The following is a 72,089-nucleotide window of genomic DNA, read 5'->3' as shown; positions in this document are numbered from 1 at the left end:
CTATTTTATTAAGATTTTGAGCTGACATGTAATTATTAATTATAACCCTAAAGCGGTTTAAAAAATTGTATAAAAGGGTTTAGGGTTAGGGATTTTTTTATAAGGTGTGATGCCAAATTGGTTTTTGCAGCGGTATTGAGCTATAAGAGATTACGGATTGTAATCAGGTTGTAATTACTGGATCATAAAAATATTGGACTTGTTGTTTGGTGGACGTAGCCCAAGGATTGGGTGAACAATGTTAAATTTTGGTGCCTTGTGTTCTTTTCTATGTGATCTATTATTTTTTGTTATCGGTTATATTTGCATGTAATTGTTATTTCTGTCTATGGTTTAATCCTAACAAGTGGTATCAAAGCCTAGTTGTTTTTCAGTTATCCTCTGTAGGAAAGTTTCATGGTTGAGTGGGAGCAATGGAAAATGAGGGTAAGCTAAGGATTGATAGGTTTAATGGGCAGAACTTCCAGTTATGGAAGATACAAATGGAAGACTATTTATATTAGAAGGATTTATGGAAGTCGTTGGAAGGCAAAGCCAAGAATCAAGGATCTATGTCAAATGATGAATGGGATCTTTTGGACTTCGAGAAAGACACTTGGAAGCATTTGATTATGCCTGGCACCATCGGTGGTATTTAATATTACAAAAGAAAAGACGACAGAAGAATTGATGAAAACCCTAGCAACACTGTATGAAAAGCCCTTCGCTTCAAACAAGGTATTTCTCATGAAGCATTTATTTAATATGAAGATGGCAAAAAGTGGATCTGTTACAAATCATTTAAATGAGTTTAATACTATTACTAGTCAGTTATCTTCTGTGCATATCAATTTTGAAGAAGAAATTAGGGCTCTCTTGATTTTGTGTTCTTTGTCTAAAAGTTGGAATGGCTTGGTAATGGTTGTGAGTAATTTTTTTCTTGGATCTAGTACCCTAAAATATGATGATGTGATCAGTGTTATTTTGAGTAAGGAAAGTTGTAGGAAAACCTTAGGTGAATCTACATCAAGAAGTGCTTTGAATGCACAAAGCAAGGGCAGAACGACTGAAAGAGGAAGTAATTCTGAAAATCATGAGAAATCAAGAGGAAAGTCAAAGGGGAGGAGGTCTCAATCAAGAGGACCGAACGACTGCTAGTACTGTGGGAAACTAGAGCACAAAAAGAAAGAGAAGAAGATAAATCAAATGGAGACAAGGAGGAAAATGTGGTAAGTAACAAATCTGAAGAGGATGCTTTGCTCCTATCTTTAGAAAGTGTTGATGATTCGTGGGTTTTAGATTTTGGTGCTTCATTTCATGCTACACCTCATAGAGCTTATTTCATTGATTATATCCATGGGGATTTTGGGCTTGTTTATTTGGGGGATAATGAACCCTGCCAGATTGTTGGAAAGTGAAAAATTAAGATTAAGTTGTAGAATGGGAATCATTGGCTCCTACATGAGGTAAGACATGTTTCAAGGCTGAGTAGGAATTTAATTTCAGTAGGGCAACTCGATGATGAGAGTTGTGTAGTTACTTTTAATGATAAAAATTGGAAGGTTTCAAAAGGTTCCCCTATAGTAGTAAAAGGTGTGAAAGTAAGCACCTTATATCTTTGTACAGGTCATATTGTTCCTTCTACTTTAATTGTTTCAGAAAAAAATGAATGTTCAGGAACAATTGTTGTAGTTAAGCAGGGAGAACAAATAGTTGTTGTAGATTCTAATATAGTGTTGTGGCACAATAGACTTGGGCACATGACTGAGAAAGGTGTGAAAGTACTTCATTCAAAGAAAGTTTTACCAAGTCTAAAATATGGTAATATGGATTTTTGTGAAAGTTGTGTGTATGGAAAAAAAAAAAGAGTGAGTTTTGCAAAGACTAGGAAGGAAAATAAAAAGGAGAAATTAGAGCTTGTGCATACCGATGTATGGGGACCGGTTCAGGCATCTTCCCTTGGTGGCTCTCATTACTATGTTACAATTATTGATGATGCAAATAGAAAAGTATGGGTTTATTCCCTTAGATAGAAATCTGGTGTATTTCAAACTTTTAAGAAATGGAAATGCATGGTTGAAAATGAGACTGGTAAGAAATTAAAATGTCTCTAATTTGATAATGGTGGTGAGTATTGCAATTATGAATTTGAAGATTATTGCTCCACTAATAGTATTAGTATACAAAAAACTATTCCAAAAACTCCACAAGAAAATGGAGTGGTTGAACATATGAACAGGACTAAAATGGAGCACACAAGGAGCATGAGGTTGCATGCTGGGTTGCCCTTATACATGTGGGTGGAGGCTGTCAATACTGTTGTATATTTGATTAATAGAGGTCTCTCTATTCCTTTGGGCTATGGTATTCTAGAGGAAGCATAGACTGGTAAGAAGGTGAGTTATTCTTTTCTCAAAACCTTCGGTTGTGAAGCATTTTCTCATATAGACTTTGAAAATAGAACCAAGCTAGAAGTTAGGTCAAAGAAATGTGTATTTTTTGGATATGGCATTAATGAATTTGGTTATAGGCTTTGGGATTTTGAAAATCATAAAATTGTAAGAAGCAAGGATGCCATATTCAATGAGAAAGTCTTGTACAAAGATTTGTTGCAGCAACATGAGAAGAAAGAAGATGATTATGTAGTGTTGGATGATACTCCAAAAGCTGATGTTCTAGCCATTCCTCATGATGTGCAACAACCGCAACAACAAATACCACACACACCAATGAATGTTGGACGGTCAACAAGAAAAATTAGACCTCCACAAAGATTTTCTCCCTCTTTGTATTCTATTTTACTTACCGATGCTGGTGAACCCGAAAGTTATGATGAAGCTATGCAGGTGGATACTAAGATTCAATGGGAGTCTGCAATGAAAGATGAAATGGACTTGTTGCTAAAGAATAAGACATGGGATTTGTGCAAGTTGCCTATAGGTAAAAAGGCTTTATAGAATAAGTGGGTTTATAGGTTAAAAGAAGAGGATGGAGTTAAGAAAATATTTAAAGCCAGGTTAGTTGTAAAAGGATTGCACAGAAAAAGAGAATTGAATTTGATGAGATATTTTGTCCTGTTGTTAACATGACTTCTATCCATACTATTTTAAGTCTAGTGGCTACTGAAGATTTGCATTTAGAGTAGCTAGATGTTAAAATAGCCTTCCTTCATGGTGATTTGGATGAAGAGATCTATATGGCTCAGTCATAGGGATTTCCAGTCAAAGATGAGGAGATCTTAGTGTGCAAATTGAAGAAAAGTTTATATGGCTTGAAGCAAGCACCTTGATAATGGTATCTAAAATTTGACAGTTTTATGCATGAGCATGGTTATAGTAGGTTTCATTCAAATCATTATGTCTACTTTAAGAGGTTGGATGATGATAGCTACATTATTTTATGTTTATATGTTGATGATATGCTTGTAGCTAGGTCTAACATGGATCACATTAAGGGGATAAAAAGCCAATTAGCACATGCATTTGCTATGAAGGATTTGGGGATAGAAAAACAAATCCTTGGTATGAATATTTGTAGAGATAGGAAAATAGAATATTAATGCTATCTCATGCTAATTATGTTGAGAAGGTGTTGCAACGTTTCTCTATGGAGAATGCTAAAGCTGTCAGCACACCTTTACCTAGTCATTTGAATTTGACTAAGGAGATGTGTCCTAAGACACAAGAAGAGAAGGATAAGATGTCCAAGGTACCCTATGCTTCAGCTGTAGGAAGCTTGACGTATGCTATGGTATGTACTAGGCCAGATATTGCACATGTAGTGGGAGTTGTTAGTAGGTATATGAGTCATCTAGGAATTGAGCATTGGAATGCAGTCAAATGGATTCTTAGATATTTGAGAGGAATATCTAATAAGTGTTTACACTCTGGGGGCTCTACTACTGATTTATAGGGCTATGTTGACTCAAATTTGGCAGGGGATATTAATACCAGGCGGAGTACTACAAGTTATTTATTTACTGTTGGTGGGGCAATTGCGAGCTGGGTTTCTTGGTTACAAAAGGTTAATTCTTTATCCACCACAGAGGCAGCCAAGGAGATGATATGGCTTCAGTTCTTCTTGGAGGAATTGGGACATCCTCAAAAGGATAATTATTTTTTAATAGTTAGTCAAAGTGGCATTCGTCTTGCAAAGAATTCAGCTCTGCATTCAAAGACCAAACACATAGAGTTGTGGTACCATTTCATTCGATCAGTTTTGGAGGATGGATAGTTAAAGCTGGAGAAGATACATACCAATGACAATCTAGCAGATATGTTGACAAAGGTAGTAACAAGGGAGAAGTTGAACTCCTCTTCAGCTTTCGTTGGTCTTCTAGACTAAATATGAATAAAAGAATAGTAGAGTCCAAGGTGGTTTGATCCAGTGGGAGCCCCATTTGGTTATAGCAGTATTGCTATAGGATCAGTCTCCAAGTGGGAGATTGTTGTTTAGTGTGGAGCCTAATCAGTCCCCAAGTGGGAGATTGTTAGATTGTGGTGACTGATCAGGAAAGTATTGTACATACTTCATCAATAGATAGCCCTATTTTATCAAAATTTTGGGCCGACATGTAATTATTAATTATAACCCTAAAGTGATTAAAATAATTGTATAAAAGGGCTTAGGGTTAGGGATTGTTTTATAAGGTGTGATGTGAAATTGGTTCTTGTAGGAGTATTGAGTTGTAAGGGATTACGGATTGTAATCAAGTTGTAATTACTGGATCATAAAAATATGTTGTTTGGTGGACGTAGCCCAGGGATTGGGTGAACCATCTTAAATCTTGGTGCCTAGTGTTCTTTTCTGTGTGATCTATTATTTTCTATTATTGGTTATATTTGTATGTAATTGTTATTTATGTTTGTGATTTAATCCTAACAATTACCTTATTATGCTTTGTTCATTTAAACATTTAAGTTATGTTAATTCTCTAATTAATGCTTTGAATTAACTTTATGTAATTATGTTAAGCATTCCTTTGTAATAGTCATAGATCCTAATCAGATCATTTTCACAAAGAGTCACTCTTTTGGTAGCTAGAGTTTCTCAAAAAAAAGCTCTATTGAATCTCAAGTTTGAAAAATGTGATTTTTTTGAGTGATGTATCTATTTATAGATCTAGCTAAAAAGTAACATTGAGGTCCAAATGGTAACCTCATTTCTTACCTACCTCTACCTTTGTGCATTAAATGCCTTATGATGGTTCAACCAATAGTCAAATTTTTGAGACAACATGTCTTCCACTTTTAGGTACAATGCATTCACTTTCTACTAATTCATTGGTCATGACTTACCAGTTTACTTGAGTGGATTGGTACAATTCTAGTCTCGCTTGCTAACCCTTGTTAAGTGTTTCTTATCTTAACTTGATTGGGAAGACTCACCACTTCCCAGTGAGCTTGTCACTTCTTCAATCTTTACTCCACTATTCTTCGATCTTTTCTTGATCCAAACTTTAACTAAGTCCTTGTTGAATTTCTCAGCATTGATGACCTTTCCTTTTTCTTTGTTGTCATTGTGATTTTATTTGGTTTTTTTCTTGACCCAAAAATTCTTGACTACATGACCTGTCTTGTGATGTTTGTAGCATGTTCTCTCCTTGTGTTGTTCCATGGTTTTGCATAGTTCCATTGACTTGTCCACCATTTTTACTGTGATGCAATGTGACCATCATTTCCATAGGAAAAGCAAACCATTCTCTTGCTCTTAGGAGAGGATCGATATGACCTAGTACTCGATCCACAATATTTTTCACTATGACCTTACATGTTATAGTAATAACAATATTTTTTTTCACTTGCTTCATTTACAAGATCTCATCATCCATGTGTACTATGTCCATACCGATAAAAATAATAAAAAAACTCTCTCCAAAGATGAAGAGGAAGGTATGGAAGCCTCACCCAAATCAAAAACTTGGTAAAGGATTCAGAAGAAGGGAAAAAATAAGGGTGGCATGGTTTCACTATCAACGAGTGATGCTAACTCGACCAAGTAATAGAAGGATCACATAGGATCTTCTTTCAATCCACAAAATTCTCAAACTTGGCAATAAAAAATCCCTTGACCATAGGGACAATGTGAACAGTACCAAATAAAATAGATTCCCAAACTAAGGAAATCCACATGTGAAAATCAAGAAGACTCACCCATAAACCCTAAAAATGACAAATCACTACATGATCTTAAAAAATGGTGGAGGCATCCTCAATGTCTTTAACCACATCCTCCTTCAAACTAAAGGGACCAAATGCCAATTTTAGTCCTACAAGAAGAGGAATCGAAGACCCTATCATGATCTTAGTAGCAGATGGCAAAGACTCATTAGATCAAAATGCTCTCGCACCTAACAAGGTCCCAATAGACAGAAAAGAACCTGTAGAACTAGCAGATGGAAAACCACCACTAACTGATAATAAATCCCCAACCAGAACTAGCAAGGACCCTGTAGATTGCACAGAACCAATAGTTAGTGAAAACCAAGCAAAGACACCAATGCTAAAAAATTCACTAGCACCAGTGGAAACCCTAGCAAAAGCACCCAAAACTACGCCAGCAAAAAGAAAATCCCTAGCACCGACACCAACAGCATCACCACAATTAGAGCTAGCAACAACACCTATAGAAACTCTACTGGAAGCACTAGTGCCAGCAAGAACACCAACAGATGAAAAAATCCTAGCATCACCACATGCACCTGAACCATGTAATGGGCACCCCTGGATGTCCCAAAAAACTAAACCAATTTGCTGAAAGGAATTTTGTCAAACAGTTTGCATGCAACCTCTTATTTCTCCGTTTAATGTTTTAAACCCCTTATAACTCAGAAAATCAAACATTTATTTGTTTGTTGTGTTTTGTGCATGGAATTGGTATCATACAACATAAACAAGAAAGAAACTACAATAATATGCAAAGTGGAAATGAACTACTGCTAATAAAATGTTATTTTCAGAATTCATAAAACCAAATACATGGCAGATTTAACAACTCACTAATTACTTCAGCAGTATTGACATAATACTCCAGCCCATGCTTTCGAACTTGTTGCTACAATGCTTTGTCCTTCAATCACTCCACTACCTTCGTAATACCATTCCCTCAAAGCGGCATAAGTGTCGGACAAGTAGTGAAGAAGATATGAGCAAAATACCAAATCTGCCTGTAGCCGAAAATGCAACTAAACTGCCTGATAATGAAGCCAATAACAAAGAATTCCAAATGCCAAACCCCAAGGGAATGACGTCTAGAATGTTACAAGAGAGGATAGATGTCCTCAAATGCCAAGAACGGAGCTGCAACTCACACACCAATTTCTTCTCATATTCAACCTGCCTAATGAAGCCACAAATGCTTCCTTTTATTCTATTTCCAAGGGTCTGCTCAACTCATATGGGTAATGTGGGATAAAAGATGTGTAATATATAAAACATATATTAAAATACCCTTTATGTCTCCCTTGGGTACACATCACCATAAAATAAATATTAAAGTAACACTTTAATATTTTACAATTAAATTAGACGTTACTTTAATAAAACTTCAGGCATTAAAATGTATTAGCAATCAGACTCTGAATAATGCGAGTGATAGCTCATCGGAAAGCTCTCACCGAGGAGTATCGAATCCAATCACCAAAATTGACCTGCACTGTGTCCTGCCGACTTACTAAAAATAGTAAGTATGCTTAAAACTAAGTAAATCAACTTCGTTTTGGCCCAAACTGGAAATGACTAGGCCAAAACACTCCAGGATCCCTTTAAACCCTTCGTTAGCCCTCAGGACCATGTAGAACAAGGCTAACGCACACACACTTGGTCAACTACTAAAATGGGGATATTACAGTCCGCCCCGCTTGAAATTGCTTGTCCTCAAGCAATCTCAGTCCAGCCTGTTGAATAACCTGCTCACTCTCCCATGTAGAATCTTCCTCTGGTAGGTCTTTCCATTTGACCAAATACTCCTTCACTATCTTGTTTCTAAGCTTCCTCTCTCTGGTGTCCAAAATAGCCTCGGGTACTAACACAAGCTTCCCCTCCTCATCCAAAGGGGGTAAATCTGCAGAAGGCACTAGACTCTGACCAATGACTTTCTTAAGCCTAGACACATGAAACACATTGTGCACTCGATTGCCCTCTGGAAGCTCAAGCTCATAGGCAACTTTGCCCACTTTGCGAATCACCCTGTAGGGACCATAAAATCTAGGTTTCAACTTTTCAGCTCCGCTCTTCTTGAGTGATGACTGTCTATATGGTTGTAGCCTCAAGTAAACCATATCCCCTACCTCGAAGCTACGCTCTATTCGGTGCTGATCAGCATACAATTTCTGTTGATTCTGGGCCTGTTGTATATTCTCTTTGAGCACTTTCAGGATGTCCTGACTATCTTGCAATAAGTTTTTGGCTTTGGGCACTCTACTGTCCCCCAAAACTAAATCCATGAAGCTAGGTGCTTCATAACCATAGAGTGCCATGAAAGGAGTCATCTTGATGGACATATGATAAGTGGTGTTATAACAATACTCTCCCATATGCAACCATCTAATCCAAGCCTTTTGTTGTGTAGTTACATAGTTCCTCAAATATCCTTCCACCCATTTATTCACAATCTCTATTTGCCCATATGTTTGTGGATGATAACTAGTGCTAGGTGTAAGATCTATACCACACAACCTAAACAACTCTTGCCAAAAAACACTCATAAACTTACTATCCCGGTCGCTGACAATGAATTTGGGCAGCCCATGTAACCTGAATATCTCTCTAAAGAAAATATCTGCCACCTGTGCTACTATGTAAGTGGACGGAATAGCAAAGAAGTGAGCAAACTTTGTCAAGCGGTCCACCACCACATAGATGCAATCTCTTCCCTGCACTCGTGGTAAACTAGTGATGAAGTCCATCAAAATACTTTCCCATTTCCTATCAGGAATGGGCAAGGGCTGTAATAAACCTACAGGAAATGTGTGCGCTCCCTTATTCTGTTGACAAACCACACACTCCCTGACATACCTCTGAACATCATCCTTGAGCCCTTTCCATGAAAATTGCTCTCGGATCTGCCTGTAGGTCTTGAAGACGCCCGGATGTCTAGCTGTGGGTGCATCATGAAATGCCTTCAGTATCGCCTCTCTCAAATGTGATGACGGAATCAAATAAACCCTGTCCTAAACTCTGATCAATCCATCTATCACCTCATAGCGATCATCATGTATGGTACCTGAAATCAATCCAAAAGCCCAAGCATCTCTGACATACTCTGCTATAATCCGATCTCTCCAATCTCCCGAAATCTCTGCCAGAGCACATGAGTGAGGTCTTCGAGATAAGGCATCAGCCACCACATTTTTCTTACCTTTGACAAACTCTATGTCAAAGTCATAAGCCTGCAATTTAGTCACCCATTTTTGTTGCCGGTCATTAAGATCACATTGGCTCATGAAGTATTTAATATTGTTGTGATCAGTCTTGATCACAAAATGTCCACCTACCAAATATGATCGAAATTTGGCCAATGCACGCATTATGGCCAACATCTCCCGATCATAGACAGAATAACTTTTCTCAACTCCCCGGAGCTTCCTACTCTCGAATGCAATGGGATGCTTCTCCTGCATCAATACTGCTCCAATCCCATCACCTAATGCATCACAATGAAGCTCAAAAGACTTCGTGAAATCCGATAGAGCTAGAACTGGACATGAAGACATTACCTACTTGAAATGCTCAAAACATCTCTGTGCTGCCCCTATCCACACGAAGGCTCCTTTCCTGGTAAGATCTATCAAGGGTGTAGCAATCTGTGAGAATCCGTTAACAAACCTCCTATAAAAACCACATAAACCAAAGAATCCCTTAAGCTGTGTAAGGTTTGTGGGAGTAGGCCATTCTACAATAGCTCTAATCTTTTCGGGATCAACCCGAACGCCATCTGCACTAATGATATGCCCCAAGTAAAGGAGCCCAGTCATGCCAAACTCACATTTAGATTCCTTGGCATACAATGACTCTCTCTCCAAAATAGATAACACCTCCTCCAGATGATGTAAGTGCTCCTCCCAGGTCTTGCTGAAGACCAAGATGTCATCAAAGAAGATCAAGACAAATCTCCTCAGCTGCTTCCTGAATACCTGGTTCATACAACTTTGAAATGTAGCAGGTGCATTGGTTAGACCAAATGGCATAACCATGAACTCAAAGTGGCCATAGTGACATCGGAAGGTTGTTTTCTCAATGTCCTTTGCTCTCATCCTGATCTGATGGTATCCAGATCGCAAATCAATTTTGGTGAAGAAGCATGCCCCATGCAACTCATCAATCAGCTCATCAATCCTAGGAATGGGATACCTATTTTTAATTGTTTTCTTATTCAGTGCCCTGTAATCGATGCACATGCGCATCGTCCCATCCTTCTTCTTTACCAATACTACTACTGAAGCAAAGGGGCTCTTACTGGGCCTGATATGCCCCATCTCCAACAAATCCTTAATCGTCTTCTCTATCTCATCCTTGTGTTTCTTAGGATGACGATAAGGAGTAATCATAACTAGTTTGGCTCCCTCCTCGAGCTCAATAACATGTTCCATCCCTCTGTTAGGAGGAACCCCATGAGGAATATCGCTAAATACTTTAGCGTGTCTATCAAGTATCTTCTGGATATCTGGTGGATGACTCTTTTCTTGTGGCTCTGGTGAAGTTGGCATAATGTAGCACTCTGCCGCCCACTCTATGTCATCATGACGAAAAGGTCTCTGCATTCTCCTCAAGGACACTACTCTGCAACCTCCATCTAAAAGTCCTCTAAGTACCACAGTTCTGCCCTCATGCTGGAATCTCATCTCCAATTTCGCTAGATTGAGTGTGAACTCAACTAGTGAAGTCATCCATGTCATGCCGAGGATGACATCATAATCTCCCATGTCCACAACATAGAACTCATCCTCCAACTCGTAGCCATCTCCAAACCTGATGCGAAGATTAGATATCTTCCGAGTGCATAATAACTTATCACCGTTAGCCACCATGACTCTAAACCCATCATGCTCCTCTGTCTGTAACCCTCTCTTGGCTACCAACTGTGCTCCACTTGCCCTTCGACACCCTCTAAGACTCAAAACCCACAAAATTTGTTGATGCACGGTAGCGTCAAACACCCTTCGGCACTTGACACCCTCTAACACTAAACATGTAATTATAGTTGAACACAAGTATCCAACAAAACACACACCACATGTCTACACTCCACACATTGCACATCGCATGACTACAGTCAACATGACACATGTCACATGACTACATGCTATGCTTTACACTCCACAATGTTGCACGGTGCACTTTGCATGCCACAATGTTGCACTATGCATGTGCTTTGTCTTCATCACTCGACATTTAGTACCTTTGGCACTCTCAATTGATAAACTTTTAATTTTATGTTTTGCAAATGTCAAATGTGTTATTATTAATTAGTAAAATGTTAACACTATAAACAATCAAAATGAATTGCTAAGAACAAAGAATTTTTATTTTCAAATTATATATCTTAGGTCACATCAAATTTTTCTTGAAGTGAAGACTTCACAAATTTGGAGTTCAATGTTAAATACCAAAATGTAATTTCTAATGATGAACTGGGTAAGGAATGACTCTGACAAAACTATAAATACATACTAGAGAGGATCTTCGACCAATGAAATAGCAAATACAGACTTGGTAAGTTCTTCCACCTCTAAATTGCAAACAACCAAAACCCCATTAGCCTCTAGCTTTTTGGCAATACAAAGAAGAGTTCAAGTACATCCCATTATGATTTACAATGCCAAGCCATCACCTTATAAATGTCTCCAAGAAGTGTCTACAAGTAACAATACATCACAGGTCAATATTAATTTTTTTTTTAGCCCCTTTATTTAATTAATTAATCAATTAAATCTTTATGATATTATTTATATTTTTAGACCACTTAATTAATTAGATTAATTAAGAAACTTCATAAAAAGTGGAGATATTACAACCCTCTTGTTGAAGATTGCTTTCCCTTGAGCAATTTGCAAATTGTTTACTATCTAATAAGCTCCAAGATCCCAAGCCATGTGTTGGGGTCGATAGCCATATTAGTTGAAATCTCCATGTTGCATTATGATCATGAATGCACCCTCCTTAGACCTTATAGGTCCAACGTTGTTTGAATCTCCAATAAGCGTTTGTTGCTCTACTCTGATATTAATGAGACCTTGCCCACAATTAACAAGAAATTCCTCATGATCCCTTGAAGACTATTTGTCATCTTCAACAAGTGTTGGTATGTCATGTTGACACTATTATGAAGTAATTGGTAAATATTTTTTTGATATTAAAAATGATCAAGAGATCAATATATACAAAAAGAATGGACAATGTTTTCGTAGGAAACAAGTGTAAAGAATAGAAACATTTTATTCTAGTCACAAGAAACTAAATATTAGAAGCATTCTAAAATTTACAAGAGATTACAATAGATAACCATTAAATATAAATAATAATAATAATAGAAACTATCTATTATCATAATACCCTCCCTTAATGGTTAATCAATCTACAACACCAAGATATCCTCTGAATTGGACAAACTTATCTCGACCTAGAGGCTCAATGAGAATGTTTGCAGTATGATCTGTTGTAGGAATCCACTACAAGTCAATTGTCTTGTCTTTAACCAATTGTCGTATGCAGTGACAGTGAACATCCACATACTTCGTTAGTTTATGGAAGACTAGATTGCGAAGTAACTTGATAACACCTTGGTTATCAACAAAAAAAATTGTCAGGCATGCTTGTGACATCTGCATATCCACAACCATCTGACAAAGTCAAAAACCTTCACAACTTTCCTTGACTATCCTTTTGTATTCAACTTCTATAGAGGAGAGAGAAATGACATGTTTCTTCTTATTGGTCCATGTGATGGTGCAGGAACCCAAACTAGACACATATCCAAAAGTTGGCTTCTTATCATCAACAAAACTTGCCCAGTCTGAATCGATGAACCCACTGAGTTTAGGATTAGAACTCTAAGAGTAAAGAAGTTCATAATGAGTGGCACCCTTCACATAATGAAGCACAAGCTTAGTTGTCATCCAATGATCAGCCTTAGGGGTTTTCATAAAATGTGAGATGTTTCTAACTAAAGTTGATATTAGGTCTAGTAGTAGAGAGGTAGATGAGGTTGCCTACAAGTTGCCTATATGTAGTATCATCAACTAAAGGAGAATCAGACTTGGTTGATAACTTCATACCTTTCTTAATGGGTGTAGATGCAAGAACCCTACATACAAAACTTGTCTAACAAAGCCCTAGCATATTTGGACTGAGAAATGAACGTGCCATTAGGTTGTTGCCAAACCTCAATACCTAGGCAATATGCATGATCCCAAGGTCAATCATATCAAAAGGCTGACATAAACTATGTCTAATTCCCTGAATCAAAGATGTCAAACTTTCAGTGATGATCAAATCATCCACATAAATGACCAGAAGGATGATGTCATTGTCAGTAGTCTTGATGTACAAATTTGAGTTTGAAGAACTCGTCTTGAAGCCTTGATCACAGAGGTACTTTACCATGCCCTAGGGGTTTGCTTCAAACCATACAGATCTTTGACCAGTCTAAAAACCTAGTGTTCTTTACTAGAAACCTTGAAACCAAGAGGTTGTGTCATGTAGACTTCTTCTTGTAGTTCATCATTTAGGAAAGCACTCTTGATGTCCATCTAATGGACCTTCTAGCCAAATTGTGCTTCCATGGCTAGGACTAATCTCCTCATAATCAATACATTGAGAAAGGCCCTTTGCAACTAAACAAGCTTTGTACTTGTCCAAAGTACCATCAAACTTCTATTTGATTTTGTAGACCCATTTGCAATTTTCTTCCTTAGTGAAAGATCATAAAGGAACGATGTGTTATTCTTCAGCATGCTTTGGTGTTTAGATTGCATGGCATGTGATCACTCTAGAATTCTTTTACCTCAAAATATGTTTGAGGCTCAAACACATTGTGAATGTTGGTCATGAGAGAAAAGTTAATGCTCTATAGGTTTGCTCTTTTTCTGAGCAATTCTCTCATCAATGAGATCATCATCTCGAAGATTAGCAAGTGTTAGCGCCCACCACTTAGGCCAGAGAGCAGAATGACCAACATTATTATAAGGATATTCTCTATGATCATGTTCCTCATTAGAAGAATCAAGATCAAATGCAAGTAAAGCATCTTCATAACTAGGTGATCCTATAGAAGAAGTCAGAGGTGTGTGTGTGTGTGTGTGTATAGGAATCACTGGTATAACTAGAGTTGCAAGAGCTACTAGAACCCTCCCATCAAGTGGACCTAATGGAAGCAGAACTCCCAAATCATGAGCCTTCATGGGCTAGTCTGTTGGATCAAAAAAAAGAGAAACAGGCATGAATTTTCCTCGTTGCTCGTCAAAGATTACATCATGATTGTATAGGAGACAAGATGTCTCGGTGTCGATCAAGTGGTAGGCTTTGTGGAGACTTTTGTATCCAACAAGCATGAGTTTCTAACTCTTGGCATCCAACTTGGTGTGTGATGCATCATAGATCTAGACAAAAGAAAGAGAGTCAAAAACCTTTAGGTGATTGATTCTGGGCTTGCAACCTAATTAGGCATCTTTTGATGTCTTACCTTTGACTGCAATTGTGGGTGACCAGTTCAAAAGATAAACTACAGTGTTAACTACTTCTACCTAAAACTTCTTCGAAACATGTCTATGTTCAAGCATAGATCAAGTCATCTCGGTGATAGTTATGTTCCGACATTCAACTACATTGTTCTATTGTGGTGTGTGGGGTGTGGTTAAATGGCATTTGATGCCATGAGTATCACAGAAGCTAGAGAATTCATTAAAACAAAATTCCCCCCATTGTCTAACCTAAGAGCACTAATAGATTTCATACTCTTTTTCAACTAAAGGTTTAAACTTTTGAAATATAGTAAATGCTTCTGATTTCTTTTTAAGAAAACATACCCACATTTTTATATTGAAATCATCAACAAACAACATAAAATAACTAGACCCAAGAATAGAAGTGGTTATAAGATTACATATATCAGTATGAACAAGTTGAAGTACCTAAGAAGTTTGTCATGAATCACCACTAGTGAAAGGTATGTGATGTTGCTTCCAAGCCTGGGCCTTGGCATCCATCACAAAATCCAAGTTGTTGAGTTTGTATCTTTGGAAATGTGAGGACAAGCTCTTCCCAAGCAAGTTGAGAGAGAGTGCACATATCGTCATTGTAAAAGTATGCTGACTAAAGACCATCGAGAAGCCATAGATAAGTCCTGAGAATCACCACAATAAGTCCAAAAAGACCACGATCCTCAAAACCCACTACAATAATAGACTAAATCATCCTATCAGTGATGGTGCACTGATGTGAATTGAAGGTGACATCCACCTATGGAGAGTGTCACAATAATTGACTGGCTAAGACTAGATTTATTTTCATTCTTGGAATGTAGTACACATTAAGGAAAATGAGATTCCTCCCAGCAGACTGAATCTAAATGTTGTCTTTACCAACAATGGTGTACTCTTCCCGTCCACCAAAAACAACAGAATTTGAATAAGGTTGGTAGGCAATGAACTAGTCTCTACAGTGGCTGAAATGACGAGAGGCACGTGAATCAATGTATCGAGTAGACGACTTCAAATGATCTGCAGGTCTTTTAGCCATGAAGGTGTAAAAGGCAGATTTTGCCTTCTTAGAATGCCCTACACTGTTTGTTTTGGGTTGTGAACCAGATTGCTTAGCTTGAGAAGTTAAACGTTTCCAATAGTCAACCTTCATGTGACCATAATTGTGGTCGTAGTTACATTGAATAGTCTTTTTCCTGGAGCCTTCTAATGCTAGAGCAAAGGACTTATATTGAGAAGACTGATGTGAATGAGACTTGTCTTTATCCTTTTGAAAGGATTTAGCAGCAAAGGCGTATTTTGTGGAAGTGAAGTTGGAACTGCTATCGACTTGTTGTTTCCACCAATCTTATTGAAGCAGAAGTGTGCAGAGATTTGTGAACTTCATATCAACACCAATAGAAGTGATATTGAGAGTCTTGATAAAATGCTCATAGGATGGTGAACTCCTGAGAGTTATGACCACAATGTCCTCTTCGTTCATCTTGCATCCAATGGAAAGCAACTGATCACAAGATTTCTTGAATCCTATTCAAGTGTTCCTAGAGCGATTTCCACTCATCCATGATAATAGAAAACATAGTGTTCTTGAGAAAGAAGGCTCTTCTTTTGTTTGAAATCTCATGAAGTTTCTTGTGATTCTCCTATATCTTGGTAATTGTCTTGTCAAATGAAATCTGATGGAGTTGATCATTAGCTCGTATAATTTGAGAAGCATCATAGCCTCTTGATTGTTTTGATCCCATGCAATGTAATCTAGATCAACTTGAGTAGGTTGAGTTGTAGTACCCAGAACCACCTTATCGATGTCGAGATATTCAAAGATGGTTAACATATGTTGTTTCCACGTGCCATAATTGCGACCATTGAACTTCTAATTTCCCTCGAGAAAAATATTAGTTAGAGATGCCATAGCACGTTTTTTAGTGAAAAAGCATGAAAATCTTTGAATGCATGTACCTCAAGGCAAAAAAGAAGACCCCAAAAAATGAAGAGGTACCTAGGAGAGACCTCAAAAAACCCAAAAAGAATATAATGTCAGATTCTCGATCCCTTTGGCTCGAAATTTAAGGCACCCAAAAAAAAGGTGGATAGCCTAGTTGAGATCTCGAAAACCCACCAATAATCTGAAACAAAAAAATTGATTTGATATAGAAAATTAGGGTTTCGACCAAAAATAGCCTTGGCTGCAAAAAAAACCACTAAAAAATTGCAAAAATGTGCAGAAAAAACATTGTTTCTAAGATCATATATGAGATTAAGAGTTTGAAAAACCCTAATCGTCACTAAATAGAGAAAAAATAGTCATTTTTAAAGAGAAAAATGGTGAATTTTTGAGGGAAAATGGACCACAAATAGATTGCAAAAATGAATGAAACCTGGGCGCAATTTTACTAGGAAATTATAGACAGTAGTTGAAAAAAATGGTGGTAAGTTGCAGACAAAAAAAGCCTTAGTCGAAGAAAATATTGCATAAAATAATTTTGAAAAATATTGCTCTAATAATTTCAAACAAGAAATTATAATATTTTTCGAAAAAAATCAAAAAAATTGGCTCTAATACCATATTACAAAGTAAGTGGTAAATATTTGCTTGATATTAACAATGATCAAGAGATCAATATATACAAAATAATGAATGATGTTTCCTTGGGAAACAATTGTAAAGAATAGAAACATTCTATTCTGGATACAAGAAACTAAATATTAGAAACATTTTAATATTTACAACAGATTACTATAGACAACCATTAAATAATAAATAATAATAATAATAATAACTATCTAATATCCTAATAGACACTCATATGATGCCATGTCATTCCCGATCTACATGCCCAATTTGTTATTTTCTTCAACCAATGGTAGAGATTTCTCATTGAAGGGTCATTGGTAGAGCCCCCATCTCCATAAATTGATGGCCCAACATTGGGTTGGCAAATCTCATACAAATATCTTCTTCATCCTTGTAGTTGTCTTGAAGATTTATGTGTTCTCCATTTGAAAGGACATTTTTTTATCCTTGCTTGTCCTTGTTCTCTTGTGTTTGAAGGGAAGTTGTGAGCGTGCCTTTATCTTTACTAAGGTACATGTTGTTATGCATCTCATTGTTGATCTCGCCTCTCAAATTGTTGTTGTAGTTGCTATTACCCTTGGAGGATTGATACATTATCCTAAATTCTATGTAGTCTTTAAGAGATATGCCCATCTATCATCCACCATCAATCCACCCCTCCTTGAATTGCTTTAGCGACTCAATCTAAGTGGGCCTACGACACTTTATGAACCTTCAAGTGAGTCTCCTAACTATCTCGTCAACCTAGAGGAACTCAAGTGATAGGCCAACCACACTAATCAATCTAATGAGGGGACATGGCAACCCCACCCTCTTAGAGTTGCTTGGTCCCAAGCAACTGTAATGCTAGGTGTTGCAATATAGTCTCACCTTCCCAAGTGGTCTCTACTTATGTTCAATCATTGTGAAGCTCCCTTTGTCCTTGCTTCTATCAAGTGATTGAGCATCTCCATTATTTGTTGTTATCCTCTTTCTAGGGTTGCATTGAGCTTTTGTTGACTTCTTGTTAATTCCCCCGTCAAGGTTATTATATGGGCATGTGTGGTTCTCATTCCATCACTAGGTGCCATGATTCTCCCAACAAGTTGGTAGGATCACCTATGCTAATACAACTATAGTATAACATATGCAGGTTATCCACGAAAATACTCCCCTACGACACTTAACCTTTCCATGCACCTATCACTTAGCCTTTGGTACCCTTTGATACTTACCCTTCAATACTTGGCACCCTTTGACACTTGAGAGCCTCTAACACCCTTTGGCACTCAACCTTTAGCACTCAATACCCTCTACAACCTTCAACACTCAACACCCTTCAACACCCTCTGACACCATTATAATGTACCAATCCCAATTGACACTAAATATGCAATGATAAGTGAACAAAAGTTTCCGACAAAACACATATACCGCACATCTGCACTCTACATATTGCTCATACACTGCATGACGACACTACATACGCCGCACTTCGCACACTACACATCGCGCAACTACACTGCAAGCCACACGATGAACATTGCATGACCACATGCAGCACTCTACACGAGCTCCACCTTTGGCATCCTTTGACACTACACACCTTCAACACTCAACCTTCGATACCTCTGACACTCTCAATTGATATGTTTCAGAGATGCCAAATGTGTTGTTCTTGATGGATAAAGTCTTAACACAAAGCACACACCCACAACCAAAATGAGTGGCTAAGAACAGAGAATTTGTATTTTCATTTTATATTTATCATATCACATCATATTAGTCTTCAAGTGAAGACTTAACAGATTTGGAGCCCAATGTGAAATATTAGAATGATATTTACAATGGTAAGACTAGGGTGAGGAATGTCTCGCTGAAACTAAAAATACAGACTAGGGAGGGTCTTCCACCTCCGAAACTACAAACAACCAAACCACCTTGAGCTTCCAGCTTATGGCAATAAAAAAAGAGTTCAAATATATTCCATGATGATTTACAATGTCAAGCCATCTCCTTATAAAGGTCTCCAAGAAGTGTCGAAAAAGTTACAATAGATCATAGGCTGATGCTATTATTTTAGCCCATTTATTTAATAGTTAAATTAATTGAATAAGTCCTTATGCTATTATTTAAATTGTAGGCCCACTTAATTAATTGAATTAATAAAGAATATGAAAAATGGGGACAGTGCATTGATGGCACATTTCACGACAGTGTAGACAATGGCATTTTAGTGATGATATCTTGCTAAGAGGTAAAGGCTGAATAGATTGCAGAATGGAGTATAAAGATGGAGACTAGTTAGGGTTATAGAGGATCTAAATTAAGAAAAGACCAATCCAATAATAACATCTAGCTGTGAAATAAATCTCAAACAAATTTGAGAACATAATGAAATTATTAAGAGGTTATTCCAATGAAATATTTATGCTTTATAGAAGCACCTCATTATTATTTTTATTTTAAAATGGCCCTGTTTCACTTGAAGTCCGTGACATAAATAGTACTCGCGTCATATCATCCTCCTGATTTTAAGTTAACAGGGGAGAACATATCAGACCCGGGAGGAAATGTCCAAAAAATCACTGTTCAGTGATAATTATTATATTTACAATCACAAAATTTAGAAAATGCATAAGTAGACTGACATAATTTCTTATAATGTCAACGACTGAGAACTTCTGGACCTTGGAATAGGTACATGAAATATCTTCATCTATTTGCCTTCAAGTTGCAGAAACAATTCCGCAATGTATGCGTCACCGGAAAAGTACTGAAAAGCTGCCTTCATCAGGAATTTCTCACCTCTTCAAAGGAATAACTTTCCACTGGAATATATACAGACCAACCTACTCAAGACAAAGCCTTTGAAAGAGCTAATTTTTCTTTAAGTTTTTTAATTTGGGCCTGTAAAAGAGGGAGCACCTTATCAGTAGAATTCCATAATCTGGAAGTTTCTGGATTGCTGATAGTGTGAGTTCCTTAGAAATAAACATCTTGGAAAAAAGAAAAAAAAATCCCGCTAATAACAAACTTAAACTGGCAAACCCAATATTACATCCTTTTTCCATGATATTTTCTCATTTTTTTTAATCAGATAAATTGTTTCAGAATAATCTTAGTAATCAAATATACTTGTTCTTTTCACCGATTGATATGGTCTTACCTTGAATGGTTTCGAGCTACGAATTGATGGCTCAATGGCTAAAGCACATGAATATGCATGTTCTGCAGCTTCATATTCTCCTAAGGCATAGTATACATCACCCTGACGTGTGAAAGCCTGCGAAGACATACAGAAAAACATCAGGAACAACATACTATAATTAATAACAAACAAGGAAGCAGGAAACTTCTAGTATGGTCTTGATCTGTTGGCCACAACGTGTATACAATACAAGGCAGGAACATCTATATAATTTATAGAAGCAGTATCCCTTATAATCTGAAAAAAACTTATATGATTACAAGGCAGGAACATCTCTATATAATTTATAGAAGCAGTATCCCTTATAATCTGAAAAAAACTTATATGATTACATCAATGCAACTGTTTACGTGTGATTCAATATGTTTCAAATCTCAAAAGCAGGGTGGATTGCTAACATGGTCCTACGAGTCTATTTATGATGGCTAACAAAAAACAATCAACAATCTTAAGTTCTCTGCTTTCACATATAAGGCTGGATATTATTAGTTGTCATAAACAAAATTGGAATTATTGTGCCACCAAGAAAGTATTTTGCATACGTCATTGTATTAAACAAATAATTTTTCTGAGCCAGATTTTCAATAATAAGAAAACATGACAATGTTGCATTTATTGGCATTATAATTCAAATAAACAGAACATTGCAATGAGAGTCAAATCAACTCAATGTTGCATTTGTTCGTATTGATAGACAACCAAGTTACCAACACAATCTACTCATATCAGAAGGTCAATTGTTGAAGTGCGTGTGATTTTAATTCTTGGTTTTATGGGGTTTTCGGAGTGTTATTACAGAAAATTCTCTCTATTCTAAGAACCAATGACAGGAACTATCTTATACCCCCTTGCTATTTTTACCTCGGTAAACACTTTTGTTAGTCTATTCTGTAAGTCAATATATAGAGATGCCTTTAAATTGTGGATTAAATAATAAATAGTGATGCATAAGGACTCGTAAGAAATTTTACTCCCTCAAACAATCAGAATTTTATCAGATATAAAGCTGAATCAGCAATTTTCACGATGAAAAAACCACCATAGACAATAGGGCTGCAATTTCGCTAATTTCAGGGCACTTGCAAAGGTGTAGATGGTGATTTCTTTCGTGATATGTAGGATTTGTACTAACAAGTGATAATTGCAGTTGTTTTGCTTGATTTGAACAAGAAGTAACACCAGAAAAAAGATGTAAATTTCGGTTCCATTATTTGGAAGTCCTTCAGTGCATGAAAAACACCTCCATAGTTTCTCTAAGTATAAGCACAAGCCCAGTTAAAAGGCACAAGCAAATGAACTGATTAAAAAAGATGCATTACAAAGTTAAGTTGGTTGCAAGACTTGTGGTGCAAAGAGTAGTTTGAATGAGCATTAAAATATGGAGATTGTTGTAACATGCTCTATCTGAAATCTGTCACTGTTTAGTCCAAACTAAGTGAAGGAAGCTGAGTAATCATTACTTCCAGCTAGTTTTCCCAACACTAATGTTTCCAAGTTACAATCTTTGTGTCAAATAATTGCAGTTTCTATATTCTACTGTTCTCTTAATTGTTTCCATATGGTTTATGCAATTATAGTACTTGTTTCTTCCAGTGATTTCAAGAATGTTAATGCTAGCACAATCTGCATCCTAAATATACAAATTTGAAAGAACGAAAGCATAATAAATGTTAATTCAAATGATGATCAACTATTAAGTATGCAGAAGTAACTATTAAAAAGAAAACTGTGTTTCTTATTCGACTCACAACAGTTATTTTATAACTATCAAGACTAGATGTTTGAATTAAATGTGCTATTAGTTTTTCCTCAGTTACAATGCTCTCCTAAAGGCCCCAGATCCGGATCCAGATGCATTACAATGTGGGTTCCAATTCTAATGCATCCTGTGGGCATCCCTGAGCATCCGTATGTATCCAGGTGCCCAGAACAGTAAAAAATATCAAAAAATGACTTCAACTTAAAACATGTGCTAAATGATGCCCAGGTAGAATGTCTATAATTAAAAACAAGGCCAAGAGGACAGTTGCATGGAGAACTGACCAGGAAATCATTAGACACTTCATGAACTAGATCTCAATGTTGTTAAAGAAGAACAGAATTTACAAAGCAGTAGAACTCTCCAAAAAGATATAGGTGTTTATTATGAGCCGGAGTAGTTTGTTTTTACTAGAATGAATCTTAACACAATACTAATAACAAATTACAATAAATGACTGAACAATAAATGACAGATTTATTATTCTCATTGAGATGCATTTTAGAAATACTTTTACTGATCCCTTTTGAACCCGTTTCCAAAAAAGCCCATTATCATGAACACAAACGTATATGATATGGCTTATTCGAATATTTGTGAACTATCAATTGGCATTTAATATTTTATCTTGATCAATGATGAAGTATCAAACTATCAAATGATATAATTCTGTATATTTCTTGCATTTCAAAAAAATCACGCATCCACGCACCCAATTCTTGTACCCACATCTGCATCCGCACCCAAATTGGTAACTTCGATTTTTTCATTCTACTGTGACTAACAAATAATGTCACCACCACTATTCTTATTGTACCACTCGTCTACAATACATAGAACAATTCCATGCAAATAAATTATTACTTGAAAAGAACATCAATTCGACACTTACCACATGCCAATTTGATGCTATTCTTGAAGCTTCCATGGCATCTGAAAGAGAACCAACATTATCACCAATCGCTAATCTTGCAGCTGACCTAAAAAAGAAAGCATACGAAGTATATTAGATAATACATTTACGACATAGTATATTAGATAATACATTTAGGACATAGTCATATTCCCTTCTGATGGACCATAAAAACAATACCTGTTTGCATATAGGAAGTGCTGACCACCCGATGGCTTCAAATCAATTGCCTATGAATAAAAAGGCACAATAAGTTACATATCTGGCTTTTCTAGCATTATATGACTTTCATTTTATTCGAATTAGAAGCTTAATAGAACACCTGTAAAATATAGGTAGAATCTTATTAGTTTCATTTACAGATCTAGGCAATTGTCATTTTACTGGAACATGCAGACTATTAATATAAAAAAGGAGCTTCATAAAGCCATTCATGTTAACCAGGTTCAGGTCCATTGTAAAATTCAACAATTATTAGCAAGCAATTTGATTTTCACCAAGAAAAACAGAGTGAATCAAGAAATAAAAGGCAAAGGCCAAAAACCTCATCATTGGCAACTATGTTTTTATTCTGTGTTACTTCTTCTTTAACAACATTGAACATTATGCTGCATCTGTCCTTTCAGCAACTCAGAGATTGTTATCCAGTGAACAGTTGTTCTTCTCTAGGTAGTAGTTATCAAGATATAAAAAGAGACAGCAGGTGAAGCAATAAAATCTACAATATGAAGAAAATGTGACCTACAGGGATAGCATAAACGTAAGAAGCCAGCGAATAAACAAATGGGTGGGAGTTTATTTCCTTCAAAATGCAAAAAGAGGCTTATAAAAAACCAAAAATTGATTCTATTGCAGGAAAGCTAGGATACCTTATGAAAAACAGAAACTGTTTAATGAACATGTTGGGAATTAACAAGTGGGAAGTATTCTTGGGGGGGCGGGTGTGAATCAGAAGTATTAAGTATTAAACTTTAACCAATAAAACTTTTAACTTATAACCATTGCATGCATAAACAAATGAAAATAGTATGTAAAGAAAATGCATCCACGTAAACACTTGACACTAAATATGATTACCCAGAAACCCTCCAAAGAGAAGGTAAAACTGGAGTGGGGATGACACCCACAACTCTTCACTACTGCAGCAATAAAGTTCACCTATTAAGGTTACATATTTTTTACCATTCTCATGATCTGCCCTGTTAAAAGCTTACAAGGATTGTTAGATCCTACCCAATTAAAGGATTTTAAGACTATCAAAGTGCACCTCACTAAAGGATTTACAAAACATTCACTTGGAATGTCACCCTGTTAAAGGCTTTATACAATGGCTGTTAAACCAACCTATCCCCATAGGATTTCATTATGTTAATACAATTGTTAGAAAGTATAGTAGAATGTTTGACCTGATCACTTGCAATCTGCTATTGCTGATTTCAGATCCTTGTTCTGTCCAGTCTAATCCTCACTAATCTGGTATGAAACTATTGTGGCCCTAATTCTCTGTTCTGCTAACTGATTCTGCAATGTTGTCCTTCTTCTAAGTCAATTCACCCCTTTCACTTCCTTCAAACTTCGCTAGAATTCTCTCCTTGCATGCATTCTCCTTTTCGCACACTCTCATACATTTTGAATTATGGGGTTTCGACCTCCTTAAAAGGATTTTGTGACTGAGGGTTAGGTATGAATCTATTCATCTTTCCTACTCAAACCTTTCCATTTTTCTAATTGGTTGCATGTTGATTGCATAGGGAACCAAAATAGATTCGTTCTTATCTTTTAACCCTTCGAGATTTATCCTTATGTCAGCTCAAAAACGGTTTACATCTGAGTTTGTGAAGGCACAAACTCTTATGCTGATTTTGTGTTACTCGGCACTTACTGATTACTGATGCTCGACACATACTAAATTCTGTCTTGCTCGGCACTTGAACTTTGCTTGGCATCTATTAGTCACTCGGCATCTAAAACTTGCTCGGCACTGTCTGTTTGCTCGGCATCTGAATGACTCGGCACTTGTTGAATTTCTGGCTCGACACATATTGTAACTCGACATCTATATTATACTCGGCATCAACTTAGAAAATTTCTTAAGTGTGTTGACACTCAATTGTCAAAACTAATCTGAGATCAACAATCTCCCCCTTTGACATGAGTGTCAAAAACACTTAACTATACATAATGAAACTAATCTCTTCGAGTATAATATACAAAACTTCAAAATTGTTCAAAATTTTGTGAAGAACTTTATACCTCAAAATTTTGTATCTCCCCCTAAGTTGATGTGCCATATCCTTGTAACCAAAATATCTTTGAATAGATTGATGTGCCTCAGCTAATACTCCTTGTCTTCAATTCTGATACTCTTTATCTGATGCGTTCTTGCTATGCTATGTTTTGCTCCTGCTCCTCTATTTATTTTATTACTCCCCCTGTTATTTTAGCTCCCCCTTTCACATGTTTTCCTTGCAGTTTAAGTGTCCTTCTAGCTTTTCAATTTCTCCTAATGTGCCTTTAATTTCTCCTAATGTGCCTTAATTTCTCCCCCTTTCTCTTTAATTCCCCCCCCCCTTTTTGACACTTATGTCAAAGGGTCTTAGACACTGACTGAATACTTAGCCAAGAAGTTCTTGTTCACTTCCATTACAATTCTCAGAGCAGTATCCCAGTTTTGTGTAGCAACTTCTAGAGATTTAATTTGGATGGTTGTCTCTGCTGCAAGGTGAACTAAGCCATCTAATGTAGAACGATTGGGATCTTTCTTTATCACATTTTCTACATAGGCTAGTTCTTTTTGCAAAATTTCCATGTGAGGAGTGAGGAATGCTTGTATTTGCACCAATTTGGCTCTTGTGTTAGCCTCTTCTGCTGTCAATACAGCTAGTTCCTTTTGAGTGTGAAGCATTGTGTTAAAGTGCTTCTCACTTTGAGCTGGATCTTTGGGTAGTTGCATACTTGATATCTTCAAGTTCCTCTCCAAGCTAATGATTCTCTGGCTAGTCTCCTGTGTGAAGATGGAAGGATCACACAATTTTGAGTACAATGAGAATATGTTCTCAAGTACTACCTTCACCTTTTCAATTTTCTTAGCCAGTTCTACTTGTGATAGTGCTATCTCACCGGATATTCTTTCATTTACCTTTGTTTGAAACTTCCTTTCTGACCATTCCATCAGCTTGGGATTAGTATCATGGTCTTCACTTTGCACCTGGTCCACTATATTTGAAAGTTGCTCCATAATGGTCTTTGTTTCATCAAGTGCCTGTAAGCTAAATGCATTTAAAAAGATGTCTTTTATTTCAATCAATGCTTGCCTCTGTTTATACTCATTCCTAAGTATCTCCTGCTTCTTTTTCCTCTCTAGTGCCTCTTGCACTTCATTGATCTGATCAATATTCATAGTTTCATAGTCATACTTAGGAATGACTATTTCTTCATCTAGTGCAGGGTCTCCATAGTGAAGTACCCTTGCAACCTTTGTAGAGCTCGAGCTTGATGCTGAAATTTGAAGCGATATTGCTTCAATGCTCGGCTTTTGTGGCATTTTTGTTGGAGTCCCAGAGGTTGGCAGATTAACCAAAGTTTGAATTGTTGCTTGCTCCTTTTCCTTTGGGGTCTCCTTTTTCTCATCTGATCTTGCTTGATCAATGACTATTATCTGAGGTGGTGCACCTTGTACTTGTGCAGTAGGAATAGAAGTATCCATCTCTCTTGTTTTGTCCTTTATTGGCTCCTCGACAATTGTAGTGACTTTAACTGTGGAGTCAACCTTAGCTGATGTATCTTGTGTAGCTTGCTCTTTGGGTTGTCCACTTGTAGCTATAGGGATAACTGAAGATGTTTCTTGTGGTGCCATCTTATCCCTAGTTAAGTCAGCTACTACTTTTTGCAACTCATCTACACTGACCAACACTGGATTGCTACATAATTGGGCTTATAGAGTTGTTTGGTCAAGGATCTTTTTGAGATCCTCTGCAATCAATGGATTTATGTTCTGATCAAAATTGTCAGGAACATCCTTTACTTTTACTGTTTCTGTAAGTGTAGAAGTGTCATGTGAAGGACTTGGAGGTGGCAATTGCGTGTCTTGCACACTCTGTTCTGTTTGCTACTCTTCAGCAGTTGCCATATCATCCTTTTGCATTTCCTTCTCCACTGTATCTGCCTTCTCTTTTTTTCCTCTACCTTCCTTTTCATTTTCATCCTCTTCTCCATTATTTCTCCCTTCAAAGGGATCTTCTTCTCCTTTTACAATTATGAGGCCATAGATTAATTTCCACATTTGAGTGGACTTTTTCACAACATCCTCAATCTTATTCTGGAGAATACTGAATGCTCTATATTTGGGTGCAAATTTGCTCCTGTGCTTCTTATCTGCCTTGCTTACTTGCCCTTTTGTGAGTTCAGGCATTACTCTTGCCAATGTTGACTCTCTTATTTCTTTCTTCATATTAAGGCAGTAATGCCATTTATTTTCAACAATAGAATATAACTCCTTAGGCATTGAATTGTCAAGTTCAAGTGGAGTGTTCTTGAGCTTGGCCATCATAGTCTAGACAGATTCTTCAACTATGTTTTGTTCTTCTCTATTCAACTTATTAAAATCAATGTCTTTTAAGCCAGATAAGTTTGCATTATCTCTAATGTTATCACATATATTTTCTAAATCAGACTTGGTGGTGTAACTTACCACTCTAAATTGGCTAGTGTCTTCAGATTCAGTCCTTTCCTCATTTGATTCAGGACGTGCAACATACTTTCTTCTCAGCTTCTTCTTGGCTGGACCTTCCTTCTCGGTAGCCTTCTGCTTTTCTTGCTCCTTAGCCTCCTTTGTTGTAGCTCTTGTACTTGCCCTTGTGGTAGGCTTTGTTGGGCTTGGCTTGGCTATCTTCTTGCCTTTGGGCTGAGCTACAGGCTGTTTTTGAGTTTTTCTTTTCTTTGGCTCTGGCTTGGTAGGTGCTTCCTGGGCTTGATCTTCCTCCTCAGCACCTTCTTCCTCTTCAACATCTTCACCCATGCCTTGTGTCAAGGCAAGTGGCCCTTGGCTTTGTTCTTCTTCTTCTTCATCTTCATCTTCTTCTTCTTCTGCTTTTGTTGTCCCTTCACCAAATTTGGCCTTTAGCTTTTTGACCAGTTTATCCTTCTTTATGGTTGAAGCAGTCTTCAACTCCATCTCTACCTTGGATTTCACAACATCAAAAGTGCCAAAGGGTTTTGCACTTTTATCAAAGTCTTTTGCAAGCAATATTGTGATTGTTGTTGATGCGTCATCAATGTTAATTTCATAACCAAGTGGCCTTAGCCATCTTACCCTTGGTACTGCTGCTTGGATGTATGTATAATCAATGTCAACTAAGAAACAAATGTCATTGATATGTTAATCCACTAGAGAAACTAGTATTCTGAGCTTTTGCTTCATAGACTTCTTAAAGTCCTCAAAATAGCTTGTCATTAAGGTTTCAAAATTGGCTCCCATCTGCTCTATATACTCATTAACTTGTACTGCTATAGACCTATTTGTTTTTCAACTTATTTTGCCAAAAGAGGGGAATTCATTCTAAACATAGAAAAATATGCATATCAAAATTGATCCAAATTTACACTGAGCACTCTTGGATCTCCTTATTGCTCTCAAATTCTCCATAATCCGTTGCAGTTGCAGCTCTGCTAAATCATATGTAGATCCTTCTTGACAAGTTTGTATCCTACATCAACTGCAATGCATGGGACACTGTTTAGTCGGCTTGACTGGTAGAATTTATGGGATATAACCCTAACAGCAAATTCTACAAGTGGATCTCTGATTGTGTCTATTGTCATGCCTCTTTTGTTCCACTTAGCATCAGTGTTCTTTTTTATGGCTTCTTTTGAATCACTCCTCAGGGTCTTTGGTCATTCTAGGGTTGGGTACCCTATTACCCTATGTATGATTTTCTTTGACAACTTTATGGCTACCCTCCAACCATAGGCATCCGTCATGAATTCTGCTCAACACTATTCTTATCCATTCAATTTTGAAAACTGCAGGGAAATCTAGGGCACGGGTTAAGCCCTTTCTCTCAACAGTCTGGAATTCCTCCTTTAATATCCCATTTTCACAAAGTTTGTCATAAGCTTGCCTAATCTCCATGTCACCTATTGCTCCAACTTTACAATTATAACATTTTCTGACATCTTGCACCATAACAACCTTAGGTGGGATAATAGACAGCACCGACAGGGTCGTTTTTGCAAGCCACTTCAGGAATTGGTCTGAAATCCGATTGTTTGACTTCATTGCTGACCAACTGAACCTCAAACGGTTCCCTTTCTTTGGGATTCCTAGAGGTAGATGGCATTTTTGAAAACTAGGGTTTCAAAATATAGAAATTTCGTAACTGCGTAGCTTGGCACTTGAGTAAATACCTTAGATCGACAAAACAATGTTGAATCTTTGCTGGAATCTTCGCAAAAGCATCAATCTCTTCTTGGAAATCGTTTTTGTGCTCTTCTCGCTCTCGCTCTGTGTTTGCAATGACGAGAAATGATCGAAAACTTGTCTTTATACCTTTTATTACATAGCATTTAATGCTTAGTACAAATCCAACTGTCCACTCGGCTCCTTATACAATTCTCCTTTACTTGGCCTCCATTGATTTTCCAACACTCGGCATCCACTAGAGTTTCCCTTACTCAGCTTCAATAAGAATTTTTCCTTTTACTCAGCAACCACTACACACTCGGCTTCCACTGACTTTGGTAGACAACTCGGCATAAACTAGTATTTCACTCGGCATCTAAAGACATCTTTCCTTACTTGACAATAGTGTGAAAACTTTGAAGATTTAACCTTACATCTTTATTCATGCTGATCTATCCTTTTCAATGCTAACTCATTCTAGGAACTGATGTATGATAAAGCATTTAAATATCAGTCCCACATACCTTCTTGCTTAGTTTGATGAAGTATGACCACTTGACCCTTTTGGTGAAGTGATCCCTTCATTTGATGTGTTGCTTCCATCTTTCTTCTTCCATGTCTTATACATCTAGCCTCTAATATGTTCAACATCTACCTTGTCTTTTCCCTTGTTTGAGTCAGAGTTAGGTGCCTTTGTCCTTGTTGGGTAGTGCTTGCTGATGTGACTAGTCTTCAAACAACTAAAGCATGTAATTTGGCTCAACCATCTACTGTAGCTTCCACTGAAATGTGTTCTTATGCAATTTTCAGGGATGTGTCCATACTCTTGACAGTAGTGGCAGCTATGTCTTGTGTTGTAATCCCAACTATAGGAATTTTCATGACTTCTTCCCTTGTTTGATGACCATGTGGACTTGGATCTGCATTCAAAGGCTTTGTGTCCATACTTCTGACAATTGTAGCAGACACCTTCAAATCTTGGAGCATTCATTGTCCTTGTTCTACATTCATGTGCCTAATGACCTTGTTTATTGCACTTGTAACAATATGTCATATTCTTTGGCTTAGCATTCTGACTAGCATTCTTGTTCCTGCAAACATTAGATGTATGTCCTTTCTTACCACAATGATGACAAGTGGGTTTGGAGTTTTTAACTTTGTTATTTCTTTATTTAGCAGTCTTGGATGACTCTCCTTCCTCAATACTTATATAGCCCAAACCTGATGTGTCTTCACTAGATCTAGGGGATTTCAGTAGTTGCTCAAAATATTTGATGGCTTCATTTGGCTTGTTGAAGCTTTCAACAAACTCTTTCTCTCTTTTTAGGTCATTTTGTAGTTGCTCATTTTGCAACTTCAAGGTGGTTATTTTAGTGTCCTTGACATTCAACTCATGATGGGCATTCATCATTTGGCTCAAGGTATCCAACTGCATGTTTGAGATCCTTGACAACTCTGCTAACTTTTCTTCCAATCTGTTTGACAAAATTCTTTTGTCTTCTTCAATCATGCCCTTATCGTCAATGGCTTTCTTCTTTTGGTCAGATACTTCACATAGCAATATTGCTTGTGATTCTTGCTCCAAATTGAGATTTCTAATCTCTTTAGCTTGTACTCTGTTCTTGTCCATGAGATCTGCAATTGCTACATCAAACTCACATGAGTTACCATCTGCAAATAACTTTGTGGTGTCAATCTCCTTGTATTGAGTGTCATTCTCAGCTATGGCAATCTCTTTTCTTCTCTTTAGCGAACTCCTCAAGGCATTTTTGGCTTCATCCAATTGTTGCAGTAGGAGGTGTATCTCAATCTCCTGATTCTCAATGGTTTTTCCCAACATGTAGACTTCCATCTCAAGATCTTTTCTCCGAGCTGTAAGGCTTCTCCTGATGAGAACTAAGCTTTGATACCAATTGTTGGGAATTAACAAGTGGGAAGTATACTTCTAAGGGGGGGTGGGGTGTGAATCAGAAGTATTAAACTTTAACCAATAAAACTTTTAACTTTAAAACATTGCATGCATAAACATATGAAAATAGTATGTAAAGTAAATGCATCCACATAAACACTTGACACCAAATATGATTACCCAGAAACCCTCCAACGAGAAGGTAAAATTGGAGTGGGGATGACACCCACAACTCTTCACTACTGCAGCAATAAAGTTCACATGTTAGGGTTACATATTTTTTACCATTCTCATGATCTGCCCTGTGAAAGGCCTGCCCTGTTAAAAGCTTACAAGGATTGTTAGATCCTACCCTGTTAAAAGATTTTAACACTCTATCAAAAGTGCACCTCACTAAAGGATTTACAAAACATTCACTTGGAATGTCACCCTGTTAAAGGCTTTATACAATGGTTGTTAAACCAACCTATCCCCATAGGATTTCATTCTGCTAATACAATTGTTAGAAAGTATAGTAGAATGTTTGACCTAATCATTTGCAATCTGCTATTGCTGATTTCAGATCCTTGTTCTGTCTAGTCTGATCCTCACTGATCTAGTATGAAACTGTTGTGGCCTTGATTCTCTGTTCTACTAACTGATTCTAGAATGTTGTCCTTCTTCTAAGTCAATTCACCCCTTTCACTTCCTTCAAACTTCACTAGTATTCTCTCCTTGCATGCATTCTCCTTTTCGCACACTCTCTCATACATTCTAAATTATGGGGTTTCAACCTCCTTAAAAGGATTTCATGACTTAGGGTTAGGTATGAATCTATCCATCTTTCCCGCTCAAATCTTTCCATTTCTCTGATTGGTTGCATGTTGATTGCATAGGAAATCAAAATAGATTCGTTCTTATCTTTTAATCCTTCAAGATTTATCCCTATGTTGGCTCAAAAAAGGTTTACATCTGAGTTTGTAAAGGCACAAACTCTTATGCTGATTCTGTGTTACTTGGCACTTACTGATTGCTGATGCTCGGCACATACTAAATTTTGTCTTGCTCAATACTTGAACTTTGCTCGACATCTATTAGTCACTTGGCATCTAAAACTTGCTAGGTACTGTCTGTTTGCTCAGCATCTGAATGACTCGGCACTTGTTGAATTTCTGGCTTGGCACATATTGTAACTCGGCATCTATATTATACTCGGCATCAACTTAGAAAATTTATTAAGTGTGTTGACACTCAATTGTCAAAACCAATCTAAGATCAACAAAACATTGCAAGGCTAAGGTAAAATATCTTGCAAATGACTTGAATGACAAAAAGAAAAAGAAGAAATTACTTTATTTCCTATCAATCTCAAAATAGCACACCTAAAGGTATTTAGTACTTGTGTTATGATGTACTATGAAGCAAATGACCGGTACAAAGGTGCGATTTCCAGTTTGGATAAACTAACAGCAAGAATGAATTTTTTTTTTTTTTAATTATCTCATTCCTTTGAAAATGTCAAGTAAGAGAATTCAGAGCATGTGGGAATGTTTTATATTCCTGGACTGGTGAGAGATTCTTGAAAGGACTTTGAAAGCTGAATTTGAAAACAGAAGTGTTTAATCAGAAGTATTTCTAACAAACTAAAACGTTGTTGTGAAAGGCCTAAAAGAGAGTGTCCAGGGTAGGTTTCAGCCTCAATATGAAACAACATTTTTTGACAAATGCTAGAAAATTGAAGATACTCGTGTGCATGAAAGGTATGGCGACATTAGTTTTTATTTTATTGATAAACATTTAATTTGCATACCTTGTCTCCAGTAAAGAATGAAAAGGGATGCTGTAAAGAGTCCACTATTGACAAGTATTCTATAGAAAACTTTGATAGGAAGTAAATTCTAGTTGAGAGTTAAGAGATTGTTGAGATTGTTTAGATTCTATAATCACATGTATACTATGATTTGAAACAGTTTTTCTAGGCGGCTCCAAACATTTTCCTACTTAACATTTTTTATAGTAAAAGTTGGTTTCATTTTATAAATAAAGAAAGTGATCTTGTGCATCTTCAAAAAATTAGTAAGCTTGTTGAGCTTTGATAGCTTCTATCAGATAAACCTATTATATATGAGATATACGGTTATCGTGATATGATTAAATTTGTTATTGTATTAATTATCTGATTAATGAATAGACATGTCCCATGAAAGGACATGTCTATTCATGGCCTATTCTCTATATATAAATCTAAGGGGATTTTGCATTTGGAAGACACATACCTTATATGGCAGTGCTTAGTACATTTGCAGCGATCCAGAAAATTAACATGGTATCAAAGCAGACTGCAAATACAATCATGGAAGCCATGGAGAATGCAAGCATAATTCATGTAATTGATCTCAGGATGAGAACTGGGTCACAACAGACAGCAATAAATGCTTAGTGTGGTCGGAAGGCATACATATGAACCACATGATGCGGCGGTACTGCATAGTTGAGAACATGAAATGGCAGGCAGTTGTAGGGATTTCACCTGAGACACTCATCTGGTACAACCAGTTTAGGAGCAGAGATTCTGCATACTGTTGGGAATAGACTTCCACCGTAGACACCAAAATGAGTCATTTTTCAGACATGAACCCCATCTGCTTGCTAAGCAAGGGCTCCTCACCGATCTATTAATGGTCACACCACAGGCACAACTTGTGATTCGGTTTGACACTGGTTAGTCATTCCAATGTGACCTCCTAGAAGTGATTTGTTTGGAGCTCACACCTAGCTCTTTGATTGCTTGGACTAAGTTGTTTGACCACCAACTTCTGCGAACGCTTTTTGGAATCGGTGTTGATGTCCGAAACTGAAGCTTGTAATTAAAATTGAGGTGCTTGGGTGAAGCGAATTAGTTGATGCTTACTGCGAAATCCAATCAGGCAGCCGAGAGTGGCCTTGAGTGTGTTTCTGGATACAACAGAATGAACCATGTTCAAAAGCTCATATAAAACAAAGTGTATTCAATGGACTATTTAATAGATTCAACCCACCATGATATAGTAAATGAAATATATTTCTTTAACTATGAATGTCACTGAATAGGAAAATCATATCCGAAAGGCAACAGAGAATGACTGAAAAAGAATATATAAGACATTACCAGCAAAAGTAGGAAATATTATCGAAGGGTGAATCGGGTCTCGCAGCGGAAAGGAAAAGTAAAGATCGAGAGCAACAAAAGGTCACTCCAGCGCATAACAGAGGAACTAATTGTATAATTGTCACTGGAACAGACCACATCAGCATTGTGATTTGAGCCAGTCAAACTCTCATCAACCCATTACATACCCTAGCAACATGGCACACGCAGTTGTAATTGGAGCCCTCATTCATTTTCACATGGCCCCATGATCCCAAGGAGGAACCCAACTCCAGCCTAGTGATCCAGTCCTTGTGCAAGCGCAAATTTGTGAAGATTTACAATGAGCTCGATCTGAACATTCATGCCAGCAACAGATTCTTAGATTCATCAACATTAACATTGTGGGTTTCATCCCTCCACATGATGTGGAGTAGTGGGTAGAGTCAAAATAATGTTTTTTTTCCATTGGGCCCACAATAGCCAATAACCGTTTGACACGTGGCATAAACACATTGGATTTACACATAGGCCAACAAAGAAAATTAAATTAAATGATAAGAAGGAAAGGATTGAACAGTTTGAACTTACAATGAAAGGAGATATTCATATGTGGCCGAACATGTAGAGTGGTTATAGAGAGTGTTCTCTAAGAGGCATAGAGGTTAAAGATATGTAAGAAGATCCCTTACAATAAAAGAAGAAAATATATGCAATTTGGATTTTGGAAGGAAGGGTGGTAAAATTTACATGGAAGAATATAAGATTTATGAATTTATTTCATTTTTTTGTATGAATTTCTGTTCATTTTAATATAGAGATATAAATGTTCATACATAATTATTAAAGGTGATTTTTACTATAAGAGCCATTTGCTTTGGTCTTTTCCTCCAAGAATATTCTTGCGAGAAAAAGAGGGAGATTGAGATTCAAAGGGGGACTAACATTTCAGGCAACATTGAAAGAGATGGAGTAGATAGAGGATATGATTCAATCAACCTTCAGTTATCTCGATCATATTGATTCAGAGGGAGTGAACCATGTTGAGATGGATTCTCTAGTGATCAATAAATTATAGCAGTCAAGAGGAATGTGATTCATGAATATACCAAGTGATTGTGATTTTAATGGGCCTACCCCCTATGTACATCATGAGGAAGTGACGACTTCCAAATGATGTTACTTGTATTTGCATAAGTTATTGAAAGGTGATGATCTTACAATTACTTAATTTTTTATTATGATGGATATCTTACGATGTCTCTGTAGATCATGATAGATTAAACTTTACATAGTGGATGTTTCTATGGTAAGCACTATGAGAATGTGTATGCACATACCTTATAGACATTTTTTTAGTAAATGGTGAATGTTATGCATATTGATATTTTGGAAGGCCATTACACATAGTACTTGGTGAATATCACACGACTTGATGTTCTAGAAAGTCATTACTCACGGAGTACTTGGTGAATATCACGCGACTTGATGTTATGGAAGGCCATTACTCATAGTACTTGGTGAATAGACATATAAAATTTGTTATTGTATTGATTATCTGATTAATGAATAGACATGTCCCATGAAGGGACATGTCTATTTATGGCCTGTTCTCTATTTATAAATCTAAGAGGACGTTGCATTTGGAAGACACATACCTTATATGGCAGTGCTTAGTACAATTGCAGCGATCCAGAATTTTAACAAAATCAGTTTGTAAAATTTACATACTGATTGTCGTGAATGATTCGTGAAAAATCAGTATGCAAATTTATGTATGGATTGTGGTGAAGAATTCATGTCTAAGGGCCTGGAAGAATCGAATAACGACTGAAATGACATGAAGTATGTTGAGTGGAGGAAACTTGACAGCTGCTTCTAGAAAAAGAGTATGGACTGTATATAAAGCTAGGTATCCACTGACAAAAAGGTGATACCACTGGTCTCCTGTCCTGATCTCCCACTCTTCATCAATTCCATGCTTTATGAAGGGGTCTTTCCTTCACACACCTAATATCTGTGTTAGATGTATCAATTTGAGTTGTGTACTTTTCTTTACTATTTTGTGATTAGATACGAAAAAATAGAAGAAATGTAACAACTGGAATGCAAAGAAGGGGAATCAAGCTCTGAAAATGAAGTAGTAAACTACAACCATCAATACAAGAAACCCAGAATGGAATTATGACATGATGAAAGCTTTAAGGAATGTTTTACAGACACCTTCTTTGTACTTGAATACATATATCACACAGAGTAACTAATGCAAGAGAAAATATGTATACAAGCATGTGCATTTTAATGACCTAAGATATGTTGTCTATAGATGTGTATCTAATAATTAATTCACTAATGTTAAGTGCAACTTGCTTTCTCTACTGGTGGTAAGACTTTTGCATACTTCAGGAACACAACATTGCAATATCCGCTAGACAAATAATAAGTTATGACTATTTTTCAATCTGTTAAGATCAAATAATTTGGGAAATTATTTGTCGCCAAAATCTGAAAAATCTAACATGTGACTTAAAATGTTTGTTTCTAAGTTTCAGTCATAGTGCTTTTAAAGGTTTGAATAAAAATAGTTTCAAGTATAATAATATCCTTGATAACAAGAGGCCCCATGTTCTTCAATTTTACTTCTACCAACATGTTCATCACTAGTCTGCTAGTTCTTGTTGTAATCATTTCCTTTTACAAATCCTCAGAAGCAACCAACAAAACCTAAACTTCCTTCTAAAATGCAATTACTGAGTTATAAGGTGGCAAAATGGTATTTGACCATACCTGTGAATACAAGAGCTCTGCTTGAACTGCATTCCCACATTCAAATGCTTTGTTGCCTTGCTCCTTGAGTGAAAGTGCAATCAAATTGTTTTCAGGATCTGAAGCCCCACACTGAGCAGCTAGCAAACGGGCAGTATGTGCAGCTGTTGTGCAGTGGCTGACGAAAACCTCAGATGGAAGCACCACTAGATTTGGACCAAGACCACAACGACCTGTTTGAATAATCAGTGTTGATGAGGTTTATCAGAGAATTTGAGCACTTAGAAATATTATTTACTGCTTAAATTATGTGTATATGATGTGCTGTGACTACACACCATATAATATGAAGTTATTTTAAATTTTGTATATTAGTGAGATTCTTAACTACAGAGTAACTTATTTCAGGTGAATGTGTATGGGTTCACAAGCTTAGCATCCACCTTCTAGAACTAACATCACGAGGTGCTGCGTGCTTGGTAAGTCCATTATAAATGAATCAAAAGGCCATAGAAGAAATGTCTATGTATGGAAAATAGTTCATCGTGGTGTGGCTTGAGAATGTACTGCAAACAAGTAAAAATCCCAATAAAATTGATACAAAAAAGTTATTCAACTACAGAGGTCCAATTGCTTGAAAATATGAAAAAATATTTTGTTCATTATCAATGAAATATTTGAATGATACTAATCTTTATGTTGCTTTATGAACATTTTATATTCCAGTGACTTCTGTCATCAAGATAAATGCCTTGTACCCCACTAGTATTGGCAGTCCCTAATTATGTCTTCCATTTCAAAATAGACCTTTTTCAGATCCTAGACTGCATCTTCATATCCCACATATTCCTAGAACAACTTTAGTGCACAATGCTCAATCTAACTAGGTCACACTCACCAATTCTTCTCCCTTGTGCTCCATCCAACTAACACAAACTTTAACGTTTCTTGCTATTCAACAATCACAAAGGAAGAGAGTCTTGTCATCCCCTCGGCCTTGCCATGTATTTTCTCCCCACACCTACGACGTTGCTACCAAACCATATGCACAAAACTCATGTTCCACTAATACCAAATCTCTTGTAACATGATTCAACTCGCCACCAAGTCCATCTTGTCAATCCATATGGCTCTGTGGCATTGTCCTGCTTCATGACCATACTATGTATCTCCTAAAATCCACAACAGCATTGCTAGATCCTACACCTTGTTCTCATTTTTCTGCCATCACCAAGCTTTTTTTCTCATAATCCAACTCACCACCAAGTGCCCCAAATTACCCTTCCTTACAAACCTACTACATTGTCCTACCTTATGGCCCCTCCATTTTTTTCTTCCTTGGATAGATGAGATTATTGCTAAGTCCAACTACTTCAACTCATGGTTCCAACTCACCACTAGGTTTCCCAACTTGTCCTACCTCATGGGCATGCCATGCATCTGCTCCTTGGACCAATGGTCTTGCCACCAATTCCTACATCTCAAACTCATACTTCCACTAATTATCAAGGACACAATCCCATGACCTAGCATGCCACTAAATCCCCCAATTTGACAACTTCACTCTCTTGACATTAGAAAACTAAGTAGCCAGCTTATGGTCCTATCTCATGGCATAGCTACGCTTCATCTCCTTATGAGTCTTCACATGTTACACAAGACAACCTTCTACTTGCATAAAAAATGACCTCCCTATCAAGTATCCAATACAAAAAAAATCCTCGTATCCTATCCCTTTGAACTCCCCTCTCTTCCAACCAAATTACCTCTCCTCGAGTCACCCCTTTTTTCTCAAATCTAACAAGCCACCCAAAACCTCATTGTTGACCTTATGTTCCTACCTATCCACCAAAGCTTTGCCCCAAGAAACTTTAGATCACCTAGTCTTGTTCCTAATTTGGTTAGCCAAACTCTTTAATTTAGCCTAGTTCCCCTCCTAATTTGCAGAAAATTGCCTAATCTAATTGGACACCTTATCTTCATAGGCCAACTGGACACATCAAGCCAATCAAATGTGCCTTGCTTTCCACCCCACGTCAGCTAGACTCCTTGTCCAGTCCAAGTCCCTTTTTGTTCGACCAACTGAACAAACTTTCAAGTCCTCTTGTGAGCTGGTTAGTGGATCCTAGATCTCCTTGGGCCTGACAAGTGTTGCTTAATTTGTCTCTTTCAAGATAACTCAGACCAAAACATTATGCATGATAAAACTGTTCTTCAAACTATAAGGGAGATGTCCCTGAGATCTAATTAAACAAGAAATTATATTTAGAAGTATGTAAGCTTTCAATAAAAATTGTAAATATTTAATTGGATTGTTTTTATTGTGGAGAAGCAAACTATTAATAGCCAGAACTTGCAATGAGACTTGTACACTTCAAAGAAAATAATCTCAAGCACAATGAATAAGTTTCACCTCATCCTAGCTAAACTAGAGATTAGCAATCAATCGCAAACAAGCAAGGAAAACATAAATGGATGTTAATTACTAGCTAAATCAAGGACCAACAAATTCACACTGGCAATAATTAGACAGAAAAACACAAGAAAATTTCATGGACAGAATAGTTAGACTAATTCCAAGCCATAATTTAAATAGAAAGACTCCACTAACGACTTGGTTAACAGATTGGTCACTTCAAAATTTAAGAACTTTTTGCCAAATGAAAGAGTACACTGTCGAGCACTAGCTGAAAACTATGAAATAGCTTAACCTCTGATTTTTTTAAGTACAGCTCCCTTTGTATGATCAAAGAAATTTCTTTTTCTTGGGGGGGTGAATTTGCAAAATCTATATATATGGGTATGCTTTCGATGAGAAAGTAGTAAAGGTACTAACACTAGCATATCACCATGAGACAAATGCAAAAACAAATCTTCAGACAACTACTTTAAATATAAAGCAATTTTTCACAGCTCATAAATTTATCATTAAAATGTAGCGGAGGTTCCCATATATGCACCAACTCAAATATCGATTATCAATATATAGCAGGACAAACTTAATGAATTCTAATCTTGAATGGAAAATTCAGAAAATATGATCACTTATGAAGTTGTTGCTATTTCAAAGAGCAAGCCACACAGATTATTTAAATTCAAAGATTTGCACAAGAATAAGCAATGCTTATTTCAAATGCACAAAGATGGATTAAAATTCAGAAATTCCACCCAAATCTAATTGACTGCCGAAATTAGATCAAGACTGACTCGTATGTCAAAGCATAAAGGGGATAAAAAATCCCAACCCTTTCCCATTCAGCTTATTAATATAATGTACTGCCTATTAGTTATATTTCAAATGAGTGAATAAATTAATTAATATAAGGTACACATTGTAAGGTAATTACTACTTTTAAGTCCATCCTTTTAGCTTCTTTTTTTTTTATAAATATCTATTTTCATCTTTATTATAATATTGATAATATATTACGATATTATATTATTCATGTATTAATCATAGCTAATACTAATAATATTATATTTATAATATCTTATATTGCAAAAAATATCATATTCTTCAAAAAAATGATATTATAATTTATTTGTTCTTCTTATATTTCATCACACTATTATTTATGTTTACTTACATTATCATCTATTTATTAAATCTTCCTTATGATATATTATTATTCTATAATTTGTCAATGACATGTTGCTATTATTTTATTTCTTTATAAATTTATTATATAATAATTTGTATTATATTATATGCTATTTCTAAGTGAACAATGTAATTAGGGTACCAAAATAGGAGATATGACTCATATGAGAGTCCTCCCCTCTTAAATTTTGCTTGTCCTCAAGCAAAGATGATTTGTACAAATATTTCCATGCAAAGTTAATATATACACACATACGATGTAAGAAAACATAGAGCATAGAGAAAGTATACATATTAATGCATAAAGACACAAAGTAGACACAGGAATGCATGAAGACACGAAGCATACACAATGCAAACAAATAATACATGCATTCTGCAATTCATTGATTAAGCCCTATAATTTACAATTTTAGGGTTAAAATTATAGAGCGAAACTTTGGCCCTCTTGGCCTTGATGGCAGCACTTTGGCATCCATCAAGGTGGTCTACTTAGATGGCGATTTTGTTCCTTCCTTCCATTATTTGTCCAAAGATAGTGCCTTTGTATGATGTAGCCTATGCCCATTCCACCGCAAGCCATTCTTGGTGCCTTTGTATGATGTAACACAATCCATTCCACCGCACGCCATTCCTAGTGCCTTTGTATGATGTAGCCCATGCCCATTCCCATCTTGTGAGGTAATGATCTTAGTGCAATATATAGTATTATGCCCACATATAAAACAGATCCAATATTGTTTGGGTTGTGTTTGTACATGAAACTTTACTTAGTCGTTATAATGTTCCTTACTTGAAAGTGAGGATATTTCAAAACATCAAATGATAACCTTTGATCTCTCCTTTGCTGAAAAGCAATATTTATTCATTATTCTTATTCTTTACTGCATCAATGTGTAACTTTCCCTGATCCTTTAAAGATTTGTATGAGTCTATCTTAAATTGACTTCTACTGATGAACCCAAATATATATGATATTACTTATTTCTTTGTGTGAAATCTCTGTGTAACTCAACAATCTTCAATTGTGATTAGTCCCCATCTATAACTGATGTACTTTTCTCACTGGACAATTTAGCAAAGGCTATCAGTAGTCATTAATTATTCAGACAAACCTCTTGTTCAATGTTAACCATGCATAGTGTTCCTCCCTAGTATTCCAGTGTTCATATAATTAATATTTATATCATAGCTTGTAATTTCATGTAATTCTTCCCAACTGTCGTTCCCGTTATCAGTCTTCTCCATCTAATGCTTTGTACGATGGGAGTGGATGCAATTGGAGAGACATGTCTCTCCCCATTCATTTGCACCTCTTCATGGTACATCAGTTAAGTTTACAAACTTCAGGATTTATATTAAATTTTATGCAATAGTTGTTAATTATTTCTATCGCATATGTTATCTCATTCTTCTACCCTATAGTCCATTGTTATTATTTCTTCAACATCCTTTTAAATTAATCATATTTCTCTCTCTATCGTATAAATTGAATATACATTGAGTTTTCCCCCAGGTGTATATGTTTCAATTTATTCCTCATATATTTGAATCACTTCCTACAAAAAATCATCACAGCTGCAAGCTAGAATACAATTTATTCATTTTTTTTAAAATCATCTCTTGTAACATTGTTATATTCATTCTTTTGTATGAGCTGAGGAATAATGTTTTTTATTTTTTACTTTTATTTGTTTCTCCCATCTGTCCTTGCTAATTGGAAGGTTAAATATCATTGTAGTATATATAAATGACCGAGTATTGATCAATTTACCCCAAAATGTATATCATTTAAATATCGATGTCCTTTAATAGTCATCGATCTCCGCTTATTGCTATGTGCTCATTTAAGGATTCTTAATTTTCCATAATTACGTTGACTGTTCAGTTATATAACTTACCTTTAAATCTGGAGAATACAATTTAGCAGGTGATTAATCACTGCTATGATTAGTCATAAGAAAATAAATCTCTTCATTTCTTTTCTGGCCATGTATTTTGATCTCTATTTAATGCCAATGTTGTTACTTCATGTTCAATGCACTATTTTACTCAAACAAATTACATGGAGTTTCGTGGTGATATATGTATATATATATATATATATATATATCTTCCATATATCTTGTTCTCTCCTCCAATTGTTTGATCTTGATGATCAAAGTGTGTTGTCATTGTTCTAAATTCCAACAAACGTGTATGCCGCCAACATAGTATATCTATAAATGGAAGTATTAATCTAGCCAAGGACGTTTAGAGGTGTTTATTTTGGTGCATTATATTTCTCCCCTCAAAAGATGTCTGTTCACTGATTTTATGAGACTAAAATTGCTGGGTGACTAACATATTTGTTTTTTCCAATTGTAGCATTATTGAATCTGTGATGCAACAATGTTTTCAAGTAACTTTTAATGCTCTTGAAAGACAAAATGGGTAACTCCTATCCAATGTGATCCGGGTGATGAGATTAACATAATATATTATTTAGTATCAGAACTGATCGCTTTGTTATACGTCTGTGTGTCTTTTGCATACAGACTGAGTACTAAATTGACCTCGTCTACAATGGGTAAATAGATATACATATATATATATAACCACCAAATTCCATATGATTTGTATATATCCATGTATCATCCCTTTGTGTGGTAGTACTTCTGTACTCTTCCTCAACTATATTTGTTGTGCCTCTGTGTAGTTCATGATTTAAATTTATAAATGAAAGAATATGTATTTTGACAATCCCAGACAAGGCCTCTTTATGCATTGGATGAAATCTAGGATCATTATTGATGATATATTGTTTATATGCATTGAATCTAGGCATGGATTACTGTTAAATCTATATAGAGGGCCCGATTCATAAGATACAACCTCTGGTTCTTTCTTTTGACGTTTCCACTAACTTGCTCCATTTCCATTGATATCGCCACAAGGATTGTTATACACTCCTCCAATGAATGCTAGATATATGTTCTAATCCCCTTTTATGTTCAATGCTTCCTCCTTCCATGTTCTGTGATACCTCTTTCCTCAACAATTTCAATCTGCCTCTCCAACAGTCCAATCCGATGTTTGTATATGTTCCAGGTGGATGTCATCCTCTTTTGACAGTCATTGCAATTGATGGCGTTATCATAAATCTTCTAACTCGCTGATCACCTCTTAAAGCTACCTTTATATATGTCACTTAACAGAGAATGGATTATGTAGGTCTGATGTATATAAAACTTCTTTCCTAATGCTAAAGTCTTCTCTAAATTTCTTAGTTTCCTTATTCAGTGATCGCAACTTATTACTTTCACTCATGCACTCCTTATATTCATGAGATTCTTTTGATTGCTACTTTGTATTATATTCTTTTGTCCATCTTATGTTTTCTTTTATTTTCTCTTGTTCTCCTGAGGATGGCAGGATCATGCTCAGGTATCACTTGTAATGTCCCCATTTTTCTCTACTGGCTGCTGTAACTTCCTTACTTTATTATTATTATCTTTTTTCCTTCCTACCCAAGTTATATCTTCACAGTTTCAATGATTGTCCCTATATATCCACTCAAGGGTTGTGATTCTTGATTTTCCACATTAGTTGTTTTAGTAACATTGTAGATGCTTATTAATATAATATACTACCTATTACTTACATTTCAAATGAGTGAATATATAAGTCAGTATAAGGTACACATTGTAAGTTAACTACTACTTTTAAGTCCATCCTTTTTAGATTTTTTTATATTTTAATGTTATATCATTCAAGTATTAATCATAGCTAATACTAGTCATATTATATTTATGATATCTTATATTGCAAAAAATATCATATTCTTATATTAATAATGATATTATTATAAATATGTGCTGTCCTTCATTTTGCAATCACAAAATGGAGGCAACACTACGAAACTTTGCCATTAAAGTTTCAAATTTCTCTATGTTAACTCACTGTATGATTGACAAATATTGGTCAATTAATTCTTCCCAATTCATGTTATGAGTCTTTCTATTGAAGGTTCTCGCCAAGTTGCTTTTATTTTTGAAAGCTTGATTGGAATTGTCAAATCTAGTAACTTAAACTTGATTTTTGAGGCCTTCAAAGTCCTTTTTTGCATTTTAATGTGACTATTCGGATTGTTTTCTGTCTTTTTGTTTCCTTCAAACTCTTGCTTTCACGCCCTCATTTCGAGCTATCTTGGGACTTAATCGGAGTTGTTAATCAAAAGTTATTAAGGTTTAAGTGAATGTGTAATCGGAATTCAGAACCCCAATTTCATATTTTAAATATTAGAACTTATAATTTGATGTTATGTTGAACTTTTTGAAATTTATAACTTCAAACACTTTACAATATGTTCTTCAGTTATATAGTCGCACTTTTTGATCTTTTACGTTATAATTTAAGTTATGAAGTGCACTTTTTAATCTAATTCAATGTAATGTTTGCACTTTATTGTCATAACTTAAATAGCTTAAGTGAAATCAACCTATTTACACGACACATAAAAATGTTGTATAATATGTAATGGAACCGAAAAAGTGAGATTCACTTATGTCAATTAATTAAACATGTGCAAAATAGAAACAAGAAGTATGTGTAATAGTTGCACCCAAAAAGACCGATTTTGCTTGTTTTTCCTCACTCCAAGAAGCAAATCACACTTTATCGAGCCAACTGCATATTGCATATGACATATTTTCAATATGCAATATGTATTTATCTTCCTAAGCCACAATTAGCTCACAAAGACTACTTGTTTTCTACAAAAAACCACTTGGCTGGGCGGTTTTGTATAGCATTTTAAATATGCATTTCATTGTGAAAACCCTAACTTACTAACTAGCATGTAAATGTAATATGCAATCTTCCCCAAAGAGTGCAATCAACTCCATACTTGGGTTTTTATGCAACAAGGTAACATATAAATGAGTTTTAAAAGTCCGATTGTGCATTTAAGTGAATGTGTAATGTGTAACATGGCTGGAAAAGCCTGATGTGCCTTTCTATTGCCATTTACTCAACAATTTTAAATATGCAAGTCACTTGGAAAAATGTGATCTGCATATTGCCTTCAACTCCAATGTGTATATGCAAGGAAAAAGTGTGATTTGCACTCAAATGGCCAAAATGGAATGTATAAATTATCTCAAAAAGTGTGGTCTGCACAGTGCATTAAAATACTGGTTATCCTAGACATCGAAGCCTAGAGGAGTTCCTCCAACCTTTTGCAAATCAAAAGGGAAAGGATGATCTACTTACCACTCTTTGCACTTCTTCATCAAGTTTCTCCACATGACGGAGTCCAGGCCAGGATTTTGTGCAAGCTAGAGCATATATCAAATATGATGACATAAAGAAACACTTATAGAAATGAAGACGAGAAATCAAGTCATGTAACCAGCCATTGATCAATCCAACCCAATCTAAACATTGTTCCCTAGTGCAAATGATTTGCACAAAGAAAAAAAACTATTCATCCAAATTAAAAGCATCAACGTCCCAATGTAGCCCATGAGTGTTCAACAATATAATAATGTTTGCAATATCTCTCTTCATACATGACTTGTGAATGGTCTTGGGGAGCTAGGATTGTCCTTTCCTTGGTATAGTGAACCATTATTTTGCTATAATACTCTTGTAGTACCCTTTCTCCATGTTGAATTCACATTGCAATAGAGTGGGATCCAAATGTGAGTAAACCTCTCCATTAGGCAGAAGAAAGCAGGGATGGATTGTTGCCCTATCCAAAGTTATCAATTTTTTATCATTATTGATCTTAATGTGTCTGGTGTTTGGATCATACCTATGGATGCATTCAATGATGAGCTTCGTGCACTAAATTGCCACTAGAAATGTGGCCACTTCTACTAGTTCACTTTATACAAGTTTATGGGTAACGAGGTATCCATTAGGGCTTTTTGTTCTTCTCTAAATTTGCCCAAATCAATATACTCTAGTTGTATGTCACCTACTTTTGGTAAAGCACTATCTAAACCATTCAAGTGTTCTTACCCCAAATATTTGAGCTTCATCTTGAGCTAAGCTTATCTTTGATAACATATGAAAAGAATTTTCTCTCCAAACAAGACGACCTTAACTCTTTCAATGATAATACACTAGAAATCAATGACACTTACTCCTCTTGTATAGTGATGGCAGTAATTGTCGCTTAGAAAAGTGATGTAATTGTTCTATTTAGGGTTTTGCTTCAATCCTTCGCTTAATTTTCTCAAGGGAACATTTTGTTGTAAAAATTAGGGAGATAAATATCCCATTAATGTTTGCATTTCATTCTCATGCTTTGGCTCTCTATCATTAATGTGCAATACATAGGAGTCATGTCATGATCATCACTTTGGTTTGAATGAGTTTGAATTGGTTCATCGGAATACACCTTCAATTTCAAAACCATACTACATTTGTGTTGACATCCACAAGCAATGCCTTCTTACTTTTCATCAAACTTTTGTTACATTAGTTCTTGAAAGGTTGTTGGCCTCTAAGAAGAGGGAAAGAAAGGGCTAGTACAAAGGTGCCACCAAAGGTATTTCTAGACCATAGATGCAAAGATCAGCAATTTTTTTACTTGTCATGATATGTTTTGCCCAGCGAGTAAACACCACATTTACTTGGTACAACTTATCACCAGGTACATAAGCATTTTTTTGCAAACTAATTGGCAATAAGTAGTTTATTCATCACCTACGAAAGCGTATTAGATTTTGATGCCAAAACAAAGGCTCATTTTGCATTTTCTGAATTCTATTTTGCTATCCAAACCAAAAAAAAGCCTTCCAAGGTATTGCAAGGTAATTTGTAAGAATTTAGATTGATTTGGAGCAGATTTAAAGAATGTTTTGAAGCGAAATCAGATTCTTGGGTAACTTCACCAATTTCTTTTTCTATTTTATTAAATCATTTTATCTCCTATTTGTTGCATCTAGGTTTATATAAACTCTACAATGGCATTTCCTAAGTACTCTAAATTGTTTTAGATTGTAATGAACAAGATCTAACACCATTTTTTAATTATTGTTTACAGATTTTTACATTATTTTCTCAAGAATTCCTAAAAATTTCAAACCCTAACATTTTTTTCTTGCTTTTCTTTTCAACTATGTTTAAGATTCTTTAAACTAATTTAGTTTGTTTGCTAAATTTTTTATTAAAATATTAAGTTGTGGTTTCCATTTGTATTTATAGGTCGAAATTTGATTGAGATTACAAAAATAGAGATTCTTCCACAAATGGCTTAGCTTCAAGGGTTGTTGGTGTCTTGGTAAACACAGGCCCATCTAAATATGTAGGTATGTGTCCTAAAAGGGCTAGAATTAAGGCTTGGATATATGACTTTGAAGGACCCAACGTTAATTTAATAATTTGCATCAAGTGTGGAAAAGTAACTAGCGGAGGCATACACCACTTTAAATACCACCTCGTAGGCATCGCAAACCATGATCCTAGGGTTTGTAACAACACCACAAAAGAAATTTAAAAAGACATAAATGCCTTGCTCATTATTCAAGAAGAGCAAAATTGCAAAAAGAAAGAGAAAAACTAGCCATGAGGGCGGTCGTAGCTGAATCACAAGGTGTTACAATCAACCTTGAAGAGGAAGAAGCGCTTAAGGGCATTAGTGGGCTCTCTTCATGGTCCACATATCTGCAAATCCATCATCCCCTCGACTACCATTTCTGCTTCTAATAGAGAACGACCATAGATGTCACAATCATCTTCCATAGGTAGATTTTGTGTGCATAAAAACACGCTTCGAGCACAACCATCATTTGCAAAAACTATGTGGAATATGTACATCAATAGGTAGACATTCCTTGTGCCAAATTTTGGTACTTCAACAACAACCTTTTCAAATTTGCAAAATGGAATAGGCTACAAGGTGCCTTCTCACGTAAACTTGAGTAGGTTAGTTCACTTGTCTTAGTTTTTTAATGATTTAACTTTTTACTTTTAGTTTTGAGTCTTGATAGCTTATGTTGAGTTTTAATTTAAAGAGTATGTCCTTTTATTAAATAGAGTAATTACTATTTTTTTTGTTAATTTAAGATATTTTTAATCAGAATTGTGTACTTAACATTAATTGTACTTCATACCTGTAGGTTGCTCACAGATGCAATTTCTAGGGAAAGAATGTGGATGTACCATTCTTTTTAGTGGATGGATGGATGGAAAAAAACACTATCATTAATTTTTTGGTTTCTTGCAAGGAGGATGTGGTGTTTTTGAAATCGATGTATGCCTTTAACAAGGTGAAGACTACTGATACCTTGGCTCTAATGTTATTGAGATGTAATGGAGGTGAGAATTGATAATGCGGTGCGAATCAATAACCGATAGAGAATCAGCATATGTGGCAGTGGATAGGATCCTCCAAGACAAATATGGTACACTTTTTTGGACACCTTATGCATTGTATGTCCTTGACCTTCTTTTGAAGGACATAGGAAAATTAGATTAGGCAAGAGCAATTATAGAGGATGCAAGAAAGATAACAAAGTACATCTACAATCACCACTAGGTTCTTCACTTGATGAGAGAGCACACCCAAGGTAAGCAGTTGGTAAGAGCGAGATTTACAAGGTTTGCAATGGTTTTCTTAACATTGCAAAGTATTCTTACTTCTTTGATGCCTTTGAAGCAAATGTTTGAGTCAAGCATGGCTAGACTCAAGTTCTTCAAAGAACCCTAATGGATAAAGTGTTGCATTTTGTGTTCAAAACCAATTTGCAGAAAGAGCTACAAAAATTGTGAAGATAACTCAAAAACTTCAAACCTTGAATATATTTTTTTGTATTCAATTTTTGCATTATTAATTTGTGACTTTAATGATTAATGATAATCTTTTTGTACTTTTCAATTGTAGGTGTTGGAGCCCTTGGATAGAGTTCTCCGTTTGGGAGATGGGCATCAACCCAATGGGGTATCTTTATGAAGTCATAAATAGGGCCAAGGTTAAGTCTTAAATCCCAATTGAGAGACCATGGAGGACCTCATTGAATGTATGTTGAGGATGATACCTAAAGATGAGGTGAAAGACCTCATTTGTTTGAACTAGACATATGCTAGAATGCAAGGGGCAAGCTATTCTCTTTTAACATGGCCAAAAGAAGGAAAAACTCTTGAACCCCAGGCATGATATTTGGACTTTTGGAGTCTTTCACATGCAAGATAAGTAGACAAAAATTAAAATATGTTTTACTTTGCAGATGCTTGGTGGCAAAATTAGGGTGAAAATGTCTTAAATCAACAAGGACTTGCTCTCAGAATCCAATGCCAACCTTGCAGTTTATCCAATTGTAAGCACAATTGGAGCTTGTATAAGGCCATCCACATGAAGAAGAGGATCAAGTTAGCACAAAAATGCCACAATGAACTTGTCTTTGTGAAAAATAACCTTTGTTTGTGCACAAGGAAGATAGAGAAACACCAGCTGGTCCATTTTATTTGGATGACATAAATCCTTACTATGATCGGACATCACAGACCAGCCTTCATTGTTTACAGAGGATGAGATCTACAATTTGGAGACGCAAACTATGAAGAGGGTGGATTCTCCATGGGATTGGATGACATTGAGGAGGATGAGGAGGTTGAGGATGATGAGTCATTGTAAAGACCAACACCCTGTAAATCTAGGATGGAAGTTGAGTCACAACCAGTTGTGAGAAGGGAGGAGGTTCCACCACAATAGACTCCTAGGACTAGAACCCCTACCGCTCTCATAGTTTTTACTAGTGATACTAGGAAGGGGAAGAGGAAGATGTAGCTTATTTTGATGTTGTACTTGTATTTACTTATAGTTTTACAAAGAGTATTTTATATTTTCATTTTAATTCAAGTTATTAGGTTACCAACCATCGGCATTCCACATGAGCATACCATTTTGTACCCAGTTTGCATTTAAATATATCTAGACTCAGCTTAATTCTTTTGTTTACTCATTTATTGACTCATAAGATACATCTCCTCAATGAATTTTCCAAAAAAATTGTATTTCTACTTGAATTTAAGAAAAAATTTAAGTTGGTGAGTTTTTGGCAAGAAGTTGTCGAGTATCAAATTTTTTGCCATTTTTTTGGTCCCTTGGCGAGAATTTGTCAAGGAAAAATTTTTCAATTACAATCCAGACAATAAAAGAAAATCGAAAAAGGTCATGGAGAGAGAAAACTAAGGGAAGGAGAAGAAAGACTAAGAGAGGGGGATCACTAGGTTGAAGCGGGTGAATGATGGGAGCTTAAAAGAGGTTGCTAGGGAGGGTGAATATCCCAACCGTCAAGTCTATCGAGATTAGTTGTATGACTTTTAATGATGATAGCTTCTTCGAGTTTTCTCTTAAAGAAACTGCCTTTTTCCTGATAATATGAGTGTTGTCCAAGAAAATGTGGTGTTTGGTGAGGTGGGAGTGCTCAGCTAAGGCCAATTTGGAGATACAATCATAAGGAATGTCAGCACTATGTTTCTTAATCCTAGCATTGATAGATCTATGACATTCTCCCATGTTCTCACAAGAAATTAATTTTTAAACACTAGGATGGAGAAGTAATGGTAAGAGGTGCTTAGTGGAAGGGATGAGCTTCCTAGTTGTGGATATGGGTTTGATAGGCACAAACAATACCAGTTTTACAAAGTATTTTGGATAGCATGCCCAAGAGGCCTTCAATATAAGAAAGGGTGGCATGGGGGAGGGTTCAAGTGAGGGTTTAGGTACAATGGATTTGGGGGCAGCATTAGCAAAATATCAAGGTTCAACATCCTTTAGGAAGCACCAACTTCCAAATCAAGGTTTCACCTTTAAATGTTGCTTCTACAATGCATGGTGGACATTAAGTGATCTTTTCATATCTGCATATATTCCTTTTCACAATTGCATATACTCTCTTTTACATATATTTATACATATTTCTTTTCAAGATCTGTCATAATTCTCTCTTCTATATCTGTAACATCTTTTTTATATGTACACAATCTTCTCTTCCACCTCTGCATAGATTTCTTTTATATCTGACATGATCTTTTCCTCTATGTCTGCAGGACATTCTTCCTTATACCTGCATGGATATCTTCTTAAATCTTCTTAAGCTTGAATGCTATAACTTTTTGTCTCTCACATAACACTCTTCACTCATTTTTTCTTAAATTCCCCATATCATTTTATGTTTGCCCATATTTACGAAGAGAGACAACACTCCATGCATCCTATTGAAAGTATCATATCTCTTCCTTAGTAAATCGCACCTTTTTGAAGATGAAATGAAATATATTTCTTTTGGTTTAGCACCCAAATCCTACCATCTTTTTAATCATGACTTTTCATTACATGAATTACCGGCTTTAACAAGCATTATTCTCCATTGATGCCTAATTGTATTATCAGACTACTTCATATTCTCTAATCCGTCACTCATTTTGGTCATTCTAAATTCACTACATTTCTTTTAATTTGAATCATTACAATTTGTTAATAAGAATGATTTTCACCTTTGCACTTAATAAATTTTTTCCCTTCACGTGTTAAGTATTGGCTTCACATATTAATCATTGTCTTCACAACTAATCCTTGGTTTTGTGATCTTATTAATTTCTGCCTTCAATGATAATCACTGCTCATCTTTAATATTTGGTTGGAAGTTGAAACAAATCACAACATCATCTTTAATGAATGGCCAACATTATAAAGAAACCCACTTTGATATTGTACCATTCTAAAAAGTAAGCACTTAATTTGTGCTCATTTTGGGTCCATTTTTAACCTACTTTAGTGTGTTTCTTATGGTAGGTTGTCACATTGCACCTCCTCCTTTAATCATGTTTAAACTCGAGATTGGCTCTAACTTCTATGCATGATTTCCCAATTTTCACCCTATCATCTAATTTATTTTCCACCTAGGACCCTTTACATGTGTACTTGGATTTTGGGATTTTCCCTAATTTCTGAGCAGGCTATGGTTTTCAACACCCTTTCCTTGGCATTATCCCTAGGTCCCAATAAAATTCAAATAAAATGTGCATGCACTCAACCTGGACAAGGTCGTCCAAGGCGGCCTTGTGCTTGGGCATTATACATCATTGAGCCTTGTGATGAAGGGTGCTCCCCTTAATAACACAAACACATAACAAAAACAAAGAAATAACAGCAATCTGCAAGAACAAAATATGGGCTTCTTATTATCGCCACAAATGTGGATTACAGAATTTTAAAATACAATATATGGGTGCCTTCCTTACAATAATCTACAACACAGAGCTGCGAATTATCACCGAAAGCTATCTTAGACAATCTACTAGCCTTTCTTATATAGGCAATTTTATGCCACCTAGAAAGTTTCTAGACATCGAACCCTGACCCTTGAGGCCAGCCAACCTTAAAAATATATATAGAGTCGACCCAATACACTGTTGACATTTATTTTGAAAATTTTGGTTGGCCCAACTTCGGAAGACCGTAACTAGCGAACCGTTGATCTAGTTTTATTTTATAACCCCATTAAGAAATTCTCAACTTCTAATCTACAGGGCTTGACTTGTGCAAGCTCTAGTTGACCCCATTACAGAGCCCATCTAGGGCCTCTAAGGCCTTCAAGACTAAGCCCGAAGTTTTTATAACAAAATTGCACACCAAAGATCCGCAATAACTTTATGAATACTCGTGATATGGCACTAAGCGTCAACTGGTAGGCTAATATATCCAAGATCCAAGATGAACATCCACCTCTGAAATTAGGACATTCTGAGTTCATATGACCAACTTACTAAGTAGCAAGCCTCCAAAAACAACAACTCTGCGTTGAGACAGCCCTTATTCAAGAAACAAAAGGAAATATTTTTGGGTGATGCAAGATTCCTCTTACACCCAAGATGCTCCTACATCACCTTGGGTCTAACGCACGGTTTATCCTCTAGGGTCTTTACTCAGGCCAGCCACATGAAAGCTAAGCCCTGAAATGAGTATAATAGGCATTCACTCCTCTCATTTTCAAATCCATCGATTATTGTGCAAGCTATTCACTTCCTTGTGCAAGCTATCTTACACCCATCGTGCATTCAAGAGATTCAAGTGCAAGCATCCATCAAGATATCCACTATCAAGCATTCAAGTCCATCAAGCATTCAAGTGCAAGGAAGCCATCAGGCATCTCAAGATTTCATTCCATCATACATTCAAGGCACTTCCTTCCATAGATCTAGCTCTCTTCCCCATTGGAGGTCAGGCAAAGGAGTTTGACATCAAGGAAGGAGATCTACATTCATCATCAAGTATTCCTCTTCTCTCTTCCTCAATCCAACATTGTGGTGAGTTACAACATCTACTACATGAGGTTTTGTCTTACATAATTTCCTTTCGTTTTTCATCTCGAGTCAAAGTTATTGATTGCATCAAAATGCGTGATCATATACTTAGAGACAATTGCATCTAAATGGTATGATATATTCCATTGTTTAAATCTAATCTCTGCTACATGACAACATTATTTCAATTAAAGGTTGATTCCTAGATAGGGGTTTAACTGGAGAAAACCCCTCCCCTCAGCTTTCTTCCCCTTCTTTTTTGTGTGCAGGTGCAGTTTGAGAAGTTGTGTATCTAGATTCAAAAGTTTCGGAACCAGTTGTGGGCCCTTGGAAAGTTTCACCGGATTCAGAGTTTAAAGGACTGCGTCTGATTTTGGAACATAGTCTTGGACAAGGCTGTCCAGGTCAGCATTGTCCTTTATGGCTGAGTTTTCACATACAAAAGTTACAGTCATCAGATGCCCAGATGTAGAACCTTACCTGATTCTAACATCTCTGCAACAGCCAAAATCAGATTTGAAGGTACACTTGCCTCCTCTTTCTTCAATGTGAGTTTATTCTTCTTATATTTCACATTGCACTTACTTTTATGTATCAGATCTACATTGTTTTTATCATTTACACATTAGTCAGACACATACATTAATCAATAAAAGGAATATCACTAAAGCCCCCTTTCACCTAGATATTGCATTGGCAGCCCTTTATCCTTTTTGAGTTGTGCTAATCAGATCTTATCTAAGGGTTGGGTTTAGAATTCCTCATGTACATATAATTTTGTGAGTGATCTACTTCCTAGTCTAGCATTGTTCACCGTTATATTAATATATTACAGATATAAATTGCAACATTTGAAGAGGATTATTAAACAAACTGCTTGTTTACGTAGCTGCTTCTATCATAAGTGATGTCCAATCAATACTACTTTTCCTTCAAAAGTTGCACTTTATTATTTCTCCTTTTCATTGGTTAACATATTATTCATGTAATTTATAAATCACATCCACTGCAACTTTTCATACATATGTTGCAGATTGCTACATACCATGAAGTAGACTTTCTAGTTGATGATATCAAATGATCTTTGTTTGAAATGTATAGCTTATATTGGATCAATCTTCCTTAATAGACATTGACCCTTTGGATTGCTTGTTCAACAGTTATAGTTTCTGTTTGCTGTCTTCAAACTAAGTCTCTTACAGTGATAATGTTGTTCATTACTGAGATCACTGCACTTATGTTTAACAACTTAAGTAGCCAACCAGTTAATGTTTATAAACATACCGACCACCTCTGCAATATCATAAGCCATCACGTTTCTGAAACATAGAATGGGCTACTTCTTCTTTGTCATTTTAATCAAACTACTGTTCGTTCTTCATGAATCCGCTAGCCATACCCTTTAAGGAATCACACTTAACACTGTCTTTACCTCTTAATAAACTGGTGCTGTTTATTACTTCTCATTTGTCTTGAAAAAAGCACTGATTATGCAAACTTGAAGTACTCTTTATGATGATATCATTTTGTTACATGTAACTTCCACCGTTGCTCTTTCTAATTGCTATTCGTTGTTGAAGTTCTACATACAAATTTATACTGCCTCAAACAATATATTAATCATTGCCCTTTGGGTGAGTTTATCGGTGTTAACCATAAGATAACTGTTGCTCACTACTCATATGTATAGTTTAGACTTATTCTTTTACTTGGTCAAAATCCTATATATAAGTCTTGCAACATATGAAAGGATGTTTGGCTGGAATATAAACTTCAAATCAGATATATTTGTTCTTCAGTATGCGTGCCAGAAATTTACAGGTAAGCTAGCATTTAAGTCCATGACAACAATCTTCATCAATGACAATGAATCCAAAAATCTCATCAATTCACTTTTGACATCAATGACAATTTCTCAATCCCATTCAAACCTTTTGATTTCTAATTGTCTATTTACTATTGACATCAATGACAACATTTCCAACATAAGATTATAAATGTTTGTAGATTCTGGGCTACTAAATCCCAAGCTTGAAATGCTATCCCATGCTGAAATGATGCTTGATTTTAAGGTTTGATTGTGGATAAGTTCTACAGTACAAGAAGTATGCACCAAACATCAAAAGGTATGACCCGGCGACTAAACCTACTTGCACATTAGGAATCAAAACAGCCTTGTGAACAGTAAAATACCAGAAGACTCACCCACGTACATGGTAAGAAAGTCGGCCTAACCAAATGACAGTAGGACCTGCAAAGTACTAGATGGACAAACTTGCATGGCACTTGAAAACATTTTCATTCAAGTAATTTGTTACGCCTAAAAAGTCAAATGCAAGAATGTGGAAATAACCATGTTCAGCAAACTTATTAGGAGCCTCGACCAAAGTTAAGATGTTCTTCCATTTTGGCTTGATGCTACTCTCATCTGGAGAACATGGAGCCAATGCTTTTACTGAAGCTGCAGATAGGATATACTCCAACCCTTTGAATTTTCTTTTTTGTGTAGATTAAAAACATAAGATAAAATGATATAGAATTAGATAGCATATAACAAATTGATCTATTGGACCCTTCAAAAGTTTATCTAATTCTTAAGACGATTGTTCCTATAGCTTTCCCTGCTCTAAAACAACTTATCTAGATTAGAAGTGGCAAGATTGAGCTTAGTCAGGAGATCAAAACCCAGCACAATACAATTTAACAACATGTAGGATAAATGAAAACTATCCGCCGATGGGCCTCCACAAGGGGGTATCACACACCTTAAAAATAAACCATTTATAAGATATAATTTTTTATAATAATTGTTTAATTTTTGGGTGATTCCTTCAATCACCATCTCTCCCAATCAGTGATCATTAACTCAAATCTCGTGCGGTCTAATGTGGTCTTGATCAGCACTGACCTTAAAAATAAACCATTTATAAGATATAATTTTTTATAATAATTGTTTAATTTTTGGGTGATTCCTTCAATCACCATCTCTCCCAATCAGTGATCATTAACTCAAATCTCGTGCGGTCTACTTTGCCCTCGTTCTATATTGATGACAGGTTGAAACTAATAAAAAGGAACCATCAAACCAGCTTAAATTGAACCATCACAAAGAATCAATTACCAGTCTCTGAAATTTGAATACCCGTCAAGATTTTCCTTCCTAGTCCCATTTGGGAAGTGTAGATTTCCCCTGCAATCAACCCATGTAACGTACTTTGCGCACTATTGTGAACTTTAACTAGCAAACATTATCAAATATTAGATGGGTTGTTGGGCTTGCCATTGTTATAAAGCTGTGCTCTAATGTAGCGTCCCCCAAAACAAATTACATTTTTCCAACACTAAGTATTACAACCAAATAAATAATATCATGCCTAAGTGGGCACCAATTCTTGTAATATTAAGCAATCACAATATGGGAAATGAACAAGAAAATGGGATATGAAAGATGAAAGGAAAGGAAAGTTGAAAGTACCAAGACAGTTACAGCTCTTGACTTTGACATTTGGAGGTGCAAGACTGGTGAGAAGTTGTTGCGTTTCCCGAGAGCCACTTTTAGAGCAGGCCTTGCTTACACACACTCTAATCTCTTGTTCTTTCGTCTCGTTTGACTGAGATTGGAATGATGCCTTCATTGCACGCCCCTGCTTGCATCGCCCTGCATATCTTGAAAGGCTTGGAAATGGTGTTTTCTGTCTGGAAATTTCGGAGAATTGCAGTTGGAATCTGAGTTTGGCTCCGCACTCTGCCATGATACTTTTCTCCAATCCGACCAGTTCATTTTCGTTCCGATAATATACGAACTTCTGTTCTTCCACGTACCCATTGTTGTTGCTATTTTCTTTTGTTCCACGTATCTATCGTCATTGATATTTTAGATGCTTCATGAGGATGGGTTTTCGAAGTTCTAAATACGCTATAAATTACCGCTGCGATGGTTTAGCCGATATTAATGTTTGATGATTTTTAGTTCCTGCCTAATACTATAGTATCCAGTGGATGTTTTTTTTGTTTTTTTTTTCCCTTTCTCATTTGATTTTTTCACAACAGTTTTGTTCAATAATGTTTCAATATTGTTGTTTCATTTTCTGGGAAAAAAAATTAATTTGTAAAGTAGTTGTGACATATGATTGTACAGTGAAGTTCACTCAGTGTTGTAGAATTTTGTATCAATTTTTTATAGTTTTTTAAAGAAAATTGTGCCTTTAAAGTGACTGATTTGTCAAAGAGCATTTACTAAAAGTCTATTTTTCAAAAAGTAGGTAAGTGGTTGTCCGAATTACTTTCAATTTAATGAAGTTGTCGGAGGAATAGTCATGTCAATCCAATTTTCCACATAAAGTTACTATTACGTTGTAAGTCTTGCTTTATGCATCTTATTAAACAGTAAAATCAGTAAGTTTGTGAATCTACAAGATATTTTTTGGAATTTACACCCTGTGTAGTCATTGCATCTTCGATTGTGACTAAAAAGCTTTTCGTGAGCAGTAATACTTTTGTTTAATTGTTTCATGTAGGTTTATGTGCTTTGACCATCTAATTGAGTGCTCCCTTTTCATCAAATATCTCTCGTTGATCTTGTAATGTTCTGTAATCTATTTTATGACATGAGATGCATTTATTACTAGTGTTTCACAAAAATTCCATGAAGCTGACATTATAGCTGATTTGATAATTAAATAATTCATGTTTATTATTGTATAATACAAATAATTCTATCGATTTATACTTGAAGTTAGAAGCTTCCAAGTTAATCATATCATTTATCATTGATGAGCTACAAAATTTCTGTAACTAGTGTATTCTTTCTTGCTTCCTTAACCGTGGATATTGTTCTCTCTTTTCTATAAGCTTTCTTCCATGTCATCCATAGGCTCTCTGTATAAGTAGCTCTAACCTAAACATAATACTCACCAAGGAAAAGTACAAAATTACAAATTTAGCTTATCATAATACATACCTAGGAAAACTACAACTTTACAAATCTAGAAAAGACATCCCATCATGTAATTATGGAAGCTCATCCTTTAAATGCATCCTTAAAACTTCTGGTTATTGAAACTAAGTCAGATAGTTCATTTTTGATAATACTATAAATAGTGTATTTTTTTATGGTTTCATTCGTATTAATAAATTCTTCGTGAAGACAACCTGCTAATGGGTCCTTGAGGGCTAATCGTTTGCTACCAAAACAAAATTAGATGTGTGGACTCCTTTGGATGGTGGTTGGATGAAGGTAAGTAGCTACTGTTGGAGTAGGTGAGTGGTTGGCTGAATTGACAGAGTTGTTAGAATAGTAGTCGTGATAGCATACGTCTTGCTTCATTCCTCTTAGTAAACAGTGAAATAATTAAATTTGAGAATCTGCAAGATCCCTTAATCCACGATTGATTTTTTATCGGTCTTTGTGGATGTCGATGTTCACGAGTTACAAATACAGAGATGAGCAGATTCTATGGTTATGAAAACCAGAGAGGAAAGATTACCCAGTGCTTCTTCCTTCTTAGGTAAGCATGTTTTGCTTTTCCCATTCGATTCTTTGTTTTCGTCGAAAATGTCTTCTTTACTCGTTCATGTAGGGAAAGCAATTTATTTTACTCTACTAATAGGCTTGTTAGGGTTTGTCTCCATTTTCTTTTCTTTTTTGGATTTTGGAGAAGGGTTTGTTAAGAATTAAAAAATGGTCTTCTAGGTTGCAATTTCAACTCGTTAATAATTATAAGTAATATGTATTTTTAAAATTGTAATATTTTTATGTAAAAATTAGATGTGCTCAGATTCTTCATTGTCACTCTATCCTTATTTCATTTACAAATTATAGGTGGTAAAGATATGCTAGTAATCTCTATCAATTTTGCCCTCAATCGATACATTCACACTATTAGATTTGCCCTCGTTGTCTCTTTTTTTTGTTTTTTTCTATAGATAATTAGTAAATATCATCTTCCCAATGATTATTGTTCGTTGTGCTATTGTGTTCAATTTGTCTCGCCTTCTTAAACAATCTTAATCTTAGCCGAATATAAGAACTAGATGCTCTTTAGTAGAAAGTAGGAAAGTTAATGATTTTAATTTAAGAAAATGCTTTGTAAACCTAATAGTTAATGCCTTAATCAGGCAATGTTCTATAGATGTACATGTAAGAATCAAATAAAACCATTGTAGATTTGCAAATTTTTAATTTTAATATAATTTTGAGTCTCATCAAAATGTAATAAGGTTAGCCTTGTGTAGTACTCACTACTCATTATTGTAACTTGCTTTGGGTATTTTTTGGAGCTCTAGCACATGTTGGTTTGGTTGCTCTAGTTGATGTGGTTGTGCCTCCCGGAAACACTGGTCTAGACCCATCCTAGACTTCTTTCTTCCAGGTTTGAATTTTAGCCATATTTACTGGTCAATAATTAATCTATTTCAAGTTCACTGGCTTCAAACGTAGGTCATAGTCTGATTTGAGTTAGATACATGTATTTAGTTGGATTTTGTTCAGGTCCATGGGTTTGTCTGAGTCCATCCATGGATGTATTCCTCTCAATAAAAAAGGCTCTTGTTAGTTATTTGTTAGGGATTTGGCCAATAGATGCCTAGAAACATTACAGTGAAATAGTTTTTTATTTTCTTTTTCTTTTTCTTGTTTATTTTAAGAATTTTGTTTGTGCTTCAATCCTTTATTTGATTTCTTTAATCAGTAAAGGTTTCTATTTTTTAAGATTCCTTAAGTTATAATGTAATAGTAGGCTTTTAGGAGGAAGGACCTCATTTATTTGTCAAATAACTAATGAAGGGACTTTCAGGGTAAAAATGTTAAATGTTTTTTTTATTTGACCTAAATAAACTCGGGTCAGGCACTTAGTAGCTACAAGAAAAAACATTATAGTCTAGATTTTGATAATGTGTAGTTCACCATATCCATCCATGAACTAGAGGTTACATTGTTGACATTTCACATACATTAACATTCTTGAACATATAATATAGACTTCTATGTAATGTCCCTTTATGGGATTTTCCTTAATGTGTCTTTGGGTACTTTGACTGATATGATACCCACCTCTAGAAGACTATCAAATTCTCTCAAATTTTTAGTTTTATAATCCTTATCAATTTTAGTAAGACCTAGTCTTTGGTTTACAGTGTAATTGCACACAATTTAAAGATGTGTTCTTGCTCATTAAATGTTAGGATAGGACTTCTAATCTAACAATCAACTGTGTAAGGGAGAATATCATATCTGAAGATTAAGATAATGTCTCAAAAGTAGTGGTGGTAATCTCCACAAAAGCACATTCAAATTTTTTAAGTAACATGTAAGGTGGAAAGATTAGTGATTCATGGTTTTGTATTATTTCGCTTGGAGTAATAATTTGATGGTTGTTATACATTATTTTTTATAAGAAAGTAAATATTTGTATCAATAAACTTAGATGCTCTTTTAAACAGTTTTCAAAATTGTTTACTTCAAAGTCTAATGGCCTGAGAGTGGTGTAGGTGAATTTTGTTGCTAAATTTGCACTGACCTGGATAAAACTCTTACGCAAAATTCCAATTCAACACCATAGTTTTTGAAATAATATTAATGATTGTTTTAAGTTTGGTTTAAATTGGCACACGTAAGGGTCACTTTCAAGAAAGTCAGGTTTTCTATATTTATTAGAGCACCTGGACGGGTTTGTGGTAGTGTTGAGATTTGGCACCATTGCCTTGAGCAGTTATTAATTTACTTTCTATTTATAATAAGAGTTTAGCATAGTTACTATTTGTATCAAGGCACTAGGATGTATGGCACTTGCAGTGTGTATCTCAATTTATAGTTGATTCCTTGGAGTAGATTTTATAGCATGTGCTCACAATAGTTTTATTATTTTAATAAAGTCATACTTTCTTCATAATATATTATAAATCCAATTATAAAATAATAAAGTTGATGCACCAAGTTATTCAATTAATTGCATTTAATGACTTTATAATAAAGGCGACACATCAAATATATTAAACCAAGGGTCAACGTCGTATAGTAATAAAAGAAAATAATTTAATGAGAAAGCCAATGCTAAACTGAACCTATGGAGAAATAAGATAAAATGCTTCTCAAGGGAAATTGATTCATTATGAATGATTGTTGTCTGACTTGGCTTGGTGTTTGATCTTGTGAAATGGGAAGAAACAAGGGTTTATGTGATTGTTTGCATTGAAGGGAGACAATTCCTCAATGTTTTGAGCACTTTGAGATAGTGCAAGATCCATTCATATTGTGCATTCAAAGATGGCTACACATAGGGGCCACCATTGGGATTGAATTTGAATAAGGGCAGAGAATTAACATTGCGGTCAGCTATAGGAGTATGCCATTAAATTTGATAAAGGTGAAAAATTAATTAAATTTGAAAAAAAGTGAATAATCACAATTTTGTGGATTGTTTCATGATCTAAGTCAAAAATGAACATAAATCAGCCATAATAGTTTATATTTGCCTCCATGTGACAAAACTACCAAATGATTTTAGTAATTTCAGGAATAATGGGTCAGACTATTGGATACCACACGCAGATTTCCCAACTTCAAGTTCATGAAAGTGAAGAGATAATTTAGCAGTCCCAGAAAACATAATCAAAATTTTTCAAGGGTGAGTAGTCAAGTCCATTCTAACAAGGCCAAGATACTAGTCAAGTAAAATTACACTATGATTGGGATTGGGATTAGGTCAAATAAGAATACATTATTCCATGTCTGAAAATATATTAATTATTATCTATAACTATTTTTTTATCTAATTTTGTAGTCATTTCTCACAGATCTAAACTTTCAGAATGTTTGACCGAATTTTTATTCCATGCCCAAGTCCTTAGTGGAATTCTCCAATTCTTGGTGCAATTGACTCAACACATTTGGAGAATGTGTTTATTATTAAATGTCCAAATGTTGAGAAATCTTTGCGCATAGTTCTCAATGAAGAATTCTTGCAGAACAAATATGGTTGAACACATTATGCAGACATTGTTTCTAAATTCTTGACCAATTGCATGGACCTTTTAGAAGATATACAAATTGTGAAGCAACTGGCAAATGCATATGTGAAGCTTTACTTCAAGCTTGAACAAGACTACGATCCATAATTTGACGCATATGTTATAGAGATGAGTAATGACCTTATAGGTGGATTGTTCCCCCTAGAATCTTTAAGTTCATCTACTGTCACAACTTGTGTGTATAATTCCTTAAAAAATACTATTCATAGTAAATATAAAGCAATTGTAAATCATGCCTTGCATGCTCATTGTTCCCAATTTTCGTAGTAGAGTGCTTTGAGAATCTCAGTTGTATGCAATGTCATATTCCTGTCTTCTCCTCTAATGACAACTTATGCACAAAACAATTGATGCTTTACATGAATGAGTACTTAGTATACCAAAATTTGAATACATCACTAGTTATCATAGATGACCTATCATGATTCTATGTACATACTCCATAGCATATGTAATTTGTATACACCTCTAACCTTGTTAGAAGAATGAATTCTACCACTTTGTAAAAACCTTGCTATATATAGTAAATTGTTATATTTGCATTGATGTTTAACTATGTCATGTTTAAATAAAAATCAATGATCATCAAATTTCATACATATACATTATATAGGAATTTATTATTTGATTAAGAATAGTATAGGCAATGCATTTTAAATTATGAATGTTTGAAGTCGATAAATTAATCAACATGTTTCTTGTGTGATAAATTTTGTCTACATAGTAATATATCCTTTTTTTTTTCATATTACATTATAAATTTTATTGTAAACCAAATTTCTTTGATTCATGAACATTGGTTAAAGAACTTCAAGTCCAAAAAACTACTCTCATACCAACCAAAAGAATCTGTAATGTTTCCATGTCAATAAATTAAAATAGAAATCTAATTTATATATTTAGTTGTGCCTTTCCCATTTTGTTATGATAACATGTTTAACGACAAGTGTAATGTTTGCAAACACTTGTAGTACTGAAGTAGTTTGTACATTAAATGTTAGATATATTAGTAGAAATGGAGAAATTTGAACATAGATTGAAGATGGTTTTAAAAATGTTTGGTTTTGGAGAATATGTTTTGAATACAATACACATGACAATGGAATATTGTAGAATGATAATGCTTAAGTTCTTCTTGTTTTCTTCTATGTCAAGTGTTACATTGTTAATTTAAACATGTCAAAGGGAAATATTAAACAATGGGTATTTAGCTTCATAAATGATGTCTAACTCCCTGATAATTTGCATTTTCCTTGCATATTGTCATACTCCATTCAAAAATATGTATTTTGATAAAGTGAAAATAAATTATTTACGAATTGTATGTTCTATATTGCTGATCCTTTTTTTTTTTTTTTTTTACAGATGCTTGAATTGTGCTAGGAGTTTTGGAATTTGTGCATACAATTGACATTGCCAATTGCAAGGAATTGATATGTTTCCATCCAGACTTTTGAAAGTAAAAGTCCAAATTTTATTTGTAATTGTAATCATCAAGTAGTGGTAATTAGGATAATAGTTTGTAAAGCAATAAAATTTCATTAGTATTGATATTTTTGCAAATTTATGTATTTGGTTTTCCATATTGTGTTCTAAATTATTGATCAAGGGATGTTTATATCAATTCTCACAAAGAAAAGAATTCTTGTTTCAAATTCACACTATTTAGATACCATGAAACATAGTTTGAAAATATTTTATATGATTTCTATATTAAATTATGTATATAAATCATATTCACATCCATATCCATAAATCATATCCATAAAAAAATGTCTATTTACTTAAATTTGATATATATTTAAGATACTAAAGAGCTTGTAATGATTACTAAATCAAATGAAAACTAACTGAAAATAAAAAAATTCATAAATTATAAACTACTTAGAGGTATCAAAATTTTACATAAAGAAATATACAATTATTCCAAAAATTAAATTAATTATATTTTTGTAGTGTGCAATGAAGTTAAGCTATATCTTAGAATTCATTGACACTTAGCAAAATCTAAGAATTCTTGCTCATTGTCGACAGGTTTTCTTTACTTCCATTGCATGAGTATAAATACTCTGAATGCATTTGTTACAATAAACTACCCAACATATCATGAAAATCCACAATCTGGAGTCCTTGAAAAAATCCAACAACTTCCAAGTGAATGTCAAAGGAATATATTGAAAAAATATTTTTACGAGAACCATGATGCAATGTTTCAATACAATGGATGGGGAAACATTTGGACAATACCAAAGACCAATCAAATTTGTGTCCTATCTCCATTCATGACAACTAGAGAATTGATTTACCTAAAATATCTTGTGCAGGTATATAGGGAAGCTCATATCATAGTTTATTATCAAGATATTCTAATCCATTTTCCTTACGAAAATCATACCGTAGAAGAATTGATAGCCATTTTTAATCCAGTATGCAAAACATTGTTTTCTCAGCTATCACCTTTTTAAAGCCATTGTTGAAAGTGACACACTTGTATGCATAATAAACCTTCTCATATCAAATCCAACTCTCTCACTTGAATGGATTATAAGACATGACAATATACAACTTCTAGGAGAATGGTATGATGATGATACAGGAGCCATAGCTACTAAAACCATAAAGCACCATTACTCATACCATTATTTATTTGTATTTTCAAATAGTAACACGTCACCTGGCATTCATCTTGTAGTAGATATTGGAAGATGGTGCATCCTTTATGGATGAATTAATTGTTAAAACATGATAGTTGCCAAAAGTAAATACTTATGATGTATAAGAGTATGGTCCATTGTGCTACAGAAATATATTGTTTTATAAGTTCTACAATGACAACTAGTGATCAAAGAACCAATTTCATGTAATGTTTCCATTCCATGACAACAAAGTTGTATTCATGTGTGTTTCTCCTTGAGATTTTTATTTCCACTCCATACCCATAAGTTTATGTTGCCATTTGCTAAACAAATTTGTGCACAATGTGTTGCACAAATGTTTTTGGTAAAATACTTAGAAAATCCACCAACCTTTCACAAAATAGTGTAGCTATAAAGCAACATTCGTAGAGAAATGAAAAATGTCATTTAGAACAGTGAAAGAATTGTGTAAGATATACTAATGAGTACACAATAGACTAGGTCAACCAGCTTTCAGAACAAGTAATACAAATGTGTAGAATATTTTTGTGAAACATAATTGTTGTCCAACTTTGCAAAGTACATCAAAGTTGCATATGCTTTATAATGGTTTCTTTCAAGCATCATAGGATACTCCAACAATAATGACTACAATTTCTTTATGACAAATTTATGGAAATTGAAAATTGATTGGGGTAGTTATAGCTCTCCTATCTCTAGAAGCCTTAATGGAATTTGTACACAATAGCTACATTTTTTAGACTGCAAAGGGACTTGAATGTAAGTTTCTATACTTGTGCACTAATAGCTAGAGATTAAGCTGCATTAGAGGAGGAACATAGAATGATGACAGAAGAGCAATTCATCCATCAATTAGTAGAAAGAGTTATTATTTACAACCTTCCTATTTCCACTCTCCCACTATGCAATACATTCAAAGCTATCATATTAAGAAATCATCAGGGAGATTTGCAAAATGTAGTGGCAATTATTCAAGGAATTTGAACCATCAAGCAATCAAAACTTTTACCCTCCTTCATAATGAATATAAATAATTTATCCTACAAAGTTATTGGCATTATTTTTAGTAGTGTAGATGAGATCTAGAAGAAATTAGAGAACAAAATAATAGAAGAAAAACAAAAGAATGACACTTTTCATTCTCCAGAGAGAGAATTAACTCTATAAGCACTTGAATGAGAGCATTGTTCATTGAGAATAGAGTTGCAACATTTTCCTATAGTCTTTCTTCTCCAAGATATTTTTCCAACATAAATTTAGTATCCAATGTGATGTAATCATGTCAGGTATCTATGTGAATTACAATTTTTAGTTTACATATTATTCAATATTCGACATTACAACATTGATAGAATCATTTGAGCAAATGCTAAAATTAGCATTACATATTATAAAGAGATTAGTAGTAAGGTCATTTATGGGTCACCACTAAGAAAATACCAAATTTGGAATAAGGCATCCCACTTGGAAATCTACAACAATTTTTTGTGAGTTCCAATCCGAGACAAAACATAGCAATCTCAATTGGAAGGCCTTTGAATTGATTAATTATCATATTGTTTGAAGATAATGTTAAATTATTTATAATTACATGGTCTACTAGACAGATAGCAATAGGCATGTTGTAACATAAGGTTTCACTATTCATATGACAAGGTGGACAGGCTTTGAAGACATAATTGTGGTATATAAAGTTCAAGGTTGCATTTACAAACAATTTCCCCAAAGGAAATTCTTGTGGTGATTTCTGAGAGCACCAAGCCTTTACCTAAATTGTTCATGCTACTTAACATATGCATTCTTCTAATGCTCTTTTTTACTGTCAAGGAAACACCTTTGTTCATATTCCTATTGGCAACTGACATAATTATTTTTTATGTGACTTTGTACATAATGGAGAAATATATGTAGTCTATACAAGCTCAAAGGAGATAAGATAGAAAGAGGTATACATTTGGAGTGTCAATTTTTGTCCACTGCGTCTTAGTCTAAGCTATGCATAGCTAAAAATATAGTTAGAGAGAAAAGCAATGTCACATACTTGTAAATTTTAAATTTTAAATACATACATTATTGGAATTATTTGCATTATCATGTAATCCCCCTTAAAATGAGACATTTCACGTGATGAATCAAGGAATTACTGTAATATAACTAGAATTGCATTTATCAATCTTTATCTTTGCTTGATTCAAATGTGATTTCTTCTACTAATTGGACTATTGGGCAATGACAATCTATCTATTTACAATTTCTTTTCATTTTCAAAACACTATTTTTATTGCTCTAATTTGTTATCCAATGTAGTTATTTTGGACATTATTAGTGGAATTTATAGATTTGATTACTTGTAATGAAATCTGCACTACTATATTTAAAATAACCAAATCATGATAAACGCTTTACATTCTTCTACAAAGCATTTTAGTACAAAGATTTTACTCTAATATCTTTGCTTCTTTCATCTACTCAATTGGTCTACCTTGTCTAAATTGTGCACTGTGTTTACAGAACCAAGAATATACATGATTTGTTTCAAAGCAAAAACAATTATAGATTTAGAGAATGAAGACATGTCCACTTTTAAAGAAAGTAAAAACTTGTCTACCAAGTGCAAAAAATGTCCAAAGCATAGGAAATACAAGGGTTTCAAGAAATGTCCTTGGGGTTGGCATGTTGCAGAGATAAGGGATCCACAAACTAAGTGTTGCCAATGGCTTGGAACATTTGAATCACTAGAAGAAGCTATAAATGCATACAATAAAGTAGCACTCTCTATGAGAGGAGTAACAGACTACGCAGACTACTACAAAAAATTTGTGATAGAAACCAATGATGCATTAGTGCATATTAAGCCATTGATAATGGAAAATTCGCTCTACTAGACCCCAACCCATGAAGAGAAAAACATAAAGCCCCATTATGAGACATCATCTAATATATAAGATGGCATACTATCACAAACACCATCCTTAGGTGATATCCCATTTGATAGCATAGTAGTACCTGATGTGCATTATGTAATGACACCTACAAATTATAATTTCGATGCAGCCCAACAAAGTAAAGATTGTCAATCATCAACAATTTTTCCTAACCAATATGGAACTAGTTATCTCCCACCATATACACATACATAATTAGGATTACTAGCAAACATAGTTGCCCATAACTCTATTGGAAATGATAGCATTAGTGATGTATACAAGTTGGACAATACTTCCAATGTGCATTCAAGCTTTCAAAGGAAACCAACCTCAATGTATAATTCCAATGTTGGAGGTTCAAATTTATTGCAAACTACTATTGAAATTTTCAAATCTGATGACTTCAATATAAAGGACTGCAACAAGAGAATGATATTTCATTTTACCATTTCTTATGTATTTTCTAGTCATAGTCAATGGAGAACATGAGATAGTCTAGTCAAGTAATTAGAATAATTTGCATAAATAAACTTTGGTAAAATACATTTGAATATGAAGGATATCTAATTGTATTTTTTCAGATATTGTAGGGTATGACAACATGAATAGCTGCAACATAAAACCAATCCTCCCATGGAACCCAAAAAGTGTACCCAAAGAATTAGATTCAAGCACCTATGATATGAGTTTCCGCAATATGAATGAAACAATGGACTATAAAGCAATTTTATCAATGCCACAGAACGAAATACAATGTGCACAACATATGGAACTCTTCTCTCAACAAATAATGTTGATGAGAAACATTTGTCAATTAATAACAAGATAATTTTGGAAATTGGTATTCTAAAGTGCAAGTTATCTGAAATTGAGGATGCGATAAATAATATAGAAAGCACACTCCTCAATGATATACTTGGATCTGTGCATCCACTATAAAATGTTTGTGAACATACAAAGGCTTTTGCACATAGAGAATAATGTTCAAGATGCTTGAACACATAAGAAAAAATCTTCAAGCATTGTATTCAACTCTTTATGTTGAGTTTCTATAACTGCATTATAATGCTTGCACAAATATATTTATATGTTGGTCATTACAAAAAGTATAGCATGTATGATATGTTGTAAAACAATTTTCCTTTTCCCAACTATGTAGAACCTTGGTGTCAAAATCTTGAATTTTAATTATACTAGGATAGGTTATGAGTAATACATATTGAAATGTGACAAACATAAATTATTAAGTATTCTTAATTAGTAAGAAATATGTTCTTCCAATTTTTTCTAATGTCTCTTAAAATGTGAACATCTACACAATCTTCTTTATATGTTGGAAGAATATAAACATAATTATTGGTCACAAAGTTGGAAAGTATAATTAAGGAAAACTAACAAAGTATCTGTGTTTGATGTACAGGGAAATACATGACAACTCAAAATTAACCAAGGTGTCAAAAATTCATAAAGAAGCTGACTACTTTCATAGAATGCATTTATTCTATTTACTATGAAGATCATTATCATATGTTAGAAGTTACTATGTCTGAAATGCATTAAGTACAAGTGCACATTGCCAACAAATATTTGTCAATTGCAACTTCTCATGATCAAATGTTCACATTGTGAAGATGACTGATAAAAATCAATCATGCAACATTGATATAGAGTTAGAAAACCAAGGACTTTGTAGGTTGCAAGAATTCAAATACAATGTTGGCGACTGCTTGTTTGACTCTATTGAATACTTAATTGACTTTACAAAAACTTCCAAAGACCTACGAAATGGTACAATAGACTACTTTTCAATGTGCCTTGCAAAAGCAGATCTAGAAGCATTACATGCATACAATCATGAGTTGCACCCTCTTCTCATCAAAGACCTCCATAATGTAAATGACAAGAACACTTACTTGTGACAAATGCGTCTATCTGCAAAAGAAGTAAACAATAGTAAGGAAACTAGTTTATCGGGAGACATATTTTGCATCCATTGGCTTTCCAAGTGGTTAAATATTCATATCTGTATCTTTTCACTAAAAATGGGAAAGCAATACATAGACTTTAATAAAACATTGAACACAACCATATTGTATACTATTTCATGATACAAATCGTCGAAGTGGCCATTTTGAACCTTTGGTACAATTGCAAGGGGTCCAATGCACAAACCATACAATCAATTTTCATAACTTTAGAGAAATGATTAGTAAAAAATGGACACCTTGAAAAATCATAATATTAGAGAACAAGAAATGCAAAGAGGTCATAAAAACACTAAAGAATAAGAGAATATACATACTGCTAGGGAAATCATTCCACAATCTCTCAAAAACACACAAAAAAATCATTAGATCTAAAATGATAAGCAATGAAAGTAGTCTAGTATGCAATAAACCCAGTGTGAATAGTCATGAAGAACAATCCAATATTAATGTTGTACCTATATTACCAACAACTAAGAGCTTAAAAAGAAAGCAAAGAAGATCACAGAAGACAGTAGTAGAAATATATGAACTCGAAATACAAAACACTCCAAAATATACCTACCCAAATTGTCACACTTTGCATTTCAAAAGAAATATTAAACATGTAAGATATATATACATAATGTTGACCCAACGTAATTACCCACATGACAATGCAAACATATGCAAAATATGTGATGGATCTCTCAAACAGTCAACACTTCCAAAGTTTGCAACACTAGAAAACATTGCAATAAATAATCCTTTATGACATGTAAAATGTCTAAGTCAACTAGAGGAAAGACTTGTGTCCTTGAGAATTGGTTTTGCTCAAATATGGGAACTAGGACACAAAAGATCACAAATGGGTCTAATCGGATCTATCATAAATGTGCATGTCAATTTGAACATTGTGTTTGCCCCTATCATTGAATAACACATCAACTATTGCAGTCTCTCTTAAGTGATGACTTGAATATAAAAGTGTCTTTCAAAAAGGAATGGTAAGACCTAATATTATTATGCAATCTCTTCATGAATTGGTAGACACAACATTGTACAGATTAGAAAATTTTCAAATCAATGATGCATGGTTGTAATTATTGGAGGAAGAGCAACAAGATAAAACATTAACCGAATCTATGTCATTTGATTCTGATTCATAAAGTGATAGCGATAGTGCCAACCCATCAGAGACACTGATACATGTATTTATAGATTCAAGAAGCATACGAAACATGGATGATAAAATTATTGAAATAGCACCTACTTAAGAATCTTATCCAATAGGAATATTCAAAGATAAACATGCAGAGGAA

The 72,089-nt window shown here is 35.0% G+C and overlaps 1 protein-coding gene across 2 annotated transcripts; it reads right to left on the bottom strand.

Moving 5' to 3' along the window:
* Window positions 1–19,639: 19,639 nt before the first annotated feature.
* On the bottom strand, window positions 19,640–57,957 carry LOC149554059 (uncharacterized). Of its 2 annotated transcripts, none has more exons than XM_089789398.1 (6): window positions 57,668–57,957; window positions 37,314–37,525; window positions 23,292–23,341; window positions 23,091–23,178; window positions 20,398–20,514; window positions 19,640–20,138 (listed from the first exon to the last, which is right to left on the bottom strand). In XM_089789398.1, exons 1-6 carry the CDS (start codon window positions 57,942–57,944, stop codon window positions 20,085–20,087), a joined length of 798 nt encoding a protein of 265 aa, XP_089645524.1. In that variant the 5' UTR covers window positions 57,945–57,957; the 3' UTR covers window positions 19,640–20,084. The 2 variants fall into 2 exon arrangements, with proteins under 2 accessions (XP_089645524.1, XP_089645525.1); XM_089789399.1 differs by lacking the exon at window positions 57,668–57,957 and adding an exon at window positions 57,314–57,497.
* Window positions 57,958–72,089: the final 14,132 nt, after the last annotated feature.

This window comes from Cupressus sempervirens, chromosome 6 (genome assembly GCF_028749045.1).
Source record: "Cupressus sempervirens isolate cs-2001-9-10 chromosome 6, ASM2874904v1, whole genome shotgun sequence".
NCBI classification, from domain to species: Eukaryota; Viridiplantae; Streptophyta; class Pinopsida; order Cupressales; family Cupressaceae; genus Cupressus; species Cupressus sempervirens.
Note: the sequence above shows the minus strand (reverse complement) of the source record. Positions and strands in the feature narration are given on the sequence as shown.

Excerpts from the sequence above, each read along its gene's own strand:
- LOC149554059 (XM_089789398.1), bottom strand. The coding sequence starts at position 57,944 with ATGGCAGAGTGCGGAGCCAAACTCAGATTCCAACTGCAATTCTCCGAA. Across the intron at positions 23,342-37,313 it reads CAGAGCTCTTGTATTCACAG|GCAATTGATTTGAAGCCATC; the intron begins GTATGGTCAAAT and ends TTTTATTCATAG. Across the intron at positions 23,179-23,291 it reads CACTTCCTATATGCAAACAG|GTCAGCTGCAAGATTAGCGA; the intron begins GTATTGTTTTTA and ends TTTCTTTTTTAG.